General features: G+C 45.4%; 1 protein-coding gene and 5 long non-coding RNA genes across 7 annotated transcripts; 5 read left to right on the top strand and 1 right to left on the bottom strand.

Annotated features, from left to right (window-relative positions):
- Positions 1-29,660: 29,660 nt before the first annotated feature.
- Positions 29,661-31,536, bottom strand: LOC127332610 (uncharacterized). Its single transcript, XR_007870553.2, has 2 exons — positions 30,196-31,536; positions 29,661-30,035 (listed from the first exon to the last, which is right to left on the bottom strand). It is a non-coding gene; the product is annotated as an uncharacterized lncRNA (long non-coding RNA).
- A 2,403-nt stretch (positions 31,537-33,939) lies between these two features.
- On the top strand, positions 33,940-34,547 carry LOC127332607 (uncharacterized). The gene is made up of 3 exons (XM_051358927.2): positions 33,940-34,160; positions 34,255-34,339; positions 34,437-34,547. Exons 1-3 carry the CDS (start codon positions 33,940-33,942, stop codon positions 34,545-34,547), a joined length of 417 nt encoding a protein of 138 aa, XP_051214887.2.
- A 445-nt stretch (positions 34,548-34,992) lies between these two features.
- Positions 34,993-36,266, top strand: LOC139835153 (uncharacterized). Its single transcript, XR_011750877.1, has 4 exons — positions 34,993-35,166; positions 35,341-35,553; positions 35,782-35,828; positions 35,956-36,266. It is a non-coding gene; the product is annotated as an uncharacterized lncRNA (long non-coding RNA).
- A 2,708-nt stretch (positions 36,267-38,974) lies between these two features.
- Positions 38,975-41,214, top strand: LOC127332611 (uncharacterized). 2 transcript variants are annotated; one of them, XR_011750875.1, is made up of 6 exons: positions 38,975-39,178; positions 39,260-39,415; positions 39,769-40,008; positions 40,198-40,291; positions 40,798-40,903; positions 41,006-41,214. It is a non-coding gene; the product is annotated as an uncharacterized lncRNA (long non-coding RNA). The 2 variants fall into 2 exon arrangements; XR_011750874.1 differs by having other exon boundaries at positions 39,260-40,008.
- Positions 41,215-44,106: 2,892 nt separating this feature from the next.
- On the top strand, positions 44,107-45,062 carry LOC139835152 (uncharacterized). Its single transcript, XR_011750876.1, has 3 exons — positions 44,107-44,325; positions 44,554-44,600; positions 44,728-45,062. It is a non-coding gene; the product is annotated as an uncharacterized lncRNA (long non-coding RNA).
- Positions 45,063-58,259: 13,197 nt separating this feature from the next.
- On the top strand, positions 58,260-61,057 carry LOC127328566 (uncharacterized). Its single transcript, XR_011751594.1, has 3 exons — positions 58,260-58,862; positions 58,947-59,060; positions 60,248-61,057. It is a non-coding gene; the product is annotated as an uncharacterized lncRNA (long non-coding RNA).
- The last annotated feature ends 10,841 nt before the right edge of the window (positions 61,058-71,898 follow it).

Below are 71,898 nucleotides of genomic sequence, written 5' to 3'. Positions count from 1 at the left end.
AGGGACCATGCATGGCCCGGCCAGCCCCAAACCACACGAAGTGGTATCCTGTACAGCTTCATGCAGCACACGTTCTACTCCACTTGATCGCTCCTGTGTGAACCGATTTGCATCGGCAGGCGAGGTAGTAGGTGCGGGTTGGGAGGATAGCACAGCCTCTGTCTGCGCCGACCCACCCCGAGCACCTGCGGCTGTCGCGACTAGGACGGTGGTGGCGGAGTCCGGCTCCCTCACCGGTCCCGACGAAGAAAGGCTCGCCGATGAAGAGGATTGGTGAGCAGCAGCCGGCGAAGTAGACCGCCTCGCAGTCGCAGGGGAGGTACGGGCAAGCACGTGCACCCTTCCTCTCGCCGGTAAGATGGCTCTCCCCTGCCCCGATGTCAATGAAGATGGCCGCGAAGCCGAGTGAACCGCGGACAGCTCCTCCAAAGTGACCTTAGGCGCGACGATGGAGCGCCTCTCAAGCGTCGGACTCACAGCTCGAAGCTTTGCAACAACCTCCATGGCTGCAGAGGTTTGAGGATTGTTGTTGAAAGGAGTAACCGCGAAGACCGTACTAGACACTCGAGTCCCACCCGATGACGGTCCACCAGAACTACTGGGCAGCTGAACTGTACCAGAATCCGAAGGCCCAACACAGTCGTCCGAGGTGTCCATAGCATCATCCTCCTCAGTACCTGCAGCACCTCCATCGTCATCGCCATCGTTCCTCTTCTCCCAAAGAAAAGGGGTAAAATCATTGTCGGGGACATAGTCAGCCGGCTCTCTACGAAAACGAAACTCAAAGGACTTCAGCTTCACAACCACATCCGAAATAGCAAAAGACCCAGGCTCCGCAACTGTCTTGTCAAGCACAGAAGAATTAAGCATTGCCACAAGCACTCGAACCACACCTCGACGCCGAAGGCTCAAGAGGTCAACATCCAGGGTCTTGCCCAATAGCGAGCCAACAGCCCATAACCCCAAGAAGTGTCTGAGAGTGTGGGGAACACCATCAACATGGAGCCAAACTTGCTCTAATTCAACCTTATGAGGGACCTCAGAGGACTGCCAAGCTGTGATAGCGAGAGTCGAAGTAGAGTCTGGCACTCCCACCTGAATACCGTCCATCCTGTTCAAGTCATCAAAGGACGGCACACTGATCAAGAACTCCTTCTCACCATAAGCTATGGCCTCCCACTTCCACCCAGGAGAATCAGAGCATCGTCTGGCCACCTGTCTAGCCACAATATCAGCCGTCACCACCTCCCCGGTAACAAGCACCTGAGCCACAGGGGCGCTCGTCGGCGCTAACTCATCACGGACCACAGAATCAGGTATAGCTGTAAAAAAAGTCTCCGACAACCCAGAACCAGCGACATAAGCAGAAGGCCTTGGCGCCTTAAGCACCGGACACCGGACAGTGGGGTGAGCAATCTTATCACAAATATAGCAATAGTGCTGAACTCTACAATCCCTAGTCATATGCGAGTGATCCGCACACTTTCAACACCAGGCTTTCTTCGCTTTGGCAGCCGGAGCCGGCTGGTCCCCCAGTGGAGCCGCTACAGAACTCTGCCCCGCTGGCGTCCCAAGAGTTGTACCCTGAGGCAGTACGGGGGCTGCGACCAGTGGCGGTGGAGCGAACTGTGTCTGCTGCTGAAACAACGGAGACGACCCCAAGGCTTGGGGGTGCGATTGGTACTGACCATGCGGAGCAGTCCCATACTGAAAAGACTGCTGCTGCCCCTGCTCAAACGGAACATGTACTTGCCCAACCGATGACTGACCCTGCACATACTGCGACCCCGGAGCGACACCCACTTGTTGGTGCTGTCCGACCCCAGCGGGGAAACCAGACCCCGGCATTGGCGGCGGCACGGCACGCTTCTTCTTGTTCTTCTTCGGTTTCGGAGCTGTGCCTGGGGCAAAGGCAGAGTGCTGCATTTGCACGGCGCCTGTGGCTGCAGGCATCTGCTGCAAAGCCCCTACCACTCCAAGCTGCTGCTGAGCCTGGACCGTTTGCGAGGTGAGCTGAGCAGCTGGAGCAAAAGGCGGGCGCTGCTGTTGATAGAAGAATCCGGACGCAGCGTTAGGCGTCGCCACGAAGCCCGGCGGCGGCGGTTGCGGTTGGTACTGAGGGCGGTACGGCAGTCGCCATGGTGTTCTGCTAACTAAGATTTGGGCTTTGGGTTTCTTGCCTGCGAGTTGCAGAAATTTGTAGTCGCTCTTAAAGCCAAGGATGGAGAATCCAGAGAGGGAGAGTTAGAGAAAAGAAAGAGATGGTTTTTCCCTTTTGCCTATTTCGTGTACAATTTCCTCCGTTAGTTCATGTGAAGCTTCTGATGTTTCCCTGCCCTTGGGCAAGCTCAATCCATCGTCCTGCTTTGCGACCATACTATGATGCTTATCGTAGTTTCAATGGGACCTCATGTCTACCCTCGCTGGATGAGCCCAATGCACACGAGTTAGTAGCGGCAGACGGTCCGAAAGTTTGGTAGGGTGAACTCATAACCATATATGATTGTTTAAATAGAACCGGGGGGCAAATGCCTCCTCCCCTATATCTGTATTGTAAAAAAAAAGAAGTTTTATATGTTGTTAAAAAGGATTTCAATCAAGATCCTGTCTCATAACTCAAGGTAAAAGTTGTTTATCTGAATTGCAGTATTATTTACAAACACAAGGTTATAGCAACATGTTCAAATAGAAGCGGAATCGTACGCAAGTAGCAATAGCGAAGCTTTAATTCTACCGAATCCGAGTTGTTACTATACATCTCTATGTTCTTATTTTGAGTGGTGCTACCTCGTCCATTTCCAACACTAATCTTTCCATCACTAACTTTGGATGACGAGTAACTCAACTATCAACCACGCAAGCTATAGGCTTGTGAGTGAGAGTGACAACAGTTTGAACTACGTATGAAATAGTCGTACGAGGTCAGTAACACGGCTGGAAGTTTCCTCGTGGTCCGGCGAGTGCGGTGCAGGGGCTTTCTCCCACTCGCGGGCAGCACACCACCCACCATGCACCATCGCAATATGAGCCCAATGCACACGAGGGAAACCAAAATGACGGCGATACAGAGGAGTACGTTCTGCCAAAGCTTGGGGTCGAAAAGACATTTGATTATTAACGACTTCATTGTGAGGCGAAGGGGCCCTTCCGTCAGGGGAAAGCGTTCTGTCCGCGGCGCCCGAGAGAGTGGTTTCGGCACCAAAACCAAAAGGATCAAATCAAGCTCTGTTGCTATTGGCCAAGGTGTTCTGCTATAAGCCAGAAGTATTAAAGATTATTATTATTTTGCGGGGTGGGGGTGGGGGTGGGGTGGGGGTAGGGGGCAATGGCCCCCTAGCTATAGGGAAACTCCCCCACTGTGGGGTTTGGGCATTGGGTTTGTGTGGGGTTTGGGCATTGGGTTTGGAGTTTCTTTCCTTCGTTTGTAAAGCTAGGGATCGAGAACCGAGAGAGAGGGAGAGTGACTGAGTGAGAGAGAGAAAAAATAGGTGGTCTTCCTATTTTGTGCTTTAATTTTCTGCGTTAGTACCAAGGAAAAAAAATTGAAGTGTAGCCGTGAAGACGACGGAACTGTGCTACATGTGAAACAACATGGTTGAAGACAAAGGCACTACAGGAATCCGGCAAGATGCCGACGGCTTACGGCCCTCGGCGTATCACCTACATGCCCTCGGCATACGATACGCCGACGGGGCCCCTCGGCGTAGCTCCTCGGGGAAGGTGGGCCTCGGCAGAGGCCACGTGGCCCTCGGCGTAGCGTCGCCCGTCGGCGTAGACGAAGAAGGCCGACGGCAGGCCCCACCCGTCGGCGTACTGGCCGTCGGCGCAGCTCGCTAACCGGCACCGTCAAGGTGACGGCCGTTACGGCTACGCCGAGGGCCGCACCGTCGGCGTACGTCCACACGTGGCGCGTCCTGGGCGACCCTGGCGCACGATACGCCGAGGGGTACACCATCGGCGTAGCTCCACACGTGGCGCCACCTGAGCGACCCTGGCGCACGATACGCCGAGGGGCACACCAGGCTCTACCCCGAGGGGAATGCCATCGGCGTAGCCCTGTGCTATTTGGCACATTTTGGCCGCGTGGCGCGCCCTGGGCATGCCAGGCGCTACTGAAAGTGCATGGAGCCCCCATGTGTGGTTTTGGTAATTAATGACAATCCCTATGGACTAATGTTTGCATTGAGTTATATTTGTAGGAGTTGTCCATAGGCAATTCTTGAACCATATGTTGGCTTCAAGGTTGCAATAAGAAGAAATTGATGAAGGATATCAAGTGTCAAGTATGTCTTGAAGATGAAGATGAAGTGAGCCCTCAAGTTACTTCAAGACATCAACATGATGAAGAATGAAGAAATGAAGTGCAAGTTCAAGATGAGCCATCTCGAAGAGGTCCTTTGCTTGAGTCTTGCCATCCACATGGTGGTCATGGTTATGTGAAGATGCGCCGAAGAAGAAGCTCTCCCATGGTGGATTATGGGGGAGCAATCCACAAGACTTCGTCAAGCAAGCACAAGCAAGAAAGGAGTTCCATCTTGTTGAGGTCAAGATCGTCGTCATCGAGCTCAAGTGGAATGCGCAAGTATAAGGTTTGCTCTTGATAGGGTTTGTTTCTCACCGGTCTCATAGTGTAGTTGGAGACCGGTTTATAGTTTAGTTGCCGTACTATCAAGAGGGCTCTCGAGTGAGTAACTCGATCGTATCGTTCGGAGAGAGCTCAAACCTTTGCATCCTTACATCATCTTTCTTGGTTATTATTTGAATCTTATCCATGTGATGTTTTAGAGCTTGTGCTTATTCTCATGACAAGCTCTAGTTCATTGAGAATGGTTTTTGCATGGGCAACTTGTTGCATTTTCGAGATTGGAGGTTTTACCGGTATGTCTTTTTTAGATAGGTCAAACCTTTCATCATTTGTTTCTATCCTACCTTGTTGGACTATGATGGTTTCCTGCATGATCTTGTAGAGCTTGTTCCTAGCTTCAAAACAAGCCCAAGATCATCAAAATCGGAGTTCGGATGCTAAAGTTATGCCCGTTTTAGTTTTGGTGTTTCTGCAGTTTTGCCAGGCCGGATTTTTCAGAAATATCCGGGCCGGATTATCCGGGCCGGATATTTCGGAAATATCCGGCCCCCCCCGAAATCGTCTAAGGACCGGAAGAAAAGCAGCTCTGGATAGGGGCCGGATTTTTGGCCGGATTTTGTCCAGGTTTTGTCCCTGAGGCCGGATTATCCGGCCCCCGGATAATCCGGCCCCAACTTGGGCCGGAATATCCGGCCCTGTTTTTGCCCAAACGGCTCGATTTTCTTGGGGGGTATAAATACCCCCCTTCTTCCTCCTTGGGCAGTGCTTCTCTCACTCTCTCTCTCCTCCATTGTTGAACTAGAGAAGCTTGCACTATCTCTCAATCCCTCCATGATTCTTGCCCCCATTTGAGGGAAAAGAGAGAGGAGATCTAGATCTACTTTTCTACCAATCAAATCCATCTCTTTGTGAGTGGAATCCTCTAGATCTTGATCTTGGTGTTCTTTGTGAATTCCTTTGTTCTTCCTCTCTTATTCCCCCAATAGCTTTTGTAGCTTTGTTGGAATTTGAGAGAGAAGGACTTGAGCATCTTTGTGGTGTTCTTGCCATTGCATTTGGTGCATCGGTTTGAGTTCTCCACGGTGATTCGTGGAGGTGAAAGCAAGGAAGTTGTTACTCTTGGGTTCTTGGAACCCTAGACGGATTCTAGGCCTTTGTGGCGATTTGTTGGGAGCCTCCAATTAAGTTGTGGATGTGTGCCCCAATCTTTGTGTAAGGCCCGGTTTCCGCCTCGAAGGAAATCCCTTAGTGGAACCGTGACCTAGGCCTTTGTGGCGAGGGTCACCGGAGATTTAGGTGAGGCGCCTTCGTGGCGTTCGGTGTGTGGTGTGAGTACCGCATCTTGGGGTGAGGCCTTTGTGGCGTTGGTGTGCATCGAGCAACCACACCTCAAGGTGAGCCTCTTGTGGCGTTCGGGAGCACTAAGCAACCGCACCTCTCCACCGGAGATTAGCACTCGCAAGAGTGTGAACTCCGGGATAAATCATCGTCTCCGCGTGCCTCGGTTATCTCTATACCCGAGCTCTTTACTTATGCACCTTACCTTGTGATAGCCATCGTGCTTGAAGTTATATATATCTTGCTATCACATACTTGCTTGTATTGCTTAGCATAAGTTGTTGGTGCACATAGGTGAACTCTTGCTTAGAATAAGTTGTTGGTGCACATAGGTGAACCATAGTATATATGCTTTGGGCTTGACAAAGTAAACGCTAGTTTTATTCCGCATTTGTTAAGCCCATCTCGTAAAAGTTTTAAATCGCCTATTCACCCCCTCTAGGCGACATCCGTGTCCTTTCAATTGGTATCAGAGCAAGGTCTCTCATTCTTAGGCTTCACCGCCTTGAGAGTAAAGATGTCGGTTAGGGGATTAGCGCACAATAACTTGGTTATATTTGATGGCACAAATTATGATCTATGGAAAATTTATGTGCTTAATATTTTGCGGCGTATGTCTCCCGGACATGGAGCGATTTCTTGGCATGGTTTTCTTCTCCTAAGGATCCTCAAAATTTATCTCTTGAGGAGGAGAAAAACTCTTGCCTCGATGCTCTTGCTTCTCATGTGTTTTCCATTGTTGTGAGCAATGTAGTTACTTCTTCAATCATGCCTTTTGGGAGCGCTCATGAGTTATGGACAAAAATTCAAGATAAATATGATGTGTCCAATATTATTAAGGATGATTGCATTGCTTCCACTTCCGGCCGTGATGAGTTCTCATCTTCATCCACTTCACCAAAGTGTGTCAAGACACAAGGTAATGATATGGTGAGTGGTGATGAAAATTGCAATGTTGATATTAAGCTTTCTATTGATGATTCTTCATCTCTATCTCAATGCAATGTTTCATCTATGGACTCAAACACATCTAGCACTAGAAATGATTTACATGCTTGTGTTGATAGTCCTTGCATATCATGTGTAAGTTGCTTGAATAAATCTAATGATGATATGCTTGCTTTGTCTTGTGGCCATGATAAAAATGCTTCTATTTCCTCTAGTTGTTGTGTGACTAACATTGTAGAGGAAACCAAAGATTCTATTGGTCAAGACAAGATCTTGAAAGGAGCCTCAAGTAACTCCTCATCTTTATCTCACGGTTCTCATATGTGCCTTATGGCCAAGGGTTCCACGGTATCTCCTACCATGGAACCTCATACTTCTCGTGGTGATAAGGATGAGGATGTTTATGAAGAAGAGGATTGGGTTGTCTCTCTACGCGATAAGGGTAAGAGTGTATTCAAGATTATTTGCAAAGATAAAATTGCTAGCACTCACTTCTTTGAAATCTTGACTACCGCTATTGAGAGCCAAAAACTTATTTGGATGCATGAGAACACCATTGATAAAAAGGGTGCTCTTGAACGAGAGTATGCCGATGATGTAGCATCTTTAAAGAATGAACTTGAAGAAGAACAAACCATCAAGGAAGCTCTTGAGGAGACCTTTGCTCTAGAATTGTCTAGAGAAAAGGAAAACCATGATAGAGCTCTTGAGATGGCAAATGAACTAAAGCTAAAAAATGATAAGCTTGTGTTTGTTAATGCTAAACTCCTTGAGGATTTTGAGCAACTCAAAAAGGGCTCAAGGGTCATTGAGAGTGCGCTCACCAAACTCACCGAGTCGCATGAGCAACTTAAAGCTTCTTATCTAAAAGTGCATGCCAACTTGCCTTCTCCTATTGCTATTGATAATGATGCTTGTGCTACTAACTCTACTTCTTGTGAAGCATCTACCTTGAAGGAGAATGTTGAGCTAAGGGCTCAACTTGATTTGCTAACTAGCAATTATGGGAAATTGGGAGAAATTCATGGAAAGCTTTCTAGCTCCTATGAGGATCTTCTAGCCTCTCATGATAGGCTAAAGTTAGCTCATGAGGCTATAATATCTAAGGCAACACCTTGTGAGCCTCATGTGGGTACTAGCACTACTACTCAAAATGTTATATTGCCATGTGCTAGTCCTAGTAATTCATCCACTCATAATATTGCTAAATCTTGTGATGAATTATCTTCATTGCCTTGTTGCTCTAACAATGAAGGTTCTACTTCCTCTAGTACTTGTGTTGTTACTAACCATGTAGAGGAAATCAAAGAGCTCAAGGCCCAAGTCTCTTCTTTGAAGAACGACTTGGTAAAGGGTCATGAAGGGAAATGCAAACTTGATAAGATGTTAAGTGTGCAACAATCCCCCAATGACAAGAGTGGACTTGGATTCAACTCCAACAACAAGATCAAGTCCAAGAACAACAAGAAGAAGAAGGGCAAAGTACAAGTCAAAGACCCGGCCAAGATCGTTTGCTTCAAGTGCAAAATTGAAGGGCACCATGTTAGATCTTGCCCTTTGAAGAAGAAGCAAAAAGGGAAGCGGCCTCAAGCTCAAACTCATATTCAACCTCAAGTTGAAGAAATTCCACTTCCCAAGAAGAATCAAGCCAATGCTCCCATTGTGGAGAAATCTAGTGAGAAGAAGGAGAAGAAAAGAACTTGCTACATATGCCGTGAGAAGGGCCACATCTCCTCCTTGTGCACTATTGGTACCTCATCCAACTCTATCATCATTAATGATGTTTATTCTCTTCGTAAGGATAAGGGTGGCAATGTGTTTGCCAAATATGTTGGGTGCTCAATGTGGTGTCAAGAAAAGAACCATTTGGGTTGCCAAGCCTATTGTGACTAACCTCTTAGGACCCAACTTAGTTGGGGACCAACAATCCAAAATTTGATCAATAGGTGCTTGTTGGAGGGCATTGGAGACTTGGCTACATCATGAAGAATTAAGGGATCTTCATCATTTATATTATCTCAAGCCAAGTCTTTTGGTTATCTTGCTTCTATCATATATTCAATGTTCCTCCTTGCGGTAACATGTTCTCAACTCATTTATATTGAAAGTTACTCGCCCCTTTGCATGTGTTAGTTTTGTTCCTAACATGTGTTTGTATATGTTGTGCTTCCTAATAGTTTTGCTTGAGAAATCAAGTCTATGCATGTTGGGTTGCACACCATGTATTTGTGTTTGTGTTGGAGCCTCTTTGCATCTTGTTGTATCTTATATGGCTCTTATGAGCGATTAATGGACAATCCCATTTTGGGGGAGTGATATTCCTTTGGGAATTTCATGATCCTAAACAATGTGTGTACATGAGGAATATCACTTAGAATTGATATTGCGAGATTATCTAGTCGCTATGTGGTATGTCATCTTCATGAGAAATTCAAATTCTAATGTCCATTAATATCTCTACTTGGATCTTATTTGCCTCTTGTGAAAATAAATTCCTTATCACATTATGGGGGAGTAATAAGCTTTGTGCATATTACAAGCCTAGAAAATGTGAACATTTGAGGTTGTGTCACATAGAATTGATACCGTAAATTATCTCTCTCCTATGTGGCATGTTTGCTCAAACAAGCTCCAATTTGCTTAAATGGCTTCATTGCTAATATCTTTGTGGATCTTATTTGTGAAAGTTTTTCTTGGCATGGTTTTTTACAACGTGTCCCTCAATACATTTTTGGAAAACCATGTGCTTCAAGTCATACTATTAATTGCTTTGCATGTTGGTATGAATACTATTAATTGCTTTGCATGTTGGTATGAATAATATTAATTGCCTTGCATGTTGGTATGACTAAATGAAGCTATCAAGAAACTATCTTTGCATGATGGTTAACTCTTATCTTTTACCATATGCTTTGTTCGTTGTAAATATGATCTTATGTATACTTACAAACTACCACCGGGAAATATTTCCTAATACCTCTTGTCCTAGGACAATTGGTAATCAATTATGAGGTAGATATTTATTGATCATATCTACATTGGCTCTTGTGTTTAAATTGCCTTATTTATTGCCATGAATTTGTTGTGCTTTGACTCCCATGTGTCTTCCTTGCATCTTATGGATCTTGTGTTTAAATTGCCTTATTTATTGCCATGAATTTGTTGTGCTTTGACTCCCATGTGTTCTTTTTTTCCTATTCAAACTTTCTTAGCTTTTTTTAGTAGATATAGGTAGTGTGATGATCCTAGTTGTGTGCATTTTGTATCCATATTCTAAATCCTAGATAATGCACTAATCTTGGGGAGCTCTCCTATATTTGTTATATAAACTTCTCTTGATCTTTATCAAAAATTTGGTTTTGGGAGTCATAAATTTTCTTTTTGGTACTGTGTGCCATCATAAAAAGTGTCGAGGGTTTGGTTTATTTGTTGGAACCTTGCTCTCTTGGGAGTTGGTTATCTCATTCCTTTGTGCTTAGGTTTAATTAGCTTCTTATAATGAGATAAGTCTTTGGAGTCAATCTTGTGTTGATTTGATTCTTTGATATAATTTGGACAACCATTGTCTCTTGGTTTATTTGGTGTTTTGTCCAAATTGTATCTTCCTTTGGTTCTTGAAAGTATTGTGCATGCATATTTAATATATGTATATCTTATGGCATGTGTCACTTTCTTTGATCCAATATATAGGGTAAACTCCATCAAATCCTAATTTGGCTAAGATGTGCATGAAATTCAATTTCATATCTATATGCACATAGAATTGTGGAGTTTGTCCTATATGTTGTAGTGTGTCTAACTACTTCGGACCCAATTAGTTTGGGGACCATTTTGTACTTACCTTTGTGTTAGGTACAATGGATATGCATTGAATGCTTGTCTCACTCTTGGAAAGAAGTGGTGACTCAATGGTAACGTGAGGCAAGCTAGGATGATCAACGAACACATATCTACTACATCCACACCAATGCTATCTTGGTAACAAGTATCTTCTCATGCATACTTTTCTTGTATCCAACCTTATGGTTGCATCTTGGCATGAATCTCTTGATTTGCAAATGTTGTGCTTCTTGCAAAAGTCTTAATGAAACCTCTTTATTGTGAATGTGAGTAATTTGAGATGAGTGCATTTGTTGGGAAGTATTTTAAATCATGCTCATGATTCATCCATCCCAACTATGCCTATCTAGCAATTTTGTTGCATATCAATTCCTCAAGGCTCTCACATGTGCAATATAGATGAAAGTGCAAATTTAGTTACTTCTTTTGGTATCCCCGTTTGTGATACTTGTTGCCTTTCTCAAATGCATCCCAACTATCTTCTATCCCTTGTTGATATTTGTGATGTATTTTAGTTGTTTGTGGTTGAAGTTCATGAATGTACAATAAGATAATATTGAGCCTTTGGCCATGCTATTAAGCAAAAATCTTATTGGTATATTGCATGACTTCATCTTGGATATCATGCTATTTTTCTTGTGTATCTATTTGGTGTGTGCATGTTTCTTTGTGGATAAATATCTTTGTGATATTGTCCACTTAGAGAAACTCATACACATAAGAGATGATACATCTCCATTTGATATCTTATTTATTTGTTGCATGTTGATTGGTCATGCTAAGAAATATAATTCATTGAAGACTATGATGATGCTTTTTGCTCATCCATATAATAGTCTTATAATATGCTTTATCATGCCTTTCACATATCCTCTTGGTTGAGCCTTTTATTATGGTGCCTCTTACTTATTGCTCAACTATTTGTTTGTTGCAAGTGTTAAGCTTATTTCTCTATCTATGATCTATTCCAAATGTTTGTGTTTTAAATGGTAATGAGGTAGTGAGGATTCCATGTTATGCATATTGTATTCAAATACAACATTTTAATTTATGCATGTACCTTGGGGAGCTTCCTCATTTGATTTAGAGCACTATCTTGTGGTGATCATTAGAGTTTGATTCACTTGGTATCTTTTGTTTTTGAATGATATTATGGGAGTGATGATTCCATGTTTGTGCACTTTATACTCCAATGCAAATTGTCTAGTTTTGTGCACAAACCTTGGGGAGCTTCCTCATATTATTTAGAGCAATCTTCTTGATCTTATCATAATATCTATCTTTCTTTTGGTATCCTCTTTGTGTTTCATTTGGTTGCTTGCTTCATTTGTTGAAGCTTCTTGACTTTGTTATCTTTTTGCAATCTTTGATCCTATCTATAGTGTGATTCCTTCCGAATATTCGCCATTGGATATGTGCATTTGATTCCACTCAAATTATGAGAAATGCACACGCTATGGAGGAACTCTCACTATATTAGCCTTCTAAATTTTTCACCCATTTCGGCAATTGGTGCCAATGGGGGAGAAGTTTGGAGGGTTTAAGGGAATTTGGTTATGTCTTTGCTTTGTGCTTAAGCATGTGCCTTTATTGCATTGCATCTTGTTGCTTTGCATAGTTGAATATTTAGAGGAAACTCCACTAGGCTTTGAATGCCAATATATGCAATGAAAGTCAAGATCATTCACACATGCATATATTATGGGGGAGTTTGCTCTATATATTCAACTTATTTGTTACTTAAATTCCTTATATAAACCCTCTCAAAGAGATTGTCATCAATTACCAAAATGGGGAGATTGAAAGTGCATGGAGCCCCCATGTGTGGTTTTGGTAATTAATGACAATCCCTATGGACTAATGTTTGCATTGAGTTATATTTGTAGGAGTTGTCCATAGGCAATTCTTGAACCATATGTTGGCTTCAAGGTTGCAATAAGAAGAAATTGATGAAGGATATCAAGTGTCAAGTATGTCTTGAAGATGAAGATGAAGTGAGCCCTCAAGTTACTTCAAGACATCAACATGATGAAGAATGAAGAAATGAAGTGCAAGTTCAAGATGAGCCATCTCGAAGAGGTCCTTTGCTTGAGTCTTGCCATCCACATGGTGGTCATGGTTATGTGAAGATGCGCCGAAGAAGAAGCTCTCCCATGGTGGATTATGGGGGAGCAATCCACAAGACTTCGTCAAGCAAGCACAAGCAAGAAAGGAGTTCCATCTTGTTGAGGTCAAGATCGTCGTCATCGAGCTCAAGTGGAATGCGCAAGTATAAGGTTTGCTCTTGATAGGGTTTGTTTCTCACCGGTCTCATAGTGTAGTTGGAGACCGGTTTATAGTTTAGTTGCCGTACTATCAAGAGGGCTCTCGAGTGAGTAACTCGATCGTATCGTTCGGAGAGAGCTCAAACCTTTGCATCCTTACATCATCTTTCTTGGTTATTATTTGAATCTTATCCATGTGATGTTTTAGAGCTTGTGCTTATTCTCATGACAAGCTCTAGTTCATTGAGAATGGTTTTTGCATGGGCAACTTGTTGCATTTTCGAGATTGGAGGTTTTACCGGTATGTCTTTTTTAGATAGGTCAAACCTTTCATCATTTGTTTCTATCCTACCTTGTTGGACTATGATGGTTTCCTGCATGATCTTGTAGAGCTTGTTCCTAGCTTCAAAACAAGCCCAAGATCATCAAAATCGGAGTTCGGATGCTAAAGTTATGCCCGTTTTAGTTTTGGTGTTTCTGCAGTTTTGCCAGGCCGGATTTTTCAGAAATATCCGGGCCGGATTATCCGGGCCGGATATTTCGGAAATATCCGGCCCCCCCGAAATCGTCTAAGGACCGGAAGAAAAGCAGCTCTGGATAGGGGCCGGATTTTTGGCCGGATTTTGTCCAGGTTTTGTCCCTGAGGCCGGATTATCCGGCCCCTGGATAATCCGGCCCCAACTTGGGCCGGAATATCCGGCCCTGTTTTTGCCCAAACGGCTCGATTTTCTTGGGGGGTATAAATACCCCCCTTCTTCCTCCTTGGGCAGTGCTTCTCTCACTCTCTCTCTCCTCCATTGTTGAACTAGAGAAGCTTGCACTATCTCTCAATCCCTCCATGATTCTTGCCCCCATTTGAGGGAAAAGAGAGAGGAGATCTAGATCTACTTTTCTACCAATCAAATCCATCTCTTTGTGAGTGGAATCCTCTAGATCTTGATCTTGGTGTTCTTTGTGAATTCCTTTGTTCTTCCTCTCTTATTCCCCCAATAGCTTTTGTAGCTTTGTTGGAATTTGAGAGAGAAGGACTTGAGCATCTTTGTGGTGTTCTTGCCATTGCATTTGGTGCATCGGTTTGAGTTCTCCACGGTGATTCGTGGAGGTGAAAGCAAGGAAGTTGTTACTCTTGGGTTCTTGGAACCCTAGACGGATTCTAGGCCTTTGTGGCGATTTGTTGGGAGCCTCCAATTAAGTTGTGGATGTGTGCCCCAATCTTTGTGTAAGGCCCGGTTTCCGCCTCGAAGGAAATCCCTTAGTGGAACCGTGACCTAGGCCTTTGTGGCGAGGGTCACCGGAGATTTAGGTGAGGCGCCTTCGTGGCGTTCGGTGTGTGGTGTGAGTACCGCATCTTGGGGTGAGGCCTTTGTGGCGTTGGTGTGCATCGAGCAACCACACCTCAAGGTGAGCCTCTTGTGGCGTTCGGGAGCACTAAGCAACCGCACCTCTCCACCGGAGATTAGCACTCGCAAGAGTGTGAACTCCGGGATAAATCATCGTCTCCCGCGTGCCTCGGTTATCTCTATACCCGAGCTCTTTACTTATGCACCTTACCTTGTGATAGCCATCGTGCTTGAAGTTATATATATCTTGCTATCACATACTTGCTTGTATTGCTTAGCATAAGTTGTTGGTGCACATAGGTGAACTCTTGCTTAGAATAAGTTGTTGGTGCACATAGGTGAACCATAGTATATATGCTTTGGGCTTGACAAAGTAAACGCTAGTTTTATTCCGCATTTGTTAAGCCCATCTCGTAAAAGTTTTAAATCGCCTATTCACCCCCCCCCCCCTCTAGGCGACATCCGTGTCCTTTCAGCTACCCCGAGGGGTATGACGTCGGCGTAGCGGCAGCCATTTGGCACATTTTGGACGCGTGGCACGCCCTGGGCATACCAGGAGCTACCCCGAGGGGTATGCCGTCGGCGTAGCGGCAGCAATTTGGCATATTTTTTTCGTTTTTTCTATTTCGCACGTTTTCCAGATTTGGCAGGATATAAATTCACATATAATTCACAGAAAATTCACAGGCATGAAGTGCAAATACACATAACATCAAGTGCATACATAGTGTCAATAGTGTCATAGGGTGCATACACAGTGTCATAGTGCCATAGTGTGCATACATGGTGCCATAGTGTCGATAAGATACATGGGACAACTAGAGGAGCTCGTCGCCGCTAGACACCGGCCCGGGCCGATACCTTCCAGTAGAAGCTGCGGAAGAACCACCGGGAGAAGGACCGGGAGAAGTACTGGGAGTAGCACCGGGAGTAGCACCGGGAGAAGGACCACCATGATGAACCGGTGTCATGTCCCTCCCACCACCCTGGTTTCCGGAACATCCCGTTCCCTACACACATGTTCCCGAGATGTTAGCAATTTGCGAGGCAAAGGAAAGCTGTAGTATTCGGTTTGGCGAAGAACTTACCGTTGTTCTCCCATAGTACTCCGCAGCGAAATTTTCCTTCGATGGCATGTTTGGCGCCGGCCCCGGAAAGGGAGGCATCGGCCCTAAATCCTGTCTCATCCAGTTTGATTGGCCACCATCGACGCCTGCAAGATAGTTTACATGTCAGTCTTTGCAGAAATGAAGCATCAAACTAGGGGAAAGTGGGACTTGTCATCATTTGCGAAAACAAAGGTTGGAACTTACATGTATATATGCCATGTACTCCATGAACTGCTACTGGTGCTGGTTGAAGGCCACCTGATATTCTTGATGAGCGGCCACGTAGGCCGCCTCGAAGTCAGGCTACAATTTCACAAATTCATGTCTCGTTAGCACTTAGCAATGTATGAACGAAAGTCGGAAAGAGGATGGAAATGAGGGAAACTTACGTCGTATGCGGGTTGTTGCCGAGCCCGGCGACGAGGCGGGAGAGGGGGGCTGTCCCTTCTATTTTGTACCACGCGCCAACTCCTTCACTAAATGCCAAGTCTTCCTTATCCACTCATCTGTTTTATTAGTCGCACTAACACGGCCGGTGTACATCCATCCATTATCAGCCATCCTCTGCTCTATTGGAAGCCAAACGACAAGCATAGCATTTATATCAAATAGGAAAATGCATCATATTTTAATTTTTTTAACAGGCAAAATGAATGCATCAACCTACATCTCTACTAGGTGGGCTCCTAGCAGCCGCCGGATCCGTAGATTGAGTACGTTCTCCATGCTCTACCCCGGTCCGAGTCAAAATTTCGGCAGCACCTCCCCGCTGCTCTCCCGATACACGTCTCGCCAAAAAGACAAGAGGATGTGCATCCGGAGAACAACGGTGAGGCGCTGCCGAAATCCTGACTCGGACCGGAGCAGAGCATGGAGAACGTACCCAACTACGGATCCGCCGACTGTCCCGTAAATGCCGCAAGCGTTACGGTTGAAAATATGCCGACCACTAATGCATATTTATCCGCGTAACGCTTGAGGACGGGAAGTGACACCTAGGTTACGCAACTTGACTTGGAAAATGAATCTAGTGACATAAATAAAATGCGGAGAAGAAGTTCGAATTTTTGCTCACCCTCGGCTGTAGAGGAAGTAGTCGAACAACCGAGTGTCGATGTTGGCGACCGTGGAGAAGCGCGTCAAGATCCGGGATTGTCACGCCGGGGTGCTCACGACGAGGCGGTCACGGCATGGCCTATTACAAATCCACGTTATTAGAACAAATTCACATTTGCATTTCTATTTCCATTATTAAACATATCATTTCAATTTCAACTACACATTTCTATTTCTTTCCAAATGTCCACTATTCTATTTCTATTACTATTTCAAATCAATCCTACTTCTATTTTTTTCTACTATTTACACTATTCTATTTCTATCCCCACTATCTATTGTTGGAGAACATACATACATATGGTTTCTATTTCTATTTCTATTTCAAATAAATTATGCGACGGGAGAGCAAGATTGCATGCGCCGGTGATGCTAGGGCCGGTTCCTGCCTAGATCTTAAAGTACGGGTTTAAGAACAAAAGTGCAAGGAAAATAACTTTGGTTGTCCTTCCAAATGATTAATTTCTATGTTTGTATTTCATTTTTTACCATGGAACTGTGGGACAACATTGTATTACACCTTAGGATAACAGCTATGCATGTTTACATGAACACAAAAGATTCCCTAAAAAACATGAACACAAAAGAAATAAAAACTACAAGAGGTTGCCAATCCATGCTTACCATCTCCCGGCGGCTGAGGAGGAGGAGGGGGCCGGGGCGAGGAGGAGGAGGCCTGGGCGAGGAGGAGCGGGGGCGGGGCGAGGAGGAGGCCGGGGCGAGGAGGAGGCCGGGGCGAGGAGGAGGAGGCCGGGGCGAGGAGGAGGAGGCCGGGGTGTGGAGGAGCGGGGGCGGCGGCGGGACAGGCGACCTGCGGTGGGGAGGGGGCAGGCCGGTCGTGGAGGTGGCAGGCGAGAGGAGGAGCGGCGGCGGCGCGGGGCTCAGTTGAGTAGGCGGCGGCGGCGGGTAGGAGGCGGCGGCGGCGGCGGCGGGTAGGAGGCGGCGGCGGGACGACAGGGAAAAGAGGGCGGGGAAAAACGCGAGCACGGGCGGGGGCGGGGACTTGGCCGAAAACGCGTGCCGACCAGGTGTTTTTCGGGCACAGCTTGTGCCCTACGCCGAGGGCCACCGTCGGCTTAGCCATTGAGGTGGACCCTGGGCTTCCCGCTAGGGTTTGGATACGCCGAGGGCCCCCCTCGGCACATGTATTTTTTTAAATTTTTTTTCTTTCATTGTTTCATCTAATAACTATAATATACTAGTATATATTATCCAGATTAACTTTTTTACCACGTCGACTTCTAATAACTAGGACACATAAAATGACGCCACGCGGCTCCGCTCGATTTTTTGGCTCCGTTTGCTTTGCCAACTGCGCAAAACGGGGCCGCCGGGACATGCGGTATGGCCGTACCGGGCGCGCGCGTGCACCCGTCTGCCAACGCGCGAAACGGAAAACATTTAGCACATAAAATGACGCGTCCTCGACCAAAAAACATTTTTCCCTCCATTTATTGAGCGAAGGAAAGTGTCGCCCCAGTTCAAATCCGGTCAGTTTCCAGCGGATTCGGCGGGGCACCGCAGGAAGCGGGTGGGATTCCCAGATGGCTTCCGCGCGCATATGGCATGTGATAGGTGGTGCGTAGGAGGTATCCTACCGCTGCGCGGAGGTCCCGCGCGATACTGAAATGCGCACCATGTAGCTGCTTCACAAAAAAAAGCCCTTCCGGCACCCCGAAAATGGAAAAACCGTCGCCCGTGGTTCGGATTGGAAATCTGCGACCGGGGCCTTGCTTCCCATCCTAAGGCCCACGCACGTGCCAAATATGGCCTCGTTCCGACAAACTATGTGGTGAAACGGGCCGTTTCCTACTCATTTCCCCTAAAAGCCATAGAACTCCGGACGAGATAGCCCTGTTCGTGAAGGGTTTTCCAAGATAATTGCCGTATCCCAATTCCGTCTTTTGCAGTGGTTACTAGGACACATAAAATGACGCCACGCGGCTCCGCTCGATTTTTTGGCTCCGTTTGCTTTGCCAACTGCGCAAAACGGGGCCGCCGGGACATGCGGTATGGCCGTACCGGGCGCGCGCGTGCACCCGTCCGCCAACGCGCGAAACGGAAAACATTTAGCACATAAAATGACGCGTCCTAGACCTAAAAACATTTTTCCCTCCATTTATTGAGCGAAGGAAAGTGTCGCCCCAGTTCAAATCCGGTCAGTTTCCAGCGGATTCGGCGGGGCACCGCAGGAAGCGGGTGGGATTCCCAGATGGCTTCCGCGCGCATATGGCATGTGATAGGTGGTGCGTAGGAGGTATCCTACCGCTGCGCGGAGGTCCCGCGCGATACTGAAATGCGCACCATGTAGTTGCTTCACAAAAAAAAGCCCTTCCGGCACCCCGAAAATGGAAAAACCGTCGCCCGTGGTTCGGATTGGAATTCCGCGACCGGGGCCTTGCTTCCCATCCTAAGTCCCACGCACGTGCCAAATATGGCCTCGTTCCGACAAACTATGTGGTGAAACGGGCCGTTTCCTACTCATTTCCCCTAAAAGCCATAGAACTCCGGACGAGATAGCCCTGTTCGTGAAGGGTTTTCCAAGATAATTGCCGTATCCCAGTTCCGTCTTTTGCAGTGGTTACTAGGACACATAAAATGACGCCACGCGGCTCCGCTCGATTTTTTGGCTCCGTTTGCTTTGCCAACTGCGCAAAACGGGGCCGCCGGGACATGCGGTATGGCCGTACCGGGCGCGCGCGTGCACCCGTCCGCCAACGCGCGAAACGGAAAACATTTAGCACATAAAATGACACGTCCTAGACCTAAAAACATTTTTCCCTCCATTTATTGAGCGAAGGAAAGTGTCGCCCGGTTCAAATCCGGTCGGTTTCCGGCGGATTCGGCGGGGCACCGCAGAAGCGGGTGGGATTCCCGAGATGGCTTCCGCGCGCATATGGCATGTGATAGGTGGTGCGTAGGAGGTATCCTACCGCTGCGCGGAGGTCCCGCGCGATCTTGAAATGCGCACCATGTAGCTGCTTCACAAAAAAGCCCTTCCGGCACCCGAAAATGGAAAAACCGTCGCCCGTGGTTTGGATTGGAAATCCGCGACCGGGGCCTTGCTTCCCATCCTAAGGCCCACGCACGTGCCAAATATGGCCTCGTTCCGACAAACTATGTGGTGAAACGGGCCGTTTCCTACTCATTTCCCCTAAAAGCCATAGAACTCCGGACGAGATAGCCCTGTTCGTGAAGAGTTTTCCAAGATAATTGCCGTATCCCAGTTCCGTCTTTTGCAGTGGTTACTAGGACACATAAAATGACGCCACGCGGCTCCGCTCGATTTTTTGGCTCCGTTTGCTTTGCCAACTGCGCAAAACGGGGCCGCCGGACATGCGGTATGGCCGTACCGGCGCGCGCGTGCACCCGTCCGCCAACGCGCGAAACGGAAAACATTTAGCACATAAAATGACGCGTCCTAGACCTAAAAACATTTTTCCCTCCATTTATTGAGCGAAGGAAAGTGTCGCCCCGCTCAAATCCGGTCGGTTTCCGGCGGATTCGGCGGGGCACCGCAGAAGCGGGTGGGATTCCCGAGATGGCTTCCGCGCGCATATGGCATGTGATAGGTGGTGCGTAGGAGGTATCCTACCGCTGCGCGGAGGTCCCGCGCGATCTTGAAATGCGCACCATGTAGTTGCTTCACAAAAAAAGCCCTTCCGCACCCGAAAATGGAAAAACCGTCGCCCGTGGTTCGGATTGGAATTCCGCGACCGGGGCCTTGCTTCCCATCCTAAGTCCCACGCACGTGCCAAATATGGCCTCGTTCCGACAAACTATGTGGTGAAACGGGCCGTTTCCTACTCATTTCCCCTAAAAGCCATAGAACTCCGGACGAGATAGCCCTGTTCGTGAAGGGTTTTCCAAGATAATTGCCGTATCCCAGTTCCGTCTTTTGCAGTGGTTACTAGGACACATAAAATGACGCCACGCGGCTCCGCTCGATTTTTTGGCTCCGTTTGCTTTGCCGACCGCGCAAAACGGGGCCGCCGGACATGCGGTATGGCCGCACCGGCGCGCGCGTGCACCCGTCCGCCAACGCGCGAAACGGAAAACATTTAGCACATAAAATGACACGTCCTAGACCTAAAAACATTTTTCCCTCCATTTATTGAGCGAAGGAAAGTGTCGCCCCAGTTCAAATCCGGTCAGTTTCCAGCGGATTCGGCGGGGCACCGCAGGAAGCGGGTGGGATTCCCAGATGGCTTCCGCGCGCATATGGCATGTGATAGGTGGTGCGTAGGAGGTATCCTACCGCTGCGCGGAGGTCCCGCGCGATACTGAAATGCGCACCATGTAGCTGCTTCACAAAAAAAAGCCCTTCCGGCACCCCGAAAATGGAAAAACCGTCGCCCGTGGTTTGGATTGGAAATCCGCGACCGGGGCCTTGCTTCCCATCCTAAGGCCCACGCACGTGCCAAATATGGCCTCGTTCCGACAAACTATGTGGTGAAACGGGCCGTTTCCTACTCATTTCCCCTAAAAGCCATAGAACTCCGGACGAGATAGCCCTGTTCGTGAAGAGTTTTCCAAGATAATTGCCGTATCCCAGTTCCGTCTTTTGCAGTGGTTACTAGGACACATAAAATGACGCCACGCGGCTCCGCTCGATTTTTTGGCTCCGTTTGCTTTGCCAACTGCGCAAAACGGGGCCGCCGGGACATGCGGTATGGCCGTACCGGGCGCGCGCGTGCACCCGTCCGCCAACGCGCGAACGGAAAACATTTAGCACATAAAATGACGCGTCCTAGACCTAAAAACATTTTCCCTCCATTTATTGAGCGAAGGAAAGTGTCGCCCCAGTTCAAATCCGGTCAGTTTCCAGCGGATTCGGCGGGGCACCGCAGGAAGCGGGTGGGATTCCCAGATGGCTTCCGCACGCATATGGCAAGTGATAGGTGGTGCGTAGGAGGTATCCTACCGCTGCGCGGAGGTCCCGCGCGATACTGAAATGCGCACCATGTAGCTGCTTCACAAAAAAAAGCCCTTCCGGCACCCCGAAAATGGAAAAACCGTCGCCCGTGGTTCGGATTGGAAATCCGCGACCGGGGCCTTGCTTCCCATCCTAAGGCCCACGCACGTGCCAAATATGGCCTCGTTCCGACAAACTATGTGGTGAAACGGGCCGTTTCCTACTCATTTCCCCTAAAAGCCATAGAATTCCGGACGAGATAGCCCTGTTCGTGAAGGGTTTTCCAAGATAATTGCCGTATCCCAGTTCCGTCTTTTGCAGTGGTTACTAGGACACATAAAATGATGCCACGCGGCTCCGCTCGATTTTTTGGCTCCGTTTGCTTTGCCAACTGCGCAAAACGGGGCCACCGGGACATGCGGTATGGCCGTACCGGGCGCGCGCGTGCACCCGTCCGCCAACGCGCGAAACGGAAAACATTTAGCACATAAAATGACGCGTCCTAGACCTAAAAACATTTTTCCCTCCATTTATTGAGCGAAGGAAAGTGTCGCCCCAGTTCAAATCCGGTCAGTTTCCAGCGGATTCGGCGGGGCACCGCAGGAAGCGGGTGGGATTCCCAGATGGCTTCCGCGCGCATATGGCATGTGATAGGTGGTGCGTAGGAGGTATCCTACCGCTGCGCGGAGGTCCCGCGCGATACCGAAATGCGCACCATGTAGCCGCTTCACAAAAAAGCCCTTCCCAAGACTCCCGAAAATGGAAAAACCATCGCCCGTGGTTCGGATTGGAAATCCGCGACCGGGGCCTTGCTTCCCATCCTAAGGCCCACGCACGTGCCAAATATGGCCTCGTTCCGACAAACTATGTGGTGAAACGGGCCGTTTCCTACTCATTTCCCCTAAAAGCCATAGAACTCCGGACGAGATAGCCCTGTTCGTGAAGGGTTTTCCAAGATAATTGCCGTATCCCAGTTCCGTCTATTGCAGTGGTTACTAGGACACATAAAATGACGCCACGCGGCTCCGCTCGATTTTTTGGCTCCGTTTGCTTTGCCAACTGCGCAAAACGGGGCCGCCGGGACATGCGGTATGGCCGTACCGGGCGCGCGCGTGCACCCGTCCGCCAACGCGCGAAACGGAAAACATTTAGCACATAAAATGACGCGTCCTAGACCTAAAAACATTTTTCCCTCCATTTATTGAGCGAAGGAAAGTGTCGCCCCGGTTCAAATCCGGTCGGTTTCAATGGATTCGGCGGGGCACCGCAGGAAGCGGGTGGGATTCCCAGATGGCTTCCGCGCGCATATGGCATGTGATAGGTGGTGCGTAGGAGGTATCCTACCGCTGCGCGGAGGTCCCGCGCGATACTGAAATGCGTACCATGTAGTTGCTTCACAAAAAAAAAGCCCTTCCGGCACCCCGAAAATGGAAAAACCGTCGCCCTTGGTTCGGATTGGAAATCCGCGACCGGGGCCTTGCTTCCCATCCTAAGGCCCACGCACGTGCCAAATATGGCCTCGTTCCGACAAACTATGTGGTGAAACGGGCCGTTTCCTACTCATTTCCCCTAAAAGCCATAGAACTCCGGACGAGATAGCCCTGTTCGTGAAGGGTTTTCCAAGATAATTGCCGTATCCCAGTTCCGTCTTTTGCAGTGGTTACTAGGACACATAAAATGACGCCACGCGGCTCCGTTCGATTTTTTGGCTCCGTTTGCTTTGCCAACTGCGCAAAACGGGGCCGCCGGGACATGCGGTATGGCCGTACCGGGCGCGCGCGTGCACCCGTCCGCCAACGCGCGAAACGGAAAACATTTAGCACATAAAATGACGCGTCACACTTGTACATATATGTTAGGGGCAGATGCAAGTTTTCCAACAATTCTGACGCTCCGGTGATCTGTATCTTGGGAAACCCTAGGGCGGGGACCCCGTAGATCTACCCCTATAGCTTTCTCCGTGCGAGAGTTTACCAATGTAATTTTTTACTTGTTTTGGTTTATTTAGGACATATGTACATGGAAACCATAGGTTGGGCATACTTTACCATAAAATAGGCTCCATTTGAGCCGTGGCGAGAGTTTCCACATACAGATCCTGGATTTTACCAAGTGTTAGCCCATGTATGCGGAAATCGTCAACAACGGGTACATCCAAGGTTAGCCAAACCTTACATCACACTTGTACACATATGTTATGGGCATATGCAAGTTTTCCAGCGATTCCGACGATCCGATGGTCTGTATCTTGAAAAACCCTAGGGCGGGGACCCCGCAGATCTACCCCTATAGCTTTCTCCGTGTGAGGGTTTACCAATGGACTTTTTTACTTGCTTTGGTTTGTTTAGGACATATGTACATGGAAACCATAGGTTGGGCATACTTTACCATAAAATAGGCTCTGTTTGAGCCGTGGCGGGAGTTTCCACATACAGATCCTGCATTTCACCAAGTGCTAGCCCATGTATGCGGAAATCGTCAACGCCGGATACATGCAAGGTTAGAAAAACCTTACATCACACTTGTACACATATGTTAGGGACAAATGCAAGTTTTCAAGTGATTCCGACGCTCCGGTGATCTGTATCTTGGGAAACCCTAGGCCGGGGACCCTGCAGATCTACCCCTATAGCTTTTTCCGTGCGAGGGTTTAGCAATGGATTTTTTTATTTTCTTTGCTTTGTTTAGGTCATATGCACATGGAAACCATAGGTTTGGAATGAAATAGGCCCCGGATGAGCCGTAGCAGGAGTTTCCACATACATATCCTGGATTTTACCAAGTGCGGGCCCATGTATGCGGAAATCGTCAACGCCGGGTACATGCAAGGTTAGACAAACCTTACATCACACTTGTACACATATGTTAGGGACAAATGCAAGTTTTCAAGCGATTCCGACGCTCCGGTGATCTGTATCTTGGGAAACCCTAGGCCGGGGACCCTGCAGATCTACCCCTATAGCTTTTTCCGTGCGAGGGTTTAGCAATGGATTTTTTTTATTTTCTTTGCTTTGTTTAGGACATATGCACATGGAAACCATAGGTTTGGAATGAAATAGGCCCCGGATGAGCCGTAGCAGGAGTTTCCACCGATTCGGACGCTCCGGTGGTTTGTATCTAGGGAAACCCTAGGGGGCGGGGACCCCGCAAATCTACCCCTAGGGTTAGGGTTAGGGTTAGATTTAGGGTTAGCAATGGACTTTTTCCCTTCGTTTTAGGACATATGTACATCGATAGCAGATGTTGGGCCTACTGGATCCCGTCGACCCGTCTACGAAGAGCGTCACCGTGTTAGTGGTGGTGTTGTGTTGGAGACGAAAACATGGGTATATATAGGGAGGCGAGGGGCTGAAATGGCGGGAAAAGTTGGCAGGAGCGTCAGCGGGAGAAAACGGCGGGAGAGAATGGGCGGGAGAGCTGGGCGGGAAAAAGGAAAAAAACATGTATGCTATGCCGACGGTGCCCCTCGGCATAGGCCAGACAGCTGAAGTTATTCCGGCGGGAGGGCGGGGGTATTGGGCGGGAGAAATTAGCGTCAGCTACGCCGAGGGTGGCCCTCGGAATAGGCCTCACGACGTCAAGGTTCCGTCGAGGCAGGGCCAGGGGGCGACGAGCCGGGGGCGCACCCTCAACCTATGCCGAGGGTCACAGATACGCCGAGGGCCACCCTCGGCATAGCAGGTCATGTGCCGAGGGGGTCTGTACGCCGAGGGGCGATTCGCGCGGCTGGGCTGGCGGGGCAGTACGCCGACGGCCCCGATATTTGGCCGTCGGCGTACGCCACGGCCGTCGGCGCAACGCGCCATTCCTGTAGTGAGGATTTAGTAATCCATTCGATTCAAATTAATTGACTCACTTTTGTCAAAATATACATGGATGTAGAGCTAAAACACGTCTAGGTAAGCCCGTGCTCTGGAGCGTGCAACAAAAGCTCGACGTTGTGCGCGAGCGTGTGGCTGCAATCGTTCGTTTACTGATGCGACTAGGCCAAGACGGACGGGACGCCGACGACCAGAACCTGGCGGTGTGGAACGGCCCGTAGTGTGGAATGGTACGTATATCTAGGAGCCTCCTTCCACGGGCCTTTCTTTTCTTTGGTCAAGTTTGTTGCCTTTCTCCCAATGAACCAATATCGCTACTTTTTTAGGTGGAGCACTACTTTCTAATAGGTCAAATGAGAGAATTTGGATCAGCTAGAGAGAATAAATGTTGCTTCTTAAGCTAGATAGGATTATCATCCGCTCGTTAATTCCTTAATTCCCTTTGCGTTAGTCAAAATATTATTGCGTTCGATCAGCTGGAGAATGACAATACAGACTAGAAGAGAAAATAAGGGGAGATTACGAGTTCACAACTACTAATTCTCCTCTGCACATTATTTTCCAATGTATTATCAAATGATTTAGAACAGGTCACCTTCACCCATTATTTTCCTTGTGTCGATGTTGTATGTATAGCGATTTACACGTTACAAATCAATGGAATAAAACCACACGACCTACCATCACCTATCTACATGATAGTATCTAGGACCCCTTTACTTCACAAAATAATCAACACAAACACATACAAATGTGGGGTACAGTAAGTCTTTAATCTCAAGTCTCAACCCTAGGCGTCACCATCGTTATTCTTTTTCTACTACACTAGGGCCTCGCTTGCATCTTGATTGGCTTTTGCACCTCCGTTACGAGCAACCCACATCCTCGAACCTTCGACAGATGTGAAGCATGTACAAGTTTGTCTGCAAAAAGAATGCATCGCTCAATACAAGATTTCATGAATAAGCAATAATACATATTCTGTAGAAAGACCTATGGCAAACCCACAATACAACCTAAGCACATCACATAACCTAATCTGGAAGTGCAAATTTGACAATTTATGATAATTTAATCCGCAAAGTACATGCAACATCTTCTGAGCTTGATCAAATTATGTCAGAATTTAGCACAGAGAAATCAATAACATCCTCAAAATGATCTGCCAACTCTTAAAACTTTATGATAGTAAAATAGGCTATACTGTTCCACAATAAGCAAACAACACTTAAAACTTTATGATAGAGCTTATGCCCTGTCAATTTAGCCTTTTCTCAGTGCACAAGATCACCAAAATACAAGTAGCGACATGTAACTATGTAAGGAAGTCAACACGTATACTAGAATATTCAACATAAACTGAAGTGTTCAAGAAGAACATGTACTAATACTTATATTTGATACTAGTAAATTTGGAAAGGTGCAATAAGCTAGCTAGACAAGGAGATTACTCCAAGCCTTTTATTCAATTCATCAACTAAGCCAGGGGCACCAATCTTACTGAAACTCTAATCACGAAAGATTAATTATGCCAACAAAGCTAGCTAGCGATGAGAGCTCATCAAACTCAATTCACACAACTCAGCAGATGGAAGCTAGCTAGCAAGATGCATGCACTTACATAAGATAAGCTACCATGTAAGAGTAGATCAGAACATACCTCACTACAGGCAGGGATCGGCTCAGACGCCGATGGCCAGCTGCCCTCAGCGTAGCCACGCCTGGCCCTTGGCGTAGGCTACGCCGACGGCAGCTCTCGGTGTACCTCCTCAGCGTCCACCTCCCTTGGCAGAGACGACCGTGCCGTCAGTGTAGGGCTGGCCGTCGGCGTACGCCTCCTACGCCGACAGTGACAAGCGACTATCGGCGTAGACGCCCTCGGCGCAGTGTGCCGGCGCGCCGTCGCCGTTAACGGAAGCGTGCCATACGCAGACGGCCTTACCCTCGGCGTAGACGACCACGTGGCACGCGGAGGGGAACCAGCCAGAACCATACGCCGAGGGCTTCCCCGTTGGCATAGGCTTGCACGTGGCAAGCGGAGGGGAGCTAGGCCAGAGGCTACGCCGACAGCATAGCCCTCGGCATAGCCCTGACCATATGGTCATGCCATGAGGCTATGCCGACGGCTTTGCCCTCGGCGTAGCCCTGGCCACAAAATTATTATTTTTTGTTTTCGCCAGGCAGGTTTCAGCTCGTTTCACAGCCCCAAATTCACCAAAATAACATATAATTCACATAATAGCATACATAGTGCACATAATAGCATACACATAGGAGTAGCTAGTAGTAGCTAGCACACATAACCCGAGTCGGAATAGTAGTAGCTAGCGCGCGCATACATAGTGTCAGCCGACTACATGAAGGACTCGGGCGGGGTGCATCTGCCCTCATCGTTGGCAAACCGAGAAGCCCGGTTCCGAGGTAGCGCTCCAATAGAAGCTGCAGAAGAACCAACTGGAGAAGCACCGGGAGAACGACCAGGAGAAGTCGACGGAGAGGCACCAGCAGAACGCCCTGGAGACCGACCACCTTCATGAACCGGTGTGACCTCGCGCCCACCCGGTGAGGCCTGGTTCCCAAAGCACCCCGTTCCCTACATGTTCCCTAGATGTTAGCAACTTGCGAGGCAAAGGAAAGCGGTAACTAGCGGTTTGGCAAAGAACTTACCGGTGTGGATCCGTAGTAAGTCCTAGTGAAACTTGCCCTCGATGGCATGATTGGCAACTCCCCCGCCATGGGAACTGGATCTGGTCTCGGTCCACCAGTAACCATAGACATCATCAATGCATGCAAGATATGTTACATGTCAGGCTTTGCAGAAATAAAGCATCAAACTGAGACTTGTCATCTACTTGCGAAAAGAAAGATTCAAACTTACTTCTACATACACCATGTAGGCCGTATGCAGCTTCTGGTACCGCGCAGAGGCCTGCTGATACTCATCATGAAGGCTTCGAAGGCCGCCTCGAATTCAGACTACAATTTCAGAAACAATGAATCTCATCAACACGTAGCCATGTAGGAACGAAAACCGGAAAGAGGATGAAAATGAGGAAAACTTACATCATAGGTGGGTGGACGAGCAGGCCGGAGACGAGGCTAGGGACTATCGGCGTTGAGGGTATGCTTGAGACCGAAAACCCTCCGTGGCATTCGACCGCGCTGCACGGTCACATTGGCGCGGAGCGCTCGCGCCACGGCGATTTACACAAAAATAAACCTTTGTTGCAACTATAGCACAAACTGACCCTCCGGGCAAACTATTTCACCCATCTAACCCTTTTGTGTGGCGCCCCTCCCATGGGCGCCACACATGGCAGTGTGGCGCCCGTGCCTGCGGCGCCACTCTCCCAGCCGACGTGGCGCCCTCGACGCTGAGCTGGTGCGTCGATCCGACGTGGCAGCATGTGTGGCGCCCATGGGAGGGGCGCCACACTACTCTATATATATAATTTCTGTCTAGAGATAACAGAAGACTGTGGTAGCTCAATCAGATGAAGCCTTTGCTTCCCAATCCTAGGTCATGAGTTCGAACCTCCGCACCACCCGAATTTATTTTTATTTTTAAAAATTATGCTAGACATTGTAGTATGTTTAAAACATAAAATCTAGCCTCGTATTGTTTTGTAGAGTTTTTTATCTTCTCTTGCTTGCAAACTGAATAAACATATACAACGCTGCAATGTTGTGTCTCTCCGTGGCTTGGCTCCTCTGGGAAGCCACAAACTCCTTCAGAATTGTCTTAGACGAAGTTATTTAGGATTATCAGGGGTACATTAGCAGTAAATTGCTGAGTTAGGCAGAGTCAGAGGCATGCAATCAACATATTTAAGGTTATTGACGGCTAGGAAAGGCTACTGCCAGCAAAAAAAACTATGCGTACTTCTCCAAGTTCGTGTCTTCAGCATAGAATCACCGTATATTTCCCATATAGCACACTGCCACAGCTTGTTGCTCGAATATGAACTAAAAAAAGGCTAATTCCTGGGAGGCACCAGGACTGGAACCAAAGTTGCAAAGTTAGAAATTCAATCTCATAGCAACATGATTACTTGAAAAATTATAATCATAGAGAGAACACGCTCCACAAATAACATTGGTGTTTCGATATTCACAAATAACATTGGTGTTTCGATATTCATGTCATTCACCACAGAAAAATGAAAGAGGCCTTAGAGGCAACATGTTTACAAGGTGACAAATGGATCATGTATATTCCAAGTAAATAGCCAAGAGCCCAAATTTGGGGGCTTCAGGAATCAGTGCTATGTTCCAACTAAACAAACCAATGTTCAATGTTATGGTACTGGATTGTGCATATATATCACGAATGGGCCAATAAATTAGCAATCACACTATTGCAATACTCAAACTGCCAGATCACTTGGGAAGAATAATCAATAGATAAATACCACGGTTTGATAGAAAAAAATAGACCTATCTGTTCTAATCTTTGTTTAGGTGCTCCATATAGAGTTTATGACCAGTTATTCAAAATATCCAATTGACTTAAGAGCCCGAGACCCGAGATGCTGGACTAGGAAAAATAACAGTTCAAGCATACTCTGCAGCCTCCAGGACTCAAGTCATGTCTCCACCAAACTAACGATTGCTATCAGGGCCAGAAAATGCCCGACCATCTTATTCTTCACAAAACCAACGGTATCACTATCAACTCCAGCTCTTTGATCACTATCGCCAAAATATTTCCTAGCATTTTCACTGCAAGCAGCATCTTTTTGCATAACTGAACAGTAACCTGGCCAAGCAGAAGATTGCATCGGTAAGATGTACAGTGGATCAGAACATAAAACATCATCTCAACTCAATTCATTACAACCTAGAAAACAGGGGACCAATAGAAACTCAAGAGCGCTGTGCTATAGACAGCAAAAATTGGACACATTCAACTTTCTCACCTGATGCTTGGCAGGAAGGAAAGGCTGGTCCGATTGAACAGGCCATCGATGCCCAAGATCAAGATGAACATGTTAGTGCAGCCCTCAGATGTTGCTCAGTAGATGTATGTTGGCATAGCTTGCAAACACGACACTCATTCTCCTCTATGTTGATCAGTGCATCCCTGACACTTACTGAACTTTGAAGAATGGTAGTAGGTACAACCGTACGAGTGCCAAATCTTAGTTTTCAGAACAGTGATATAGAGTACGAGGCTAGATTTCAGTTTGCAAGCAAGAGAAGATAAAAAAAAACTCTACAAAACAGTACGAGGCTAGATTTCATGTTTTAAACATACTACAATGTCTAGCATAATTTTTAAAAATAAAAATAAATTCATGTGGTGCAGATATTTGAACTCATGACCTGGGATTGGGAAGCAAAGGGTTCATCCAATTGAGCTACCACAATCTTCTGTTATCTCTATACAGAAATTATATATACAGAGTAGTGTGGCGCCCCTCCCATGGGCGCCACACATGCTGCCATGTCGGATCGGCACACCAGCTCAGCATCAAGGGCGCCACGTCGGCTAGGAGAGTGGCGCCGCAGGCACGGGCGCCACACTGCCATGTGTGGCGCCCATGGGAGGGGCGCCACACAAAATGGTTAGATGGGTGAAATAGTTTGCCCGGAGGGTCAGTCTGTGCTATAGTTGCAACAAAGGGTTATTTTTGTGTAAATCGGCAATTCTCTTTCAGGTTGTTCCCCCACTTTCCTTTTCTGGCGACAACATCGTATACCCTTTTTGCATTCTCCCATCCTGAGCTCACCCATGGCCGGATGGCCCCCGATCCGGCGGTGCCCATGCCGACCGAAGAGTTCGGCGGGGGGGTGGGAGGGAAGAGCTTGATCACCCGGCTTACCCCGTTCTTCACCAGCTGCAGGATCTAGCGCCCTCCTCTCCTTTCCAGCCACCGGCGGGTCGACCTCCGCCTCAACCACCTCTCCGCTCCAATCTGCCAGAAGACGGGAGCCGTACAAGCTTCACGCAGAGGAGGGCTATCCATCCCTTGCTGGTGCTGGGCCTCGGGGCGGTTCGGCTGCCACCAATCAAGAAGACCTCCAATCGACGACCCCCAAACCCGCCCCAATCCTACATGTCCTACCAGATGTATACAGGCGGCGGTCGACGGGGAGAGAGGCGACAGCCGGAGCAGGAGAGAGAGGCGATGGCCGGAGCGGGAGAGAGAGGCGACAACCTGAGGGAGAGAGAGAGGCGACGGCCGAAGGTAGAGAGAAGCGTCCGGGAGGGAGAGAGGCGGGCGGCGCATCCGCGGATGTGTGGGTGAGGGTCTGCTGAGAGAGTTCACTAGGAGGATTGCGTTTTTCTTCATCTTTTTTATGTTCTACTTTTTTTTAGGAAATATCAAAAGGCGTTCTTAATTCCTTTTTTGGTCGTATTTTTAATTTATTATTTGCAATTCCCTTTGTTTACTTTTTTTAATTTTGTATCAGAACTCCTGTTATTTGAACTAACAATTTCCTTTTAACAATTCTCTTTATTTGTTATTTGGTACACTAATTCATGTTTCAATGGACCAATTTGTGTAATTTCCTTTTTCGGGCCAGTGAATTTTTAGAGGGGCAAATAACGGGTAGGGAAACCACTGTAAATCAAATGAACTACCACTTTCAACTCAAGGAAATATCACATTCAACTCAAATAACCTAACATTTTTGCCTCAAATAACGATGTAAGGCAAGTCTTCCTAATGTTTGTTTACAACATAGTTATTATGTTGTTAACAAAGTGTTTATTACATAGTTAACAAGTTGTTTATGCTGTAGTTATTGGGGTGTCAAGGAGTTAATTATCAACAATTAGGAACTTATTAAGGTATCCCATTATCGGGGATATTTTATAATATACCACACTTTTCTTTGATCCAATAAGGTGTTAAGTAACAATCCCCTTCTTTTGTTTTTCTGTGCTCTAATTCATGTTTCTTTGAACCAATTTTTTAATTTACCGATCATAAATAAAGAGCAAAGAACTGATAACTTGTGAGCTAACAAAAGTCGGTAAAATATTCTAAACTAAATTGGCCTTTTCAAATCGATAACTTTTCACATTTGCCGTTGATAAATAAGGGGAAGAGGGTTGATGAATTGTGAGCCAAATATTCCAAAAATATTTTAAATGAAATTAGTTTTTCAGATTCATAAATTTACACATTTACCATTTATAAATAACGGCATAGGGGGTTGATAAAGTGTGAGCTAAAAATTCGCAAAAGTCTTCTAAATGAAATTAAGATTTTGGGTCGATAACTTTTCATATTTACCGTTAATGAATAACAGGCATAGAGGTTGATAAATTGTGAGTTAAAACTATCCCCAATATATTCTAAATAAATTTATCTTTTTTGATATATCCTATTGATAAAGAACGAGCATAGGGATTGATAAATTGGAAGCTAAAAATTCGTCAAAATATTCTAAATAAAATTAGCTTTATGGATCGCTAACTTTTCACATTTACCGTTGATGAATATCGGGAATAGGGGGTTGAAAAATTATGAGTTAAATATTCCCAAACTATTGTAAATAAAATTAGCTTTTCGGGTCGGTAACTTTTTCATTTTGACCGTTGATAAAGAACGGGCATATGGATTGATAAATTATGAGCTAAAAATAAAATTAGCTACTCGAGTTGGTAATTTTTCACATTTACCGTTGACGAATAATATACACAGGGGCTGATAAATTGTGAACTAAAAAGTCACGAAAAATGATAAATTGTAAGCAAAAATAGTTGCCAAAATATTAAATAAAATTAATTTTTTTTGTCGGTTACTTTTCAAAATTTTAGTTGATAAATAACTGACAGAGGGGTTGATAACTTGTGTGATAAAATATTTGTTAACATATTTTAAATAAAATTAATTTTTGAGGTGGGCAATTTTTTACATTTACCATTTGTAAATAAGTGGCAGATGGCATGGCTTGATAATTTATGAGCTAAAACAGTAGTCAAAATATTTTAAATAAAATTAATTTTTTGGGTCGGGAAGTATTCACTCTCGTTCGTTTGCTGGTTTTTTTTTAATTTAGAACGAATTTACTTTTACTTATACCGTGCTTGTTATTATAGTAACAAAGGAATCGGTCTTTCTACAATGATAGGAAACAGCTGTAGCTCAGGTGGCTGGCTCCAGGGCGTGCGGGCTTGATGGCTTGGGATCGAATCCCACCATCAGTTATTTAGTCTTGACCGCTATCTACGATCGCCTGCTTGAGACGCGTGTAAATCACCTCAAGTAGGCTTGACCTCCTTAGTAAGAAAGGGGTTTCGCATTTCGAAAATGCATTTCCAACCTGGGTTCGCTATGCTTTACACCCACGCCTCGACATGACCAACAACTTCTTGTTTGTCTCCATGCGCAAGGGGTCATCCATATTCAGGCGGAGTTTATTTGGGAGTCGCGATGGCAAATTGTGTGTGTCATCACCCAGCCAAAACTCAACCTACTAATTCTGGCCCAGCAAGAAAAAGGCCTAGAGCGATCCAGGGCGATCGAACTATCTGATACCGCTCGTCCACCGCTTCCGCGCCAGGCCGCCGCCGAGGAGGCGAGGAGTGACCGAGTGAGGTGGACACCAGCTGGTCCTCTCCCCGCCGGCGGTGTCTGTGACCTTGCAACGGCGCTGGGTTCTGTCGGACCGGACACCGGAAGCGCTAGCGGCACGCGGACGAAGCAATGGAGGCGTGCGCAGCCACTCCAGTTCGCCGCCCTGCCGACCCGTCCCCGTCCTCCCCAACCCCGTCGCCCTCCTCGCTGCGCCAGTGGCGGCCGGCGGCGCAGCGCAACCTGCGCAACCAGTGGTCGCGCATGCTCGCCGCCAAGGCCCGGTGGCTGGCCGCCGCCGCCGACGGACGCTCGCACGCATCCGCGCTCGTCAACGCCCACCTCTCCCGCAGGTAGTCCCCGGCCCACTCTCGCTCTGCGTCTCGGCCGCGCTTGGGTTTTCCGAGGTTCAGTCACCAGTTTCTGACGCCGCCTTGGGCTTGTCAGTTACATGTCCGGGATGGATTTGGGGGTGCTCAAGGACATGCCGGGGATCCGCGACAGGGCGAGCGCCAAGTTGGCACACAAGGAGGTAGCTACACTTTCCGCTGGAACTCAGCCATTCCTCAATGGCCCCCGGTTTAATTTCTTGTTGGTATCCTCATTTTCATGCCTTTCGGCTGGTTCAGGTGCAATGCCGCGAGATGCTTCTGTCAACCTACAAGGAGATGGTAATGCTGATACAAAGACCGTCTTTGTTCAGGTCCTTTTTATTTAAGTCAGGAGCCCATAGGGCATGAATGGTTGTTTGATTCGATGCTCTCCAAGTTTTTTGCCTGGAACTAGGTCTTTGCCATGTCCGACTTGGTTAAAGCTTCTCGAGCCATGCGGTGTTTTTCCAAATTATCTTCTAGTAGCCCACTAGTCTGGTTTACCGACTCCCAAATGATTTGAATGATTCAGGGGATGGTGGAGGAGCTCCAGTATTCAAATCCATCTCCATCTCAGAATTTGGTGGGTTGCTCATTTTATTTTATGCAAAACAGGATCCATAACTTCTGTTTACTTTTAGGAATTCAACAAATTATGTATAGTTTGCGTAATCGCTGCAACTTAGTTGGAAAGTCGAGTGAGTGTTATATAGTTAGCAAATAAACTCTAAGTTATCATATAGTTTCAGTGTAGCGCTGTCACATTAGATCAAGTTAAATTAGTAAATATCTAGTTTCCGATGTTCGAATTTCCTTTCTGAAATAGCTACTCAAGATTCAGATCTGCACATGAACCTATGCTGCCCGGCTGTTGCTAGTCCAGCAAGATACAATTTTGTTTGTACTAATTAGTTTTATTTATGAATTTATGTCAGAGGATCTTGCTCAAGAGCTTGTTCAGATGTTTGCTTCGGAGTTACAGTTGAAGGTACTATCATCATATTATTTTATGAGATGGTGATGCTTGTTGATCTCAGAAACAGTTAGTGCATTCGATCCTGCTATGTTTTCCGCTTGTGCAGTTAGGAATTGCTTCTTTTTACGTGCCTGCTTTCTCCGTTCTTCGGGGAATTCCTTACATTGGAAATCACTTTCAATGTAGAGACTGGTTGTCTTGGAATTCCTATCGATCAACCTAAAGGAAGGTCCAGATCCTTGACTACAATGGTCAGATGATCTATATGGCGGGGAATTGCACAAATTTCTAATAACTGAGCTTCGGTCGGGAGACAGTTGCCCATTGCCTGAAAACTGGAGGGCTGATGTCTTGCAGGCACAGCTACCTGACCATACTCCAGCGCATGAGGTTTTGCAGGTATGGGTCTAATTTGGCCAAATTGTTGCATTGATTCCATACATTAGAACTTTACTGTCTCTGTCTTGGTGCTTATGTCTTTAATTGTCTGTTATTTGATAGACTTTTAAGCACTAATTTGGCTCATGTAAAGGATGAAATGCCATCTTTGGATTAGGTCAAACGTGTTATCCTATGTCAGCATGCTATCTAACAAGGGTTCTTTCTAGTTAATTGCTTGTTTTACAGGTTTATTTAACCTCTTGGCTTGCTAATGTGAATATCAAGATGAGTAGGTAATTGCTTTATTGACAGATTTTGGCTATTATAGACTAAGAATATCAGAATTTGCAGCCTGAATTTCAAAAATTAATCTGTATCATATAACTTTGGTGTTAGTATTGATGGCTTGATTTATTTCAGAATTGAAAAAATATTCGAGCTTGTTGGGGAAGAGATGCAAACCAGACTGTGTTGAAGATTTTGATGAATATGCAATGACTTGTCGTCCTTTAAGCCGTTTCTTTTCCTTAATGAAAGTCCTGAAGGCTAAAATCTCAGCCTATGTGATCTTTCTCTTGTATTACCCTGTTGTTATTCTTGAAGTGCCCGGTATGTATTAAAGATTTACTAAGTTGGTCAGCCAAAGAAAGGTTAGGACCAGAGCAACATCATCTTAACCTACAAAGTATAAACTCAAAATATCTGGGGGAGAAACCAAATTGGAATCACTATCCGAGTTGTTACAATACATCTCTCTGTTCTTATTTTGAGTGATGCCACCTCGTCCGTTTCCATCAATAACTTTGCGCCAGCTAGAAATTTCAAGCTACTCATGCAAGAGCAACTTATTAGTACACTGGCCCACCGTCCACTATTTTGCCCAAGCGTTAATGCTTGCATTTCCTTATGACTGGAGGAGCACGAGAGAACTCCAAGTCTTCTAAACGACCACTTCACCAGTCGAGGTAAATATAGTTAGGTCAACAATAAGCTAGTTTTGAAATTCATCCCAGGGGGCAGAAAGAAGAGCTATCCTAAGAAGAAAAATGTAATTGACATCATGAGTCAGAGTGTGCAAGAATTAAACATCAACAAGTGCTAGTCAAAGATTTTCAGAGATGCAATGCAGTATAAGTCTGTCTACATAGTCAAATGTTTGCTTTATTAGAAGATTATTAGCACATCCCACATAGATAAAAATGCATTGCAAGGATAGCGTTGTTTATCTAGGACAACCTGATCGAGTTATTGGCTTCATATTCAAACCTGCGACTTGCGATGCACCAGAAACTACCATCTCATTTGGTTCAAGCATCTTTCCAGTTGTACTGCCTGGATCAATATCCACATGAACCATTCCTTACACTTAATGCGGGGAGAGAAATTTTGCTGTTGGAGGTTCCAAGGTGCTGGGCTTCCATGAACCCAATGCCAATGCCACTACCATTAGTACTACTACTGTTGTGAGAAGTATTCGTAGTGTGGGATCCCAATAAAGCCGCACTTATAGTTTATTTTGTGTTTTCTAGTCAAAATTTGGCCCTAATTTTGAACTAGAAAATATAAAATGAAGTGAAAGTGAGACTTTGGTGGGTTCCCAGTTGACACATTACTGAAAGTTAGCTGCAGGGTTCTCTCCCTGCCTAGAATTCATGATACCTTGCTGATGCAACTGTGCTATGGATGATTTCCTATCTGAAGAGTGCTTCTGCAGAAATTTATTCCCTATGTGGGTACAGTAGCCCAACGGAATCAAAATTTGTCATCTCGGAAGAGGTTAACCCTGCATCACTGTCTAGAGCTTGTTTTGTTTCTTGACTATGTGACTTGGCAGAACTTGTGGTAACATCAGGTGGCGACAGAATACATGTTTTATGTAATGCGGCCACTTCTTCACTTGGTGGACAACACAGTAGATAGTAATGCAGCTTTTGAAATGCTTATTCAATCTTTCTTGCACAGTTTTGGGCTAAGACTAGCGCCACCGTCCCAACGCCAGTTAATTTCAGATCATTTATGGTGTAATGTTCATAGCAAGCAACGTGGACACTCGGCAAGGGCAGAACACCAGGGAAATAAACTTCCACTTGTACCCACCACTTTATCACTTGCTCATACAAGCTCGCAACAAACTACTGAAAGGATCGTATGCCGCACCTAGAGGGGGTGAATATGTGCTAACCAATTTTTAGTTCTTTTTCAATTTAGGCTTGACACAAAGGTAAATTCTCTAGATATGTAACTATATGAATTTACCAATATAACAAGATCAACTACTAGGCAATATGTAGCAAGACAATATATAGGGAAGCTAGCAAGGATAGAAATAACCGAGAGTGGAGCACGTGGAGGCACATAGATAATTCCCGTAGTTCCTTCCTTTTGATAGGAAGTACATCTACATTTGGAGGAGTGTGGTCGCTACGAAAGCCAGACCAACGCCACGAAGACTTCACTCAGGTCTCCTGTGAGCAATGCCACGAAGGCCTAGCCCACTTCCACTTAGGAATTTCCTCGAGGCGGAAATCAGGCATTTACAAGGTTCTTGGGGCACACATCCACAACCGAATTGGAGGCTCCCAATATCTGTAACAACATTTGGTAGGCTCCCAATATCAACAACAACAACAACCGAATTGATAGGAAGTACATCTACATTTGGAGGAGTGTGGTCGCTACGAAAGCCAGACCAACGCCACGAAGACTTCACTCAGGTCTCCTATGAGCAATGCCACGAAGGCCTAGCCCACTTCCACTTAGGAATTTCCTCGAGGCGGAAATCGGGCATTTACAAGGTTCTTGGGGCACACATCCACAACCGAATTGGAGGCTCCCAATATCGAACAAATCAACCACAAACAACTAGGGTTTCCAAAAGAGAAACACTAGCAAAGGGGCCTCAAGCATATGAGGGGGAAATGCAAATCGCTTCGGTGAAGATGTAGATCGATGTCTTCTCCTTCGATTCCCCAAAGATCAAGAGCTTTGGATGGTTGGAGGAGGAGATCTTGTGATTCTTGTGTTTCTTGAGGTGGCTCTAATGGTGGATGAACTTGGCAGAGCAACTTGTGGTGGAGGAAGAACAGGGATATTTATACCCCTCCAAAATCGAGCCGTTGCAGGAACAAAGGGGGCGGATTATCCGGCCCTCCCGGACTATCCGTGCCAGGCGATAATATCCGCCAAATATCCGGCCGGATTCCAGGGGTCTGGCCGCTAACACTACAAGAAGATACCCCATACAGGAATACATATTTTGTAATGCTGGAGATATTCGTTGCAAAATTTTAGCATAGATACACGTATATGCGTTGCACGCTCCATCTGTTATGATTAATCACTTTTATACATAACGCAGTTATGAGCCCAGCCCACTAAGCACTACTCCGTTAGGTTAACCTCACCAGCCACGATGTCACGCCCCCATCTTGCAGTCCCACACTCCTCGCCTCCATAGACCTAGCCGCCTCCTTCCCGTTCCCATTGGCGTCTCTTGGCTATTGGAGCACTGCAAAATCGCCTCCCTTGCCGGTGATCGGTGGCGGCCGGTGACGCGCGTCACGCTGCCAACTCTGCGACGGCGAGTTGGACCAGAGGGAGCGTCGCGGAGCAAGGGTACCAGAGAGGATTGGGATCCAGCAAGGTGCAATTTCTCCCTCTCCCCTGATAGAGATTACTCTCTCCTTTTTTCCCTTGGCTTGACCCGCTGTTGCCACTTTTCTAGGATTTTTAGGCATGCTACCGAATACCGATTCCTGCCGTCGGCCCATCATCATCTGCAGTCATTTTTTGTTTGGATTGGTTAGATGCCAAGCATAGTCGCTCACATGTCTTATACGCTCTCAGTATTAGTGCACGGATCAGACCATCAATACCATAGGTACTCTTCTCGTTTCCTCAAATCTGCTATGAAATTGTAGATTACAAAAGACACCTGATATTACAGTTTGTGTACCTCAAATGAGTGAGACTGGCCATTCATTTGTTTTGAATTTTCTTCTAATCAATTCAATCTGCAAGGTTAAGTGTTGACACATGGAACTTTGATAACATGTCATATTTTACTGGGATGCTACATTACCTCGATACACATAAGTTCTGCAATTGATTATTGACTTTCCGAAACATCAATTTCACCTTTATATATTTTCATTGTGACTTTCTGACATGTAATGAATCTCAATCCACTACTAAATTATCTACTTATTTCAGTACGATCAGTTTATATTTCAGTGGTTCAATTATTGGGCTATCAATACACGTGCATTTACAAGTCCAGCAATGAGCATTAGAGGAGCAACTAACGTACAGGCTGGTAGGCAACATCGTCTGTGTGGGCTTTGTTGACGGCTTCTGCCGCGAGTGCCACCCTTAAGTCCAGTACTGATGTGAGTGCTGCCCCTGCAAGGTCTGGAATGAGCAGATACAGATTTTGCGCCAAGTTTGTTTCTAATTCCGTGTGCACTGAGGAAGGTAAGCAGGCCCGTTCCATTGAATTTCATGCAGGTTTTCCATTACTGTACTTAATACTTGAATTGCAGCAGAATCGTGGCAAAAAAAATACCCTTTAACTATTTCTCTAGATGTAAACTGCAGTTAATCAATATACCGTGATTTATGTAATGTTATTGACCTTGAGCTACTTACGTTATGAAATACAAGATATCTGTGATGGCGTTGTAGGCAGAGACAAAACGAGAGAAGCCACAAGCAGGCGCGCATCAGCCGCAAGAAAGAACAGCTATACTACTGGCAGGTATCAATTCCTCTCCTTCCAGCGAGTTATCTCAAGTCCAAAACTGCAAGCATGTTTCCTTTTCGTAATACTTGTACTACAAGTTAGTAAAAGCTATAACCATCATCACACTTATGGTAAGATTTAGATTCATAATTTTTTGATCGGCTTACGACAACCCATGAGATCGTAATTTAGAGCTTCAAGCGACATGTTAAGTACTTGTATGCGTGGCTTAAAATAGTTTAAACCTTAAATGTTCACCTCGAGTATCCTCAACCTGTGAGAATAGCAAACCCCTATCTCTGAAAAAGAAGATAGATAGGTATCCCGGATCTGCCACACTATGGGTGAATTTTTAATTATGCCTATCACATTGACTGTTTAGCTACTGTTATTGACTATTCTAGCAATTAGTTAATTTAAAATTTGGATCTGTTGTTACATGAACGATATAGCTAATTAAATGATTTTATATTCTGTTTGGTGGATTTTTTCAAATCTTGGCGTGGTTATTTCTTGTACAGGTTTCCTTTCATTTTTTCATGTGTGGTAACCACTATGACTTATGTGTCTGAAGAGCTATTTCAATTGCACATGTTGGCAAAATTGTAGTTTTGGCATGCCACCGAGGTGAGTATACCTACAGAGTTTCAAGCAAGTACTTAGAATTCACTATACCATTCACATTGTCTTTTTCCATAGTGATGCTGAAAATGAAATTTATATTTGCAGGTTCCATATATCAGCAAGACTTGAGATATTCACATATTAGCATTGATCTTATGAGGAAAAAAGATTAGAACGACAGCAATTTTCTACTCTTTAGTTAGTTTTTTTTTTGTTTTTTTGGAGTTGCAAATATATAGGACTAGGTGGTATACAATATTTTGATACAAGATTGTAAATTGTCTACTCTTCAAGGAATTTTTGTGCATGGAATAGTGGCCCAATAATAAATATTGAGTTATTGTGACGGGGCGGTGCATTCTCATATTGTACAGTTTTTGTGTGATTTGGTATGTCTCGTGTGAGCTGTGTTCTCTCGCTGGGAAGAACTTTGGAAACAAAGTTCTGCCAACTAATAGATCAAGCAAACCATCCATCTAGAAAATAATATTTTGTGAATTAATTTTCAACCCGTTTAGGATGCCTCTACCAACGGATACACTTGTTGCTTCAGATCTGTAGCTATTTTGCAACGCTTATCCCATTGGTTACCAACGCACCTATATGCGTTGTATTGTGTCCTAGCAACACCCAAAAACGCAACGCATTTTTATTCGTTGGTACAGTCGATAGCAACACCTATATGCACATTTAGATACGCATAAATGCGTTGCAGTAGAGGTCTTCTTGTAGTGTAAGGTCCTTAGCCGTTTTTCAGGGGCCGGATATTGGTACAAATATCCGGCCTGGGCAGATTTCCTGCTTCCTTGGATTTGTTTTCTCCACACAAATTCAACCATAAATCTATTCTGCACCAAGTCAACTCACATTAGTGTAAACCATATATTGTCATCAAACATACAAAACTATAAATCGAGAGATATTCTTTCAACTACATAAACTATATTCTACTAGAAAGTAAATTTATTGAACATTACGGAAACTAGAAATACACACCACACAATAGCAAGATCCAGACAATCCAAGGGAATTCAACACAATAGTACTACTAAAATCACAACACATAAACTGCTTCCATCACAAACTGCAGCAGACCGGCGGAGTCGCGGAGAGAGAACCCAACAGACGGAGTAGATGACGCCGATGCAGCCGGCCAATCCGACCGCCGCGTCGCAAAGGTGTGCGCACGCTTCGCAGAGGCTTGCCGCGACCTGGCATTTGGCACAGGCGCTGGAAGCACCAGCACAGGACGAGGGCTATGACTGCGAGGCAAACCAGGTGACGGCGCCGCAGAGAAGTACCTGCTGCCAAAGCTTGAGTTGTAGAAACCACTTGATAGCGGCTGAGTGAGAGAGAGGGAAGAAAGAGGTGCTCTTCCTATTATGTGCTTCAGTTTTCTGCATTAGAACATCTCCAACGGCGTCTTCCAAACCGTTCTCAAAGGGATTTGGAGCGGTCCGAAAGTTTGGTAGGGTGAACTCATAGCCATATATGATTGTTTAAATATAACCGGGGGGCAAATGCCCCTCCCCTATATATGTATTGTAAAAAGTAAGTTTTATATGTTGTTAAAGGATTTCAATCAAGACGATTTTATCTCATAACTCAAGGTAAAAGTTGTTTATGACAAACACAAGTTTATAGCAACATGTTAAAATAGAAGTGGAATCGTAGCAAGTAGCAATAGTGAAGCTTTAATTCTATCCAATCCTAAGCAATGAAAAAGCTCTAGCTTCTTTTTTAAAATATTTCTTACTTTCGGCAAGACTTTGAATATCCCTCTCCATGTTGCACACTCACAAGAAACAAATCTATCAAATTTTGAAGTTTGTTATGTTATAATTTATGATATTTAGCAATATTTATTTTATTTATTGGGACTAACATATTAATAGTAGTAAAAGTGTACAAGTTTTCATTTACACTTTGGTGTGTAGTTACTGCATGGATATTAGACAAATCACGAAGTAGCCTCTCATTGCGCTAAAATTTGAAGTTTCTCATGATTTATCCGTCGAGGACAAGTTTTTAGAGATTGCCAAAAGGCTTTCAAAAAATGATATCAAATGGAATAAATCAAAACATGGAAGTTGTGCGGCAGTTTAGCCTCAAGCTTTTGATTGCCAATTTAAACGTCTAAATCCGAGCTCCTATGCAACCAGTCCACTTTACTTGATTGAAAATAGCAAAGATTGTAAAATATACAAAAAGGTATATTTATGTATATATATAATTTTCATCCAAAAAAAAACAAGATCAGGCAGCTGCTGTAATATCCCAGAACATAGGACCAACGAAGGGTAGATTTAGAAATGGGATGTGCATTTCATCGCAAAACGGGGGAAGTTTTCGTGCCTTATTGCGTAAAACCTAAGAGGGATTAAGGTTTCTCTCTCGTTGCTATTAGGGTTAGAGCAATGTTAGTGCTCAGGTCCTTTTTATTTAAGTCAGGAGCCCATAGGGCATGAATGGCTGTTTGATTCGATGCTCTCCAATTTTTTGCCTGGAACTAGGTCTTTGCCATGTCCGACTTGGTTAAAGCTTCTCGAGCCATGCGGTGTTTTTCCAAATTATCTTCCAGTAGCCCACTAGTCTGGTTTACCGACTCCCAAGATGATTTGAATGATTCAGGGGATGGTGGAGGAGCTCCAGTATTCAAATCCATCTCCATCTCAGAATTTGGTGGGTTGCTCATTTTATTTTATGCAAAACAGGATCCATAACTTCTGTTTACTTTTAGGAATTCAACAAATTATGTATAGTTTGCGTAATCGCAGCAACTTAGTTGGAAAGTCGAGTGAGTGTTATATAGTTAGCAAATAAACTGTAAGTTATCATATAGTTTCAGTGTAGCGCTGTCACATTAGATCAAGTTAAATTAGTAAATATCTAGTTTCTGATGTTCGAATTTCCTTTCTGAAATAGCTACTCAAGATTCAGATCTGCACATGAACCTATGCTGCCCGGCTGTTGCTAGTCCAGCAAGATACAATTTTGTTTGTACTAATTAGTTTTATTTATGAATTTATGTCAGAGGATCTTGCTCAAGAGCTTGTTCAGATGTTTTCTTCGGAGTTACAGTTGAAGGTACTATCATCATATTATTTTATGAGATGGTGATGCTTGTTGATCTTAGAAACAGTTAGTGCATTCGATCCTGCTTTCTCCGTTCTTTGGGGAATTCCTTACATTGGAAATCACTTTCAATGTAGAGACTGATTGTCTTGGAATTCCTATCGATCAACCTAAAGGAAGGTCCTGATCCTTCACTACAATGGTCAGATGATCTATATGACGGGGAATTGCACAAATTTCTAATAACTGAGCTTTGGTCGGGAGACAGTTGCCCATTGCCTGAAAACTGGAGGGCTGATGTCTTGCAGGCACAGCTACCTGACCATACTCCAGCGCATGAGGTTTTGCAGGTATGGGTCTAATTTGGCCAAATTGTTGCATTGATTCCATACATTAGAACTCTACTGTCTCTGTCCTGGTGCTTATGTCTTTAATTGTCTGTTATTTGATAGACTTTTAAGCACCAACTTGGCTCATGTAAAGGATGAAAGGCCATCTTTGGATTAGGTCAAACGTGTTATCCTATGTCAGCATGCTATCTAACGAGGGTTCTTTCTTGTTAATTGCTTGTTTTACAGGTTTATTTAACCTCTTGGCTTGCTAATGTGAATATCAAGATGAGTAGGTAATTGCTTTATTGACAGATTTTGGCTATTATAGACTAAGAATATCAGAATTTGCAGCCTGAATTTCGAAAATTAATCTGTATCATATAACTTTGGTGTTAGTATTGATGGCTTGATTTATTTCAGAATTGAAAAAATATTCGAGCTTGTTGGGGAAGAGATGCAAACCAGACTGTGTTGAAGATTTTGATGAATATGCAATGACTTGTCGTCCTTTAAGCCGTTTCTTTTCCTTAATGGAAGTCCTGAAGGCTAAAATCTCAGCCTATGTGATCTTTCTCTTGTATTACCCTGTTGTTATTCTTGAAGTGCCCGGTATGTATTAAAGATTTACTAAGTTGGTCAGCCAAAGAAAGGTTAGGACCAGAGCAACATCATCTTAACCTACAAAGTATAAACTCAAAATATCTTGGAGAGAAACCAAATTGGAATCACAATCCGAGTTGTTACAATACATCTCTCTGTTCTTATTTTGAGTGATGCCACCTCGTCCATTTCCATCCATAACTTTGCTCCAGCTACAAATTTCAAGCTACTCATGCAAGAGCAACTTATTAGTACACTGGCCCACCGTCCACTATTTTTCCCAAGCGTTAATGCTTGCATTTCCTTATGACTGGAGGAGCACAAGAGAACTCCAAGCTCTTCTAAACGACCACTTCACCAGTCGAGGTAAATATAGTTAGGTCAACAATAAGCTAGTTTTGAAATTCATCCCAGGGGGCAGAAAGAAGAGCTATCCTAAGAAGAAAGATGTAATTGACATCATGAGTCAGAGTGTGCAAGAATTAAACATCAACAAGTGCTAGTCAAAGATTTTCAGAGATGCAATGCAGTATAAGTCTGTCTACATAGTCAAATGTTTGCTTTATTAGAAGATTATTAGCACATCCCACATAGATAAAAATGCGTTGCAAGGATAGCGCTGTTTATCTAGGACAACCTGATCGAGTTATTGGCTTCATATTCAAACCTCTGAGCAGACTTCCTGTCAACTTGCGATGCACCAGAAACTACCATCTCATTTGGTTCAAGCATCTTTCCAGTTGTACTGCCTGGATCAATATCCACATGAACCATTGCTTACACTTGATGCGGGGAGAGAAATTTTGCTGTTGGAGGTTCCAAGGTGCTGAGCTTCCATGAACCCAATGCCACTACCATTAGTACTACTACTGTTGTGAGAAGTATTCGTAGTGTGGGATCCCAATAAAGCCGCACTTATAGTTTATTTTGTGTTTTCTAGTCAAAATTTGGCCCTAATTTTGAACTAGAAAATATAAAATGAAGTGAAAGTGAGACTTTGGTGGGTTCCCAGTTGACACATTACTGAAAGTTAGCTGCAGGGTTCTCTCCCTGCCTAGAATTCATGATACCTTGCTGATGCAATTGTGCTATGGATGAGTTCCTATCTGAAGAGTGCTTCTGCAGAAATTTATTCCCTATGTGGGTACAGTAGCCCAACGGAATCAAAATTTGTCATCTCGGAAGAGGTTAACCCTGCATCGCTGTCTAGAGCTTGTTTTGTTTCTTGACTATGTGACTTGGCAGAACTTGTGGTAACATCAGGTGGCGACAGAATACATGTTTTATGTAATGCGGCCACTTCTTTACTTGGTGGACAACACAGTAGATAGTAATGCAGCTTCTGAATTGCTTATTCAATCTTTCTTGCACAGTTTTGGGCTAAGACTAGCGCCACCGTCCCAACGCCAATTAATTTCAGATCATTTATGGTGTAATGTTCATAGCAAGCAACGTGGACACTCGGCAAGGGCAGAACACCAGGGAAATAAACTTCTACTTGTACCCACCACTTTATCACTTGCTCATACAAGCTCGCAATAAACTACTGAAAGGATCGTATGCCGCACCTAGAGGGGGTGAATAGGTGCTAACCAATTTTTAGTTCTTTTTCAATTTAGGCTTGACACAAAGGTAAATTCTCTAGATATGTAACTATATGAATTTACCAATATAACAAGATCAACTACTAGGCAATATATAGCAAGACAATATATAGGGAAGCTAGTAAGGATAGAAATAACCGAGAGTGGAGCACGTGGAGGCACAGAGATAATTCCCGTAGTTCCTTCCTTTTGACAGGAAGTACATCTACATTTGGAGGAGTGTGGTCGCTACGAAAGCCAGACCAACGCCACGAAGACTCCACTCAGGTCTCCTGTGAACAATGCCACGAAGGCATAGCCCACTTCCACTTAGGAATTTCCTCGAGGCGGAAATCGGGCATTTACAAGGTTCTTGGGGCACACATCCACAACCGAATTGGAGGCTCCCAGTATCTGTAACAACACAAAAACAACAAGAACAAATCAACCACAAACAACTAGGGTTTCCAAAAGAGAAACACTAGCAAAGGGGCCTCAAGCATATGAGGGGGAAATGCAAATCGCTTCGGTGAAGATGTAGATCAGTGTCTTCTCCTTCGATTCCCCAAAGATCAAGAGCTTTGGATGGTTGGAGGAGGAGATCTTGTGATTCTTGTGTTTCTTGAGGTGGCTCTTATGGTGGATGAACTGGGCAGAGCAACTTGTGGTGGAGGAAGAAGAGGGATATTTATACCCCTCCAAAATCGAGCCGTTGCAGGAACAAAGGGGGCGGATTATCCGGCCCTCCCAGATTATCAGTGCCAGGCGAAAATATCCGCCAAATATCCGGCGGGATTCCAGGGGTCTGGCCGCTAAGGTCCTTAGCCGTTTTTCAGTGGCCGGATATTGGTACAAATATCCGGCCGGATTATCCGGCCTGGGCAGATTTCCTGCTTCCTTGGATTTGTTTTCTCCACACAAATTCAACCATAAATCTATTCTGCACCAAGTCAACTCACATTAGTGTAAACCATATATTGTCATCAAACATACAAAACTATAAATCGAGAGATATTCTTTCAACTACATAAACTATATTATACTAGAAAGTAAATTTATTGAACATTACGGAAACTAGAAATACACACCACACAATAGCAAGATCCAGACAATCCAAGGATCGTACTACTAAAATCACAACACATAAACTGCTTCCATCACAAACTGTAGCAGACCGGCGGAGTCGCGGAGAGAGCACCCGACAGCCGGACTAGCTGACGCCGATGCAGCCGGCCAATCCGACCGCCGCAGGCTTGCCGTGACCTGGCATTTGGCACAGGCGCCGGAAGCACCAGCACAGGACGAGGGCTATGACTGCGAGGCAAACCAGGTGACGGCGCCGCAGAGAAGTACCTGCTGCCAAAGCTTGAGTTCCAGAAACCACTTGATACCGGCTGAGTGAGAGAGAAGAAAGAGGTGCTCTTCCTATTATGTGCTTCAGTTTTCTACATTAGAACATCTCCAATGACGTCTTCCAAACCGTTCTCGAAGGGATTTGGAGCGGTCCGAAAGTTTGGTAGGGTGAACTCATAGCCATATATGATTGTTTAAATATAACCGGGGGGCAAATGCCCCTCCCCTATATCTGTATTGTAAAAAATAAGTTTATATGTTGTTAAAGGATTTCAATCAAGACGATTTTATCTCGTAACTCAAGGTAAAAGTTGTTTATGACAAACACAAGTTTATAGCAACATGTTAAAATAGAAGTGGAATCGTAGCAAGTAGCAATAGTGAAGCTTTAATTGTATCGAATCCTAAGCAATGAAAAAGCTCTAGCTTCTTTTTTAAAGTATTTCTTACTTTCGGCAAGACTTTGAATATCCCTCTCCATGTTGCACACTCACAAGAAACAAATCTATCAAATTTTGAAGTTTGTTATGTTATAATTTATGATATTTAGCAATATTTATTTTATTTATTTATTTATTGGGACTAACATATTAATAGTAGTAAAAGTGTACAAGTTTTCATTTACACTTTGGTGTGTAGTTATTGCATGGATATTAGACAAATCACGAAGTAGCCTCTCATTGCGCTGAAATTTGGAGTTTCTCAAGATTTATCTGTTGAGGACCAGTTTTTAGAGATTGCCAAAAGGCTTTCAAAAAATGATATCAAATGGAATAAATCAAAACATGGAAGTTGTGCGGCATTTCCAAAGCTTTTGATTGCCAATTTAAACGTCTAAATCCGAGATCCTATGCAACAAGTCCACTTTACTTGATAGAAAATAGCAAAGATTGTAAAATATACAAAAAAGGGATATATATGTATATATATAGTTTTTATCCAAAAAAACAAGATCAGGCAGCTGCTGTAATATCCCAGAACATAGGACCAATAAAGGGTAGATTTAGAAATGGGATGTGCATTTCATCGCAAAACGGGGGAAGTTTTCGCGCCTTATTGCGTAAAACCTAAGAGGGATTAAGGTTTCTCTCTCGTTGCTATTAGGGTTAGAGCAATGTTAGTGCTATGAATATCGACATGATCTCTTTTGAAACTTTGGATTTTGGGAGAATGTTTGACTTAGCATTTCAAATTTGAATTCAAATGATAGAAGTTTAAAGTAACCAATATATAAATGAATTATGAAATTCATAATTCAAAAACACATCACATTTACACAAATAATTCATATTGAATCTCCAATAAATATAAAAGTTCATAAACAAAACCTTGAGCTTTATTGATCATACACACATAATTACATTGTCTTTACAATATTCAATTATACAAGAATGAGCAATATAATAAATAAAATAAAAGAAGATTACAAATATTGATCTATAAATATAAATCCTAAACTACAAGTCTTGATCTTCTTGTCCCTGGATCAAATGAAGCCTTAAACCTGCATAGACATAAAAACTAGCCAGATTGCCAAAACACAAGTGGAAATGCCACTAGCCAGTGTCCAAAATCATGCCTAAGAATAAGATAGACATCAGCAGACCAAGTTAGAGCAATGACGGGCTCAAGTTTCCATTTCAAGCACACACACAACTCACAAACTGCCTTGCATGATCAACAGCCATGCAACCATGGCCTAGTCACCATATTGCACAACCATGTGTGTCAAGGCAGGGAAGAACCACTAGAGACTACAAATAGGGAGAGACAGCTGGTGTGGTCATTTCAGTCGACCAGATCAACATCAACAAGCAGCAAGGAGTGAGCAATAGAAGTTCATAGTTGTTCTTGCTCAAGAACATAAGCCAAACCCTAGAAACCATTCAGTTCTCCAAACCAACCAATGCCAAACCCAAGCAGAGACATGGGAACATAAGAAATATCATCCAGGAGCAAGGACGAGAAGGGCAAGTTAACCAAAACCATCAAGCAAAGCTCAACAACAACTAAATATGACCATTTAGGAGCTAGAGCAAGGTATAACCTATACCTGAAGTGGATCCAATCCATCTTTTAGCATGTCACACACCATAAGCATGAGCAGCTAGATCCAGATACTATCCAGAATCTATTTTTGTGCAAATAGATAAATATAGATGCACAGATAGCAAACCAGTAGAGTAGTACATAGATACTAGAGGATACAGAGACCACCTAGCTATTCCTAGCCAATTAAACCATCAGTTTATGCATATTTTCTGCACAGACGAATCACGGTGGCATTCATATGTAATATGATACCCTATTGTGCAAGTAATAATGAATTTAGCCAACAAGAAATGATCCAACAGTGAGAACAACCCAAGCAGTAGCTAGAACTAATGTGGTCACATCAACCACATCGCTTCCCAGCCGCGTCCCCCAAACAGAAACTCAAATAGTTTGCATTTAAAAGAGATCATTCCTGCCGAAGTCGTCGCGATCAAAGTACCGGGCACGCGATCATATTACAGACCGACGTAAATTAGAAGAAGGGGTTGGGCGATGGCGACGTTGACGGCGCATCCTGAGTCGACGTAGGTCCGTCGCTCGCAACCTCGTCGTGATCTGCCCGGTGTGCCTGCTCCGTCGCTGACGCTGAAGCAGAGGCTGATGCCGCTGATGCCGAGGCAGAGGCCAAAACAGGTGTACTAGCAGACGCTATCGCAGACGCGTCTGCTGGTGCCGGCTCTTGCTCCAGGGGTGGGGTTGCTGCCGCTGCCTCGGCCGCCGCCATTTTGGCTTCGATGTTATCGAGGATGTGGCCTTTCAAGAAGTTGTGTGTCACCCGCGTCCGGGGAGACATTCCAGCTGTCGACGCTGTCAGCAGGGACATGTCCTCCTTGCGTTTCTTGAGCTCCATCTTCTCCTATTGCCTCTTGAGCAACGTCGTCCACCTTTCGTCGGCCTTTTTGTCGTGTGAAAGCAAGGTCGAGGAGACCTCGACGAGGCACTGTGTGATTGACGCCGGCGTCTTCTCGGTCGCCGCTGCGTTGGCCAAGGCGGCCTTGGCAGCCTTGTTGCCAATAGGGCGCCCTGTCGATGTTGCGAGCGGCGCATCTAGATCAATGGCATGTTTCCCCTTCGACAACGAATGACGTGTCAACCGCCATTTCTTGTTCGTTTTGAGATTGCTATAGCAATGCATCAACGCGAAAGACTTATGCCCTTTCGAGGTGCTTGCGGTACATCTCCATGGCCTTGTCGAACTAACCAAAGGATGCACAATCAGATCGTCGAAAAAAACTAGGCGCTAAAGATAATCATAGAAAGAGGCGTACCACGCCGCTGACGTTGCTATCGCTGCCGCCTTTGGTCTCGGCCTCATTATGGTACCCATGGAACATGTTCATCGATGCCTGGATGATGGCTCACGTTGGCATTGCCTTTTGGCTCCTCTTCATTGTCACTTTGCGGTAATTGCTTTTGATTAGCTTGCGCTCATCGAACTCCGCCTTGATCCTCGTCCAATACTTCCCATACTTTTGGTTGGCACCGATGATGGAGTCATGGCTCACCGTTGAGCACGACCCGCGTCCTCATCGTCCTCTTCGTCGCCGCCCTCTTCGTCGTCGTCCTCCACCCCCTCCTCGCCCTCCTCCTCCTCCTCACCACCGGCGCACGCGAATTAGAGCGGCCCCTTGCGGCCAGTGAACGGGGCACCGTCCGCACCGAGACCTGGCTCGCGCTGGGGCACTTGGTCGTACGCCGGGGAGTAGAACACGGCGTTCGGCTTGAAGCCGCTATGCGGCAGCGTATCCACGTACCGCGGCGACAAGTTTGGTGTCACGCACCCAGGAGTGGCATAGGGGCCGTCGTTGTAGAACCCATATGTCGATGGGGACATCACTCCCGGAATGTACGCTGGCGCTGACGTACTCCATGGGCTCGTGTTGTTGGCCGCGATACACGTGGCTAGCGCGTGCTGCTGCGCGCGCTCCACCACCGTCTTCTTCTCCAGCTGCACTGCCCTTCGTCCCTTCCGCTCCACCGTCGACAGCTTGAGGCGCAGGTAGTCTCGCTGCCAATGATCCTCGGTCCAGCCTTTCGGCTTTTTTTTCGCAGCCGACGCCTTCTGCGGCTTCGCGAAGGGCGCCTTCGGCCCTTTCGTCTCATTGCCAGGCGGCTTGGTGACCATTTTTTTGGCCATTTTTTGGGGCTTGTCGGCGGCAGCATGGATGGGGAGATGGTAGCGACGGTGGGAGGGACAGAGTAGTGACGGCAGGAGGGAGAAATGAATCGGCGGGATAGGCGGTAAAATCTGTTGGGAGGGGGAGAGGCGCGATTTGGCGGGAGAGGGGGACGAATTATTTCCGTGCCACTAACGCGTCGGGACCGCCACTCTCCGCCTCGCTTTTCGTTATGTCCGGCGCGCCCGGAGCATCCCTTGTGTAGCGGGGACGGGCTCGGGACGCCAGACACCGTATTGGGTCGCGCCGGACGGAATGAGGCTTTGGAGCGCGCGACTGAAAACGATTTTTTGTCCAACACGCACTTTAGGTGGTTGTTTGGATACCGAGGATTAGCGTCCAGTTTTCAGAAAACAAGTTTTAGGCTGATTTTTAGGGAAACCAGTTTTACGGATTATTCTGTTAAGAACCAGTTTATCGAAAATCGTGTTTGGATTCCAAAAGTCTAAAACCGGTTTACTAGTTCCGTATCCTCATGCAACCCTGCTTCCTGCTGTTCCAATTGATAGCGCTCTCGGCGGCCACATGCGCTCTCATATACTATATCGACATTGCGTTAGCCGACGTCGCTGCTAGGTGCTAGGCTGCTAGCTGGTGCGTTCCACCGCAGCAGCAGCCACGTCGGCGTCTCGTCGACCACCTCTTCGACGGACATGCTGGATCCTGGATGGTGAGAGCTTGCGCAAACGAAGTGGCTGACCAACGTCGTCGCGGGGATCCCAATTCCAAAGAGAAGCTGCAAAGTCGGGGCACCTGAATTCTGCGCTGTTGTTGCTGCGGCGCGGCGGCTGGTGAATTGTCAGTCGTGCAGAACGGTGAAAGCAACACTGATCGAGTCTCCGCGCGGTGGTGTGTGTTTCGCCTTGAGCCGCCGCCCGCCGGCACCGGATCCCGTGCCGTCAGCAGCATCTTCGAAGGAACGCAGGAGGAGGACGTGGCCATGTCACTGGTGCATCTATCTCAGGACTCATGGACGCTATCCATGAAGAGCTAATTGGAGGCGGCACAATACAACGGCAGCACCAACGTGATCGACGAGGACTACGACAAGGCGACGGCGGCGTGCCCACGCAGCACGCAGCACTGGCCATTGGGGCGACTGCAAGAAGGTACTCGGATAGGTTTTCGGCGGCCACTGCTGCAGCATCAGGAAGGCAATGGCGGCTGCGTCGGGCAATGCTAAACAGTCGGTGGCTGTCCTGGTGGCAGCATCAGGACTAGTTGGTCCGCGAGGTTTGGCCTGCAGGGACGCTAGCGTGCGTGACGGTGTGTCCGCGAAAGCACCGCAAGGCTACGGCCATTGCCGGCCATGGCGATGTCTTTGGATGTCGTTCACCTTGTTGGAGGGTGGCCATGACACACGTCCTGCCGCTGGTTGCCTCCCATGGGGCACTGTCTACGACCTTGCTGACATGCGTTCTCTCCGAGGTCCTCCTCGGAATACCTCTAGTCGATGCCCTGCGTCTTGCCGTCACTGGCTTCATATAGACGGTGTTCCTCCGGTTTGCGCGGCCTCTCTCGTGCCTAGGGTGGCTGTCGGAGAGTGTGTCGTGGCACCGGGGGACAACGGTGGTTCTAAACAGTCGGTGGCTGTCCTGATGGCAGGTGCAAAGCCTTTGGTTTTCCTTGGGGTGGGGTTAAGACCTCCGCGAAAGCATTGCATGGCTCCCCTGTGCCGACAACGGCGACGCTCGTGAGCGCCGTTCCCCTTCCTGGAGGCGTTGTCGTGAAGTTCTTTCCCCCTTTGAACTCTGGAGGCTCGTATGCTCACTTGCGCCGTTAGCCAGCTCCCTCGGTGTGGGTGGTCCTCTGCATGTCGGCCTTGTGCCGATTCAGTTTGGTGCGGCTCCACGGAGTGGCGGCTCGTTGCTTGAAGTTCCAGCCGAGCTGCCGTTGTTTAGCTGTAGTCTCGGGCGCCCTTGTATCTTGGTTTAGGCTATAGCTTTGCATCACTTGTGCTTGTATCGTTAGCTGGCAACCCCAGTTTTGTTTCTTTTTCTTTCCTTCGGTTGTTCGTTGTATCGTTGTACGCCTGGCCGGTTGATGGCTTTGTTAATTCAAAGTCGGGCTCATCGAGCCTTCTGTTTAAAAAATGCCTCGTCCAGGAATTAGCGAGATGAAGAAAGGTACTACTCCTAGTTGGGATCGAGTTGACTAGAATCGCGTTTTGAGAAAAACGTGAAATAGTCGTTTTTGCCAAAACTCATTTTCCTGGTTTTGTGGAAACTAAGTTTCGCTAATCCACACTTTTATCGCTCCAGCCAAACAAGATTTTAGGTGGTTAGTCCGTTAACTGAGTTTATGGAAAATCGGTTCTATAGAATCTCTGTATCCAAACAAGGATAAAAGTGTGGATTGCTGAGTCATGTTCTATAGGGGACGTGGCGGGAGTCTGCGTGGGGCACTATCTGTCCATCCGGGACCAGCTAAATGTATTGCTGAGACATGCCACATACATCTTGTAGGAAATTCACTCGGTGGTCCTCTTCTATTCTCAAATCTTGAACTGCCAGCCACCGTTGATGCGCCCGGTTCACATGTCGTTGTGTTCAACGTTGCCTTTTCGTTGTACATCCTCCCTTTATACGACAGCTAGTGATGCACTCACCCTGGTGCTTGTCGATGCGATCGTGTACTTGTCCATCCTCTCTCTCTGATACGTACGACAACTGGCTATGCACCCACCCTAGTGCTTGCCGATGCGATCGATGGATGAAAATCATGTGTTCGATCTGCTGCAGATTGCTTTGGCTATCAACACATGACTCTTATGGAGATATACTGAGAGAAGGAAGATTTGGTGCTGTAACAGAAAATACTAGGTGATACCCCGCGCGTTGCTGCGGAAATTTTATAGCACATGATGCTAAATACTTCAATAAAAGTTTAACCAAATTATTTGATTTAAAATAATTATGTGAAAAATATATGATTTGAAACATCCATGAAACGCATGGAATTTTTTCCTGAAATCAAATAGCATGGATGGTGAAAAACAATTAAATAATAAATAATTGCGTGTAGCATATGAAATGATCAGACGCGGAAAAGTTTAGCTTAGAACACAATGTACGACCAATGGACCATGAACATGTAAGTTTGTTCCTCAGCAAGCCGCAACGAAAGTGTCCTATTGCTCCAATGATGAAAAGGATTGCACTCAAATTACTGTTTATTTGTTTCAAAGCTCAAACACCACTAATTAATAAAGATAAGTTTTATGATTTTGGTGTTGCCTTCTTTTGAGAACATACGCCACATCATACTTGTTTGCGTTAATATTCTGGTTGTAAGCATGTGGTTGTGTTTAGGGAAATCTATCATCCAGAGAACACTGAAAGCTAAAAAAGAAATAGGTAAAAAAACGCTAAATGCAGGATAGAATAAAATATCTAAATACAAATCATCAAGTATATCTCACACATCGTCTTTGTGACCTGTAATTTTGATGGTAATAGATGCGATCCGATTGAAAATGTTCCATAAATATAAGAAGCAAACAGTATAAAGATGCACACCATGACTTGAGTTTGCCTGTATGTGAGACATCCATCGACAGCAATGTCAGCAAATAATTCAGCACCATGGCTGATGGTGCCCCTAGAAGATGACTCGTATATATAGTTACTTCAGGACAAAAGTACGTAAGAGTGAAAAGTACAAAGGGGGGCCGCTCAATCACCAGATGGTTCTCCATGGTGGCTTCTCTTGCCCTTCTACGACGGTGCTCTAGTCGATGGCAGCGCGGCTTCTGTCGTAGCAGTGGCGCGGGGCAGTATTATTTCTCCCTGACCTCGTTTGGACGCGAGCCTGGAGTGGCCGTCGGCGGTACCGGCTGGATCATTCGTAGAGATGGAGAAGACGTAGTGGCACGCATCATTGGATCCTCGTCAGACCGGCGGCGCAGCGTGTCAAGCCTGGAGCGGTGGTCCGGAGTTTTGGTGGTGACGGTGGCGGCATGACTGGCGTGTAGCAGGTCGACCAAGTGGTGAAGCTGGCCAAATTGACGGTGGTGGAAGCCCAGGTCCCCCCTGGCGGTAGATGCCCTGGAGAGCAGGTGCGCTCATCGTGATCTTGGGAGATTGTGGCTGCGCGTGAAGAAGATAATAATAGCCAAAGAAAAGGGAGTAGAGAAAGCATGGCGTGATTCCATGTCGGATGAGAAAGAACTCTGGCTGGAGCGTGGATTAGAGAAAGGAATATATAGAGTGGGAAGGAGGAAAGACTCTAGATGGCAGCTGACGAATGACATTAAAAATCCCGGCGAAGATGAGCAGCTAGTGGAAGCCATTAAAATCAACTCAACGCATCTTGGGATATGTCTGGACAGCAAGTTACTACAAAATAGTTTTTATTCGTTTGCTTCAGGATGCAGGTCGAGAACAATAGGAAACAGAGGTGGGCTGGCTAATGGAAAATTATTTCAATAAAAACAAAGGTAGAAATGATGACAGAGCTGAAACGCTAGAACATACATGCCATGGTGGGTTGATGATGTGGCATGCTTGGATGTCGAGAGAAATTATGTAGTGGGGGCCTCCTATTTAGATAGAGAAGATTCAGCAAAAGCACTGAAATGGTTACTACTTCATCCACCCGGAAATAAATAACTCTCATTTATGTACACATAAAAACGTGGCTACATGGATCAGAATTTTAGACAAATTCAAGTAGTATCTTTCCCATCTACATCTGCCCTCTTTGATCTCTCTATATAAGGAGAAAGTTTAAGATGCACCCAAGTAATCAAGCAAGTATTCCATCCATTTCATGAAATTTGTCTAGAATTTGTTAAAATTTAGATGTGTCTAGACACTAAATAATATGTAAATACACTTGAATTTTGATAAATCTCAGACATGTTTCATATAACAGAGAAAGTATCATCAAATCACCAACTTCATACTAGCGTCATCGACTAGTTCCGGGTCTGGCCGGGCCTTGCCAGCTAGCTCATGCGTTCCCCTGCGAATGAATGTAGATGGGGCTAGTCCATAGTGCGTTTTTTTTTTGTCAGTGGTGCGGTAGTGATCTCTTCTATGCTCGCTCTGCGTCCTCACGATGGCAACCGGATTTTGGATCAGGTTTGGACCTCCGCGAAAATCGCGCATGACCTTTGTCTGTGCCGGTGATGGCGTCACCTGTCGGTGTCGTTTCCTTGTTGAAGGCGTCCCGATGATGACCTACTGTTTGAAATGATAGACTCCGTCCCTCCGCCTCAACATGCTCCCCTTGGGGGCCTCACTTCATGCTACCCTCTTTGGTAGTGTCTTGTGGATTACCCCATGACCTCTCGCTGGTGTCGCAGCCCTCTCGCAACACTGTCCTGGCAACTTTTACACAACTCTGTTGTGGTAGCTGACGCCCTCGCTAGCGGCTTGGCGGGCTTTGCTAGGTTGGTGTCTGGTCGTAGCTCCTTCCAGTGTGCCTATCCCAACGTCAAGGGAAGATGTTTTATTTTTGGTCTGGACCTAGCCCGAGCTCCAGGGGTGGTGGTTCTCGGGTCTGGGTGAAAACTTTACAGGACCTCTGTCTCTGCCGACGATGATGACGCGTTCTAGCGACATTCACCTTCTTGGAGGCATCGCCGCAAGACCCCCTCTCCTTTGGTTCCTCAAGCTCAGCTAGGTGATCGGCCCGTCGTTGAGTTCCCCTTGGGTTGGAGTCTTGGTGCAGTGGAGGCTTGTTGGTGTGGACACGGTCGTGATTGCTCCGGGAAACAGAAGACAAGGCTCCCTCGTCATGGATCAAGTTGGCGCGCGCTTCGGCTTGACATTTTCTGTGTCGTCTTTTGTTGTGTGTTCGGTGTGCGCTTGGTGCGTGTGTGTTGTAATTCTTGGTGTAACTCCTAGCTGGTTGATGGCTTCGTTAATTCAAAACCGGGCTCATTTGAGCCTTCCGTTTAAAAATCACCAAGGTCAAATAAGAAAACTCATTACTAAATTACAGTAGTATCTTTACTATTAAATGAGAGTTGGTCGTTTGATACTCAACGCACTTTGATGGTCGTCATTAAAACAATCCGAACCGTCCAATTTAATCTTACGGTCTTCCCTCGACCAATCGCTTTTCCACTCCCCACGCCGTTCCGCGTATGATTTTGATATCAATCAAAACAAATCTCAATCAATATAAATAAGGATGTTTAGTTTCCTTTCGCGTATGTATCTTTCCTTAGAGCTTCGCCGCCCCGGCACACCCATCGCGGCGCCCTCGCTCCCTGCGTCGTCCTACCACCCAGCGTGAACGCCCGCAGCATCCCAGACCCCGCACCACTGGATCCCGACAGCCCCGACAACGACTACCCCCTGCACTGCCGCTAGCTTCCCCACGGTCCAGCGCCACTGCCGGCTTCCCCTGCATGCAGCGTCGGCGTCGCCCCGCTCTCCATTGCATCCCACGGATCCGGCGGTAAGCTGCAGTTCACCTATCGACGAGCATCTCGAGCTCGACGTGGCCCGCCTTGCCACCTCCCCACCTCTGCCGGTCTGCCCAGATGTGACTTCCGAGTCCCGACCAAGCCACTGCGAATCTTGACGAACAGGCACCCACATCTGGTCCAGTCCGTTGATCTCCGGCCGCCGGCAACATCCACCTCCTACGGCTGGCGGAACGGGACAGGGAGGTCCCAAACCCCGCCCCCCAGCTCTAGGCCCTCCCACGGCCGAGTTCCCATCTGTGCCACATGTAGCAGCGACTGCAACCGACGCTCACGGAGGGATACCTCGGCAATCATCTTCATGCCCAAGTTTGACGACGAGTACTACCATCCGGTCTTGGACTACCTGTAGGTGTATCTGGACCTGTCCCTTGTTCAGAATTTGTTCTCGCATGGTTATCTAATCATATGTATGCGTTGTGCTTTGTTCAGAATTTCAGCTTCACGGTGTCTAGGTGCTCCACTATGCTCAGCACTACAACCTAGAGAGTTCCAAACACGATTGACTTTTCCTGCAGTTAAGGAGATATTTCTCCAAGTAGTACGGTAAGCAAGCATGTTTCTTATTCTATCTACTTTCTACTTTTGAAAGTTGTTTGATACTATATACAAGGGGATGGGTGATTAAGTGTCAAAACAACCGCAGAAATAGGGATCCCATCAAGGCATGTGCTTCATGAAGTACTATATATACGTATAGTTCCCAAAAGCTTAACACACATGAAACTTATATTGGAAAGAATTGATAGCACGAGTATGCCAAATTGCATGAATTTGTGATTCTGGAAGGAGCAGTGTTTGAAGGAATGCATGAAAAAAAAATGATATTACTGATTTGGTACTTTCCAGATGCAGAGCTTCATCTTTACTGATTGTATATTGATAAGTGTATTCATGGGTTGGCATACATAGTGTTCACTGATAGGAAATTTTTGAGGAGGTCATGTTGTGTCATGTTCTGAGTATAAAGCACGAAAATGCTACAAGCAATAATATATTGCCTTAGGTTGGTTTGGATCCATGTAATAATCGTGCAACATCAGATTGGTTTGGATCCATGTATAGGTTGTGGCCTAGATGGATCATGTTGCATTCAACTAATGATTTAGAAGGACTGTTTCTTTTGGGGTGAGCATCGCGAACAGATGGTGTGTTGCTCTCTAATTTTGCTATAATTGATAGCATGATAATGATGTATATGTTAACCAACTTAAGCTATAGTGGATGGTGTGTTGCTCTCTGATTTTGGTCCCCTTCGTTGACTGAATTATAAGATACAAGGAATATGATTTGCTTTTATTTTTCTTATATGGGAACACACGTAATTAGTTTGTATGGCTATCTTTTTTCTTGAGATATGTATCTTCCAAACAAATTTTCTATACTCTCAATAAAAAAACAAAAACAAATTGTGTATTGTCTATGTTTCACCAATGAATTAGAAATTTATTGTGTTTCCTTTTTATATGTTTATAATAATAATATAAAGATGGAAACTATTCCAATTGCAAGCAGGAAAGTGGGCAGGCAATAGTTTATTGCTTCCTTTTGCAGTGTAAATTTAGGGAAATGTTTTGCAGCTTCGCATAGATGTTGTTGGCAGGGAAGGTCCGGTTTATATCTCTGAATTTTGTTCGAGATTTTACGTGCGGAGTCAATATTTTCTATTGCATTATCTTGGGGTTCACTCTTTATTTCTGGAGCACACACTTTATGATATTTATCCATGACAGATATGCATGCCAATATCTATCTCTGCATATACGAATGGTTGCACAACTCAATGGTGGATGCATTGACGGAGGAAGCTCTTGCTTGGGGAGAAATTATGTTTTTTTACTGACATTTAAATGCAGCAACTAACGAGTTAGAAACTGATTGTGATGGAGTGATTGAACTCTGGAAGCCATGGAAGAAGTGGACAGCAGTTGTGCCAATGCTCAATGAAATACAAGAGCAAAACGGAACCTCGCGATGGAACAGATCTCCCCTTAGGCTTTGGCTCTTCAGCACTGCAGAGTCGCCAAGGAGGAAGCCACACAAGGTGTGGATGGACCTCAACCTATCACCCAGCACATCTCGCACCTAGAAGGCCTGCTTGGAGTGATGGGGTCGCTTTGTGTCCAGATTTCCAGCGGAGGGACAAAGTGAAGCTCCAGTGGCATCGAAGCGCGGAAGGATGCATGTAAGGTGGTGGAGAAGGATGGCGATGATTCCGTGGTTATTGCTCTTGCGGCTCCGGAAGGAGATGTGCCTGGGTGACTAAAGATGCAAGAGAGATCTAATTATCACATTGAATTATTGACATTTTAACTATCATTTTTCCAATTGAAAGTACTAAAAAGAGTTGTACAACATGCACATCACATATTCTCCAGTTGACAAGTTCGCTGCGTGACCCAAGTTCACTCAACTTTTCTTGGGGTCGGGCCTTTATTCTTTTTTCGTCACACTACAATTGTCATTGTGCGGACGTGAACTACACTTACAGTGAGATGGTAAATCATGTACTATATGCCTTCCTTGCATGGCTTCACTAGACACTTGGGAAATGTATATATATATTGCATAACTATTTTGAATTGCTCCAGTTTATGTCATTGCTTGTCTTAGGCAGAATGAGGTTGGACACGGGTTGATATGAAGTGGATACGCATTAGTGGTAGTGTAGGGTTTAGAGCGAGACGCGGACCTTCCAAAACGATGCCTCACCTTGTGGTTACTATAGTGTTGGTGCATGGATTAGAGCGAGAAGCTTGCACAGAGAAAAATTTGCTTGTCTTGTGGTAGGATAAGAGTGCATGTTTATTGGAGGTATGGCCTCTCCATAATAGTGGTATATTCAATAAAAATGCAAGAGGGCTTGGACCTACAAACCAAGGATGTGTAAGTAGAGTAATATGAAGGACATCATTCAAGATGTACAAGATTTGGACAAGGCACCAGGATAGATCTTTAAAATTTGACTCACAAGGATAATATGTTTACATTATATTTTTGTATGAGTTACCTGGGTTTTAAGTAATAAGTGTACAAGCGGCATTTCTTGCAATATAGTGTGAGTTCCAATGATGTTTTCACCAAAATTTATTGGCACACTTGCTCAAGTACCATGAAAATGAGGCAGAAGAAATCCCTAACATTGCACAACAATATCTAAAGAGCATCGAGAAGTAGATATATGTTAATTAGTCAAGTGCTTATTTTATATTCAAATTATGCCAATTATATTGGTTGTCAAAATATATTTCAAATGAGATAGAATCTTACGGATCTTTTGGAATATATTGCGGCTTTTTTTTTCATACAAATTTTTGCATGTATTGTATTGACATGTAGCAAGCAAAAATTGGAGCCGTAGCAACGCACGGGCATTCAACTAGTTGTTTACAATTCAGAGTCATGTACATGCGGTAAATCCGTTGCCATGTAAACATGGTTATTTTATGGGAAATGATTCCTTTCCCCTGGGGGATGCGAGGCTGCGCAACCTCCTGTTCCGTTACCGTCCGATGCCAAGCATCGCGCGAACGCACGTGCGTGGGCCTCATAGCTATTTTTTTCCTCCTATCTCTTCCTCAATCGTATCCCCCCGAGCTCCATTTTCTTCCTACAGATCTCGTCGCCAGTTGCCTCCCGCAGATCCCGCGCCTCCCTACGGCTGGTTACCCTCGACCTCGACGGCCGCCGGCACTACCTCGATCTTATTGCCGAATCCCACGCTCCCATCCTGGAGCCAAGGCCCCTCGCCGCCATCTCGGCCGCCAGCGAGCGCACCATGGATCCTCGCCAGCGAGCCACCACCGCAGCTAGTCCTCTCACTCGTCGAGCCCGCCGCCTCTCCCCCGCCTAGCCCCACCGCCGGATCTCTCCTCCGCCTAGTCCATCCGACTTGCCCCCACGCAGCCCGCCAGCGGGAGGGTGTCTTTCTGCTCCGCCCCCACCCTACACCGGCGCGCGCGGAGCCGGAGCTGGAGGCCATGCCCCCCGCAATGTCCACCGTTGTGTCCACCTCCGCCTCTCCTGCGCACGGCCGCCTCCCCCGACCACGGACTCGCTAGATGGGGCGGCTCTGCTTATGTGAGTACCTGGATGTCGAGGGCAAGGACGGACGATGCCATGGCCAGAGGAGAACGTGGAGGAGGCGGCGGAAGGCGCCTTTTTGCTATCAGCGACTGATTTGCTACCATAGGCGGCGGGTGTTGCTATTGGCAATTCTGGGCGTTCTGTTTTGGGCGAGCGGTAGCCGGTGGTGCTACTATGGGCGAGCCAGGTTGCTGCCCACGGCGGCCCTCGTTGCTGCTAATGACGGGCCAAGTTGCTATCGACGGCTTGCGACATACATTACGTGGATTTTGCTGTTATATATAGATTTTTTTTGCTACAACCATTCTATGGTTTTGCTATGTTAGTATATATATTTTTCTACTAAGTATTTTTCGGTGATGTATTGGGCGAAGTCTGTTTTTAATACAATAGCAATGATCTCGCCAGAGACCTTGTAAAAAATGATGTGATGCTATTTTTTTTGCTATAATTGTTTTGTTACTTTAGTATAGGAATTTTGCTACGAGGTATTCGGCGAGGGTCTTCGGTGAGGTCTTCGTCAATTTTTTTTTGATGATATTGGTTTTGCTACATTAACATTTTTCTGCTACAATAGCATAAATTTTTTGCTACGAGCTCTCCGGCGAGGTCTCCGGCGAGCTCAGCCTTTTTATTTTAATTTCGTGATTGAACCGTTTTTTGCTACAATGTAGCAAAAGCGGGTGATTTTTTTTGCTGCCGGGAGGTGTTTTTTGCTACATTCAGTAAAAGCAGATTAGGCCGTCCAAGATGGCCGATCCGACGGCTGGCGACCCGGGGGCTGGGAAATCAGATCCCCGGGGGACGTCCAGCAGTTTGCTTATTTTATGAACTCCCTGAGAAGAAAGGCAAAATGACCGTACCCTTGCTGCACTACTGTGCAAGTTGTACAGTTTTCCTTTTTCACTCGCACCGGTTGACACCTAAGATGATCGCATTATATTTGCATGCGCAACGTGCATGTATGATAAATGTTTGTCCGAAAGTTGAAGAATGGAGATACGTAACTAAGTACACACATACAAGTATGAGATAGTGCTCCCTCCATTCCTTCATTTGCCGTGGCTTTAGTTTACCTTTGAATTAAAACTACAACAAGAATTATGGAACCAAGGGGTTATCGCCATTACAAAGTGCAAAAAGGGAACATATAAACGTTGTGAAGGTATGTGCGGACAGATGTGAGTCATGTTGTGAATCTTGGGTGTGTAAAAAACATAGTTCCTCCATCCTAAATTAGTTGTCGTGGATTTTTTTCAAAATGAGCGAACCTATACACTAAAACGTGTCTAAATACATCCGTATCTAGATCAAATTTAGAACGGAGGGAGTAATATATTTTCCAACATTTCGGGTTTACCAGCACTTTCCATAAACTTTTAGAATTATGTTGTCAATTATACCCTCTACCAATAGGATGGCTTTATTGGAAAAAAAAAGCTAATAGGACCGCTGGGAGTAAGATGGAGCATGGGTACAGGGTTTCTCACATTTTAAATCCCACCGAGAAATTTATAGTCCAGATCTAGCTATTGGAACAAGAAAGCTACTGACAATGCCAATTGGCTCAAACTCTCCATGTGGCTAGTGTGCCTTTTAGAGACACTACCTAGAACTAATATCACATCTAGGCAGCATGTGACAGCAGGGAGTTTGGGGTTTGGGGGCCAACTTCAGATTTTCGCCAAGGAAAGGAGACAAGGAAAGACAAGTAATCTTGCTACCACCCAGGACGCATTCCTTCTTTGCCGCCAATGAATCCCAAGTCCCTCAATCGGGTCAGAAAGAAGTGGGATCTTACATACTGGTGGGCTTCAGATCTCGGATGCTGGTCTGGCTCGAAATATAGCGGTTCAGGCATCCTCCCATTTTTTAAATGACACTAGTACTAAATCATTCCAATTTATTGCTTCATTTTTCTGCGTGGAAGCGGGATGTACCGGATCACCCACAATCCCCTCTATATATACCTAGTCATGTGTCTCGTCGCAGAACACATAATTTCTCACGGGAAATCATCAAGTGTGGCCAAGTGTTATGGAGAAGTACCCGATCCGTGTCCTTGCACTCATCCTACTCTCTCTACATCTCCTATGCTCTAGTGGGCAATGTAAGTACAGAATGTAACAAAGTATTTTTTTTTTTGTTGCTGATTGAGTTTATCAGTACGATACTCGTCCTTCAGGATCAATAAGTAAAAGTTTTTGCCTGGTATGTTTCCTTGTTTGTTAACAAACCCAAGATAGTTGCATAACAATGGTTTATTTGTTTATGACATAGCCCGAATCATCTCCGACGACTTGGATAACCAGAAGATCAATTTTCCACACGGCCTGTGCATCACTCCGAAATATTGCGACGTTGAAAATTGCTTCTGTTGTCACGTAATTAGGTTGTGCTACAAAACTATTGAGGTGTGCGAGAAACACTGCGAAGGATCTTCTACTTCAGTTACAGTACCGACAACAAACCGTCCTGCTCCTTTTCCAGCCTAATCAAATTGACTTGCATATTTATCTGTTGGAAGACACAATAAGAGATGTTCAGAAATTGCTTCTGTTGTCAAGCAATTAGTCTGTGCTACAAAACTACCGACTTGTGGGAGAAACACTGTGAAGAATCCTCTACTTCAGTTACAGTGTCGACGGCAAACCCTCCTGCTCCTTTTCCTGCCTAGTTAAATTGACTTAGTAGAATATAATCTTGTAATTTGTTCTCAAATCTTTGTAGTCACACCTCAAGACGGTTTGTTGTCTCAATGCTTGTAATACTCCTCCATTATAGTTAAATTGCGCCTTCATGCGTCCGTGCTTTTTTCCCGGCAAAGATTTTCCATGTAATAATCTATGTTTCGTTTCTCATTTAATTGGTAATAAGTGGTAGAGTTAGGGTTATGATTTTATGAGATCCAATCTACGAGATAACAGTCGGCGACGCCCAACACGTGGCGTTCGTTCAAGTCGAGACCAACATGAATTTCGAGTTGCACGGATCCGCTGATTCGTTTCAATTCCGCTGCAGTCTCCTGCCAGTCTCCACGATTATTTCTGTCTAATTGCTCCTTTGATTCATAGGATAGGTAAATCATAGGAATAAGAAAGCATAGAATTGAGATGTCATGGCTAGTGGAATTCTATATGAAGATGAGTTATGTTTGATTGTGCCAAAGAATTTTTTTCATGAGATATGACCTAATGTTTTATGGAAATACTTCAGTAGCGCTTTTCTTTTTTTCTTTTTTATATCTCGTAAATTATTAAATATTTCGATTTGATTTTTCTTCAAGTCACTCAAAAATAACAAATAGAATAGGGGAAAAATAGTTTCGATTTTTTTTTGCAATTTAAATTTAAAATTATTTTAAAATTCAAAATAAATTCTTAAAATATATATATACGTAATGACATAAAAATATCCAAAATATTTTTCCCAAATTGTAGTTGTTATGTTTAAGTGATCTGCAAAATTCCAAGTTCAAAGATTGTTTGATGTGAGAGATACAAAAATGAGAAGTTGTTTGAGAGGGAGAAAAAAAAAGCTAGCACGAATCTTGATGCAATATAGACGGTACAGATAGAGGTGCGCGCTGAGCACCTGCTCTAAAAGTCCACTCTCATGTTTTATTCCTATAGAATTTACACTTTAAGATTTTTATAGGATTAGTTCATACAGGATATGTTTCTATGAATTAAATAACTAATGTAGGGAAAATTCCCAAAGAATCTAAATCCTACATAATTCGTATATGTATCCTATGAATCAAAGAAGTCCTGAATCTGCGAGTTGGTACCACCTTTGTAAAAATTGTACATCTGTAATTAGTAAACTACCAGAAAACATACGCCGATGATACATCTACACGTTATCCACACTGACCAAATAGCATAACAGCGTGACTTGCCTAAATGTTGTCATGGACAATAATACCGAAAGGAGCAGCATCTGGAACAATCATTAGAAGTCCAATGTTTGTTGAGCTCTGCTGCACGGCGGAGCCCTGTGCGCTGAGAGGATGGTGGCGGCATCTGAGAGTTCTTGACGGTCTCCCGCTGCAGGACGGACTTAACTTAGTCTCGTCGGAGAGCCTGACGAACTGTGTCTTGATGAACTTGGCCATCCTGCCGGCGACAGCAGAGTCGTTATTCTGCCTGGCAGCATGCAGCTGCAGCTCCATTTCTACGTACGCACTGACTACTCTTCTTCGTTTTACCTCTGGTCCGGTGTATGATCATGACTGGGCAAGATTGGCAGCACCACAGAATACAATGTCCCCCTCGTTTTGTTTTTCAGGTAGCCAAGATGATCCGAAGACGACCAACGCTACGAGCAGGTCCTGATTGCAGGCTATTCAGGCGGCGCAGGACACGCAGGACGTGTCTAGAAAGCGGGGCATTGCGCTTGTCCACGCGCTCATCTCCACGATGTGGCGCTCCGTCTCTGATAATGCGTTCTAGGCTCGCGTGGCGGCGCTCCTCGAGGACGCCACCGCTATGATGGCGCCGGCGCCGAGTAGTGCGGTGTCCCTGCAGGACCAGGTCTTCGTGCAAGCGGTGCGGCTGCGCCGCGCCAACGACCTCGGCTCCGGCGACCTAGGGAGACGATTTTGCGGTGGGGTAGGAGTGTAGGCCCGGTTGTGGTACCTTACCTTGCGCTCCAGGAGGTTCTTGGTGGGCTCCCGGTAGTCTTTGTAGATTGTTGATTCGTGCTTGTAATACTCCTCCATCATAGTGAAATTACGCCTTCCTGCGTCCGTGGTTTTTTTCCACTAGGGTTTCCCACATAAAAATCTATGTCTCATTTGTCTCGTTTGATCTCTATTTTGGTAACAAAACCCAAAGCCCAAACCCTAGTTAGCAGAACACCTTAGCCAACATCAACAGAGCTTTGATCCTCCTGGTTTTGGTGCTGAGCACCACTCTGTCGGGCGCCGCTGACAAAATGCTTTCCCCTAACTGAGGGACGCCTTCGCCTCACAATGAAGTCGTTGGTTATCAAATGGCTTCTCGGACTCAAGCTTTGGTAGAAGGTACTCGTCTGTGTCGTCGTCATCTTGGTTTCCCTCGTGTGCATTGGGCTCATCCTGCGATGGAGTGTGGTGGGTGGTGTGCCGCACACGAGTGACAAAACGCCCTTGCCCCGCACTCGTCGGACCACGAGGTAGCTTCCAGCGCGTGTGTCAAATGCCAAGTTGCGGCAATCGTCGTTGATGTGTGCACACATCTTGTAGACCGCTCGGTAATAAGGCCAATGCTCTCTCCGATGTTTTACTGCATATAAGCATTTTGTGTGTTTTGTGATTTCAGTATTACTAGTAACTTTGCTTGTGTTGAATTTCCTACGATCATTCGGGTCTTTCTCAGGGGGCCCTACGGTGACACGACACCAAGGGAATTCATAGTGGGGGAGCTTCCCTATAGCTAGGGGGGCATTGCCCCCCTCCCCCCCAACTTAATAAGAATCTTTAATCCTTCTGGCTTATCATGCCTATAGCAGAACACCTTGGCCAACAACAACAGAGCTTCCCTATAGCAGACCTTGGCCAACAGTATCAGAGCTTAATTTGATCCTTCTCGTTTTGGTGCTGAGCACCACTTTGTCGGGCGCCGCCGACATAATGCTTTCCCACCACGGAAGGCCCACTTGCCTCACAATGAAGTCGTTAATTATCATATGGCTTCTCGACCTCAAGCTTTGGCAGAACATAATCCTCTGTGTCGCCGTCATTTTGGTTTCCCTCGTGTACATTGGGCTCATCTTGCGGTGGTGTGTGGTGGGTGGTGTGCCGCCCGAGAGTGGGACAATGCCCCTGCCCCACACTCACCGGACCATGAGGCAACTTCCAGCGCGTGTGTCAAATGCCAAGTCGCAGCAACCATCGGCGATTTGTGCGCACATCTTTTAGACCGCTCGGCAACGAGGCCGTTTCCGGTGCTCTCTCCGTCGTTCTATTGTATCAATAATTCTACCAGAAGTTTATGATGGAGGCATGATAATCATTTTGTGTGTTTTGTGATGTTAGTATTACTAGTAGCTTTGTTGGTGTTGAATTCCCTTCTATCGTTCGGGTCTTGCTCAGGGCCGGTCCACAGATTTTGGGGGCCTAAGACACGACACGACACCAAGAGAATATCTATAATCTTTATGCTGAAATTTAAATATTACTAAAAGGTTCAGCATGATTGGCGTTCTTGAGCCCCACAACCATCTCTACCGAACTTCGTCACTTCGTCACACACAAAGACTCGAAAAATATATTAGAATTTTGTATCAAAATATTACACTAAACGCAATAGAAATTCAATAATACGTAAATTTGATAGACCCATGGTATTCAAGATCTTGGTGAACAAAATTAAAACTAATTTTTTATTGATCGCGTGAAATATATACCATGATACTTATTTGTAACAATAGCTCCTAGAGCTAATCACAAAACAAAACAAAATTATGGGAGTAACTGATTCTTATGTCCATGTAAAAAGTGAATGGAAGAGTAGGCATATTTGGTATTGAATTAATATGAGGATAAAATATGTTACTTGCCAAACTTGATAGCCACTCCAAGGATGATTTATTATTGTGCTTTACTGTGGTGGGTATTCTACTCTTGCAATGTTCATGTTCTATACTCTATACTCTTAATTATGTTGTCACGAGATGAAACCACTGGGTAAGAAACATGAAATGTACGTGTTTACTGTGGCAAGAAATATATTGAATGCTCATGTTATATACACATTTTTTTTCCGTTAGGAAGGGGAATGTCAAAGGTTTTACTCGGTTTGGTTTGGAGCATGCAAACAGCTCGTTCACTGTCTTCTGTTTTTTCCGTACTCTCTGTGTTCTTGATTCTTCGGTGTGAAACATTACTTAATCCCCCCGCATTAATTAGCACTACCAGCCAAGCATGTTCCAAACCAAACTGATTACCATCAAAAATAAGTAAACTCGATCATAGTATACCTTTGATTTCCAAACATACCAATATATGTTTGGTAATAATTGCTTTATCGAAAAAAAGTATGTTTCGTAATACAAAAGAGAGCTATATGTTGACGCAAAATTGGTGAACATGAGCACCAACGCTCGCGATTTTTGAAATATTTGAAAGTTGTACTTCTATGTTTTAAAAAATCATAAAATTTATTGCATAAATATATACATATGTCATGAATACTCATGCTAAGTTTCGATATAAATAATGTTGTATTTTGAGCTACAGTAAAAGAACAAATTTATGGTTGTGTATAGGGATATTTTTTTGTCAGAAATTTGTCTTTTTATATAGTTTATAATACAACATATTTTTTCCAAAATTTCTACAGTACATTCAAAAGACTTCTATGTATATGTATATTTAAGCTCATATTTTTGGAATCCTAGACGTATGTTTTTCGAAAACCAAGACCACTGGTACTCATGTGCCAAGTTCACTTTTCGTGGCTATATGTGAGCTAGATAAAAAACATTAACTTCAGGCCAGTACCAAACTTGTGAACCAAGTCAATATCTCATTGGGCACATCTCAATTAAAAATACATCAACTTACTACTCCCTCCGTCTTAGTTTACTAGCCTTTCATGTATCCCTAGATCGCTAATTTAACCTATATAATTTAAATTATATAATGCAAATATTATATTATTAGAAAATTAAACATCTAAACTTTCTAATGATATAATTTTTATAACATATAACTAATGCTAACTTGATCAAATTTGCGATATAGGGGTACGCGCACGCCTAATAAACTGTGAGAGAGGGAGTACTACCTACATCCCAAACCTTAAGACTTATATATTTTTGGAAAGTCAAACTATGCCAAGTTTAACTAAACTTGTATCAAAAATCATTAGCATGCAAAATACAAAATTAATATCATTAAATAGATAATGAAATATATTTTCGTATGGTATCTATACAATATTATATTTATCGATAGTTTGTTCTAAAATTTTGGTCAAACTTTACTTTAATTTTTTTAAAATATAAGCCTTAAGCTTAGGGATGAAGATAGTACTGTAGAATATAGGTTATGTAGTGGTGTTTGTAGCGAGCTTGTATGAGCAGGTGATAAAATAGTGGGTGTTCGAATAAATGTACGGCTCATATTAGGAGATAGAATTAGGTCAATGATCTTGTACTCCAAGTCTCTCGCCCCCTTGTACCTCTATATATACCCACGAGGGCCTAAGCAATAAAACACATAATTCTTGGGTTATAATATTTTCAATGTGGTATCAGAGTGGTTAGTCTCGCGGCGCCGATCCTAAGTCCTCCCACCATTTCCGTATGGCGCCGCCCTCGGGGAGATCTCTCCCCGGGGGCGCGGCATCCAGTCTCAATCAATGATCAGATTGGTTCTTTAGACTAGATTAGATCCAATTTTCGAATTTCCTAGTTCCTATATTAGATTCGATTAGCCACAAAATAAAATCTCTAAACTTTAAATCCAATACCCTCAAATTTCCGGAGGCGAAGATGGGCTCAGCTCCATGGAAATCAAGCATCGCCTGCGGCGCTATGTTCGCCGTAGGGCGACCTCGCGAGCGCGAGGACTTCAGCGTCGCCACTGATCGCCACGCCTGATCGGAAGCTACGGCGCTGGCTGCCTGGTTGGCCAGGACACAACGTGCCGCACTAGGTGCGTGGCCAAAACGCACATGCTGCCTGTTAGAATTTTCCCACAGATCGATCACATCAAACTAGACGAACACACGCGACACAAAATTTATCGCCAAAGGGTGCGTGTCGCACCCTCTAAATTTTCCTCTCTTTATTGCTTTTCTACTTTTTCTCCACGTTACAACTTCTGATTACAAAGTGCGGCCTCAACGTGTATATATACACGGCTAGCCGAACCGACCCAGTGCAACCTAAACCGAGTCCAACCGGACTACAACTCCTAAACTATACTACGAAACCAGCCAGGACTTGCACAACTAGCTAACACGAAACTGACTGGGACAAGGACTCACACGTACACACTAGGAAATTAACCCAAACTTACCAAAGTTTAGATTATTTCCAACAATCTCTCCCTAATCTAAACTTGTCGTCTCCTTGTACTTCTCTGGTCTTGACTCCTTGCAGATTCGCGGCTTGTCGACTCAACTCCAACGCATGATCCGGACTACCAGCCCACACGGTCGCATCTACGCGTGCAACGTGCAAGACTTGACACACAGACAGTCTTCACGTCGAACCAATTTAACCGGTCACTGTCCCACTACACGCCAAGCTTGATCTCCTCGCCGAGACACGCAGATGGCCTCCTCACCACCTTGTCTTCGCTCAC

Source organism: Lolium perenne, chromosome 2 (genome assembly GCF_019359855.2).
Source record: "Lolium perenne isolate Kyuss_39 chromosome 2, Kyuss_2.0, whole genome shotgun sequence".
In the NCBI taxonomy this organism is placed as follows: Eukaryota; Viridiplantae; Streptophyta; class Magnoliopsida; order Poales; family Poaceae; genus Lolium; species Lolium perenne.
This window is presented reverse-complemented; position numbering and strand designations above follow the sequence as displayed.

What these genes read in the sequence shown, in the direction of transcription:
- LOC127332607 (XM_051358927.2), top strand. Translation starts at nt 33,940, where the DNA reads ATGGAGGCGTGCGCAGCCACTCCAGTTCGCCGCCCTGCCGACCCGTCC. An exon ending in AACGCCCACCTCTCCCGCAG is followed by an intron (nt 34,161 to 34,254) that starts GTAGTCCCCGGC and finishes TGGGCTTGTCAG; the next exon opens with TTACATGTCCGGGATGGATT. An exon ending in CCAAGTTGGCACACAAGGAG is followed by an intron (nt 34,340 to 34,436) that starts GTAGCTACACTT and finishes CGGCTGGTTCAG; the next exon opens with GTGCAATGCCGCGAGATGCT.